A 72089-nucleotide genomic window follows, 5' to 3' on the forward strand; every position below is an offset into this window, starting at 1 on the left:
TTGGGTTTTCAAGTTTAGGTATAGGTTTAGGTTAGGGAGTTAAGATTATGATTAAGTGTAGGTTTAGGTTTAGGGATTTAAGAATACATTTAGGTTTTAGGTTTAGGTTTAGGTTATAGGTTAAGGTTTTAGGTCATAGGTTTTGGTTTAGGTTAAGGGTATGGTCCCTGCAAATACAGATATAAACACGGCCATCTGGCACAAATGGCCAGGCCCTTCCAATGCTGTCCATAAAAAAATGGACAGCTTCATCATGGTCATAATAGTGGTTCCCTCTTTCCAGGGAACCCCGCTCTTCCGAATAGCTCTGACGCACATCTGGGTCTGCTTCATTAATTTCGATCAAATATATAAACACGGCATGTCCAAATGTCCAGGCCCCTCCAATGTTGTCCATAGGAAATGGACAGCTTCATCATGGTCATAACAGTGGTTCCCACCTTCCAGGGACCCCCGCTCAACATCCGGATAGCTTCGACGCACATCCGGGTCTGCTCCATCAATTTCGAGCTAATACATTTAAAAACAACATAATTATATCTAAAAGCATCTGGATACTTGGGGAAGGCCTCCCATATTCGTATTGTTGGTTACTCATCCCTTTGTCTATAAGCCACAATCGACCAACACTTTCTATTGCTACCTGTACTCTGAAACCAACACAAATATAACTGGGAAACAATATAAGGAATAAGAAAAAATGAATTTACCTGTACACATCATTAAATGTTTCCCCATAAGGAGGTGATATTATATCTTTGATAGTCATAACCTATATAACAGAGAAAAATACGACCAATACATTTGGAATATAACTGGGAAACAATATAAGGAATAAGAAAAAATAAATTTACCTGTACACATCATTAAATGTTTCCCTATAAGGAGGGGATATTATATCTTTGATAGCTACAACCTGTATGACAGAGAAAAATGCAACCGATACAGTTTGTTACAATTCAAAGGAGAAAAAAGTTGTAACTGCATGGCTTACATACCATAAGTTTGTTATAACTTTAACTTACAACATAAACACAATACACATCAATGCATACCATAAGTTTGTTACAACTTTAACTTACAACATAAACACAATATACATCAATGCAGAACTGACACATTAATCATGTCTACAAAGTTAGGCAATTTGTGCAATTGCATGGCCTACAAAGCTTGCCAGTAAATCTTGAGACACTCATAAGGAGAATGATTGTCCCATTAAGATTGATCATCCATTTCAATGCATCAACACTTCTAATCTGGTGCATATACCCATGTTGATACATGGAGAGGTGTGCTCACTAAGTGACACTCTTACCTAATGGACCATTCCTGCCTAACAATTCCAAGCCCCTTACTCACTATACGTACTTTCTATTTACTCATTTGTATTAGCCAAGCTACCTATTTCTGTTCAAGTATTGCCCTGTCTTTCTTACCTTGTTTGTGTACTTTGGTGTCTTTTAGTGCCAGTACTGCAAGTAGAAGACTATCTAGTACCTTAGGGATAAACGCATGCATCAATGTGGGGCCCATATGTGTAGTGGATTTCAAAACAACACTTAACGCGCTAAGTGCACCGCCTCCTTTTGCATGGCCATCCATTTTAGTAACAATCACAGCATCAACCGCGACACTTTATTTAAAAGCTTGAGCTTGGTCAAATGCTGCTTGGCCAATACTGCTATCCATAACGAATATAACAAGATCTGGTTTCTACAACATCAAGGAACTTAAATTAGATATAGACAGCATGTTGGCAACCAACATAAATGAATAAGAGTGATAAACCTTTAGGATAAGAAAATGAATACCGTTGCTTTAGACACTTGGTGCATTTCTTCAAACAGATCCGCTTCCTGTTTGTGGTGTCCACTTGTGGCTACAATTATCAGATCATAATTTTCCTTCTTAAACCGTTCTACACCTTCTGCTGCAATTTTTACAGGGTCTAACTCCGTGTAGCTGTAGATACAACACAGATGATTTTTTATGTGAAAATGTTGGGGAAAGCACAGAATGTAACAAGCAGTGTTATGTAGACATAAACATATTTTATCTGACCAAAAGACAAGCAGCACTGGCAGCATTAACAAATTTGGAACTAATGTACAAATTTGGAACTTGTTCAGATATTCCAGGACCTAAATCGGGTTTCACTGTGATGACCCATTCTCCATGGTTGCTTTTGAACTCATACCTATGATTCAAAATTTTTGAGGCATCAGCACCGAAAAAAAAAATCACATTCAATTTTTATAAGGGAGTCATGATAATAAATAATAATACCACACTGCCACTGCTGTGTATATTTCATGAAACAAAATAAATACACCTAGATAGGGGATGGCCCTAACTAACCCCTCAATACAAAGCTATATAATGAAAAAAAATAGACCTCTATGCACAACCGCAACACTTGGATCCCCAAAAAATCAAACATCAAAGGATCAAGAGAATTGCAGCTTTACAAGGCCTACCCTATCAAGCGGAAGTCATGATAATGCACTTGCATACCAATCAAGCAACAACAATTAAAATTTTATGATTACAAATGCTACTCAAGAATCCTCAATAATGCAACTCAATTATTTCAAATACATGCACACACACACACACACACACACACACACACACACAGAGTAAAAGATTAGATCAGTGATATAGGAACATGCATTTGAAGGAGAACTGGGCATTTTGTAGATCTTGGCAAGCATGGACCTACACAAAGTATCAAAGAACATATTACCAAAAGGGTAAAAAAAGAAAAACAATAAGTATAACAACTAAATCGAAACTTGACTAGTGGTATTCTCCATTGTTTTATAGAAGATTTCCCTAAATTAAGTAAGTCATGGTACAAAGCTGCTAAACTGGTCCATGGAATGAAACCAAGGATCCAACCAAAGGGGAACAATATCTAGAGCATCATGTATCTAAAACATGCCAGAGGCGGCAATCAGCAATTTAAAAAAAAAAGGCACCGGCAAAAAGGCCTTGTTAATGTTGGTATCTTCAAAATTTGACTGAAGTTTTTCTCAAGACATGCAGTCAACATCTTTTTTTGATGGATGATTAGAGTCAACAATATTATATTGGCATTTGACCTCACACCTCTCTCAAACTTCTAGGAAACAAAGCAGAATGGAAACTAACACGAATATGGAATGGCTCAGATAAGATCCAGACATTGTACCTTCCATAAAAAGGAATCTTAGCTTTAGTTGCATTCTGCTTCAACTGATCAAAAGCACCAGCTCTAATTTTTAGGATGAAGCCCTAAAATGATTTGTAAAAATGGATGAATGGCATGGATAAAATATATACATCATGGTGAGGCCATAGATCATGGTGGTGCTGCAGACGAAATCGGATTGCATACTGAGTTACTCAGTACGCTCTTATTGTACTGAGTAAACTCAGTAGGGCTCACCTTAATCCCTAAATCCCCATATCCCAAAATCCCAAAATCCCCAATCCTCGAATCCCTAAATCTCCAAATCCCTAAATCCCCAAATTGTTTCAATCGATATTGAGATTGAGAGAGAGAGAGAGAGAGAGAGAGAGAGAGAGAGAGATACCTCATGTGGATGCACGAGAGAGAGAGAGAGCACCGAGAGAGACAGAAACAGAGAAAGGGCGCGGCGGAGAGTGTACCGAGAGAGAGAGAGAGAGAGAGAGAGAGAGAGAGAGAGAGAGAGAGAGAGAGAGAGAGAGGATGCGCGTGAGTGAGAGAGGGCGGCGAGGGAGGGAGGGCGGCGAGGGAGAGAGAGAGAGAGAGAGAGAGAGAGAGAGAGAGAGAGAGAGCCCTCGCCGAGGGAGGGTAGGGGTGAGAGAGAGAGAGAGAGAGAGAGAGAGAGAGAGAGAGAGAAGAGGGAAGGTGCTTGGGCGCGCGCGGCTCTTTTGAGCGCGCGCCCAATTTTGGGCGAGATTGGACGGTGCTCTGTGGGCCCCACCATGATGTATGATTTTCATCCATGCCGTCCATCCATTTTTACAAATCATATTAGGGCTTTACGCCGAAAATTAAAGGGAAATAAATCTCAGGTGGTCCACACCACATGAGAACAATAGTGATTGGATATCCACCATTAAAATCCTCCTAAGGCCCACTGTACTGTTTATTTGACATCAAATCTGTTGATTTGGTCATCCAGGACCAGATGAAGGGAAAAAACAAAAATAAGCTTGATCCAAAACTTTTATGCCTATTGATCATATTTTTAATGGTCGACGCTCATTCAACACGTTTCTTGTAATGTGGTCCACTTGAGATTTGCATATATCTCATTTTTGGTCTCATATTGTAAAATTATCTGTAAAAATATATGGACAGCATGGATGAAACACATACATCGTGGTGGGAGCCATAGAGCACTGAACACTAGTCATTAGTTAGTGTTAGGGGAGTAGTCAATCCGTTCTCAAGCGTACAGAGTAAATCCTATGGGGGCCACCATAATTTATTCATTTTATCCACTCCATCCATCCATTTTAACATATAATTTTATTACATAAGTTCACAAATGAAGCCTATAAAAATCTGAAGTGGACCACATCATAGGAAATAGTATAAACTGAACGTCTACCATTAAAATAATTTGTAAGGCCACCGAAGTTTTAGATCAAGTTGATACTTTAGTTTTCCCTTCATCCATGTATTTGTGATCTATTGAATAGGTTGGATGACAAATAAAAATCATTGTAGGCCATAGGAAGATTTCAACGGTGGAAATCATTATTCCTAATGTGTTCTTATGGTTTGGTCCATTATGTCCACGTCGTCCATCTGAGAGAGAGAGAGAGAGAGAGAGAGAGAGAGAGAGAGAGAGAGGGCACGAGAGTAAGAGTGAGAGAGGACAGAGAGCGAGTCTCTCTTACGAGCAGTCATGGGTCACATGGTCTGTGCTCTGTGGACCCCACCATGATGTATGTGCATGTTTCATCCTTGTCATCCATCTATTTTTCATTTTATTTTATGGTATGAGACAAAAAATGAGGTATATCCCAATCTCAACTGGACCACATTATAAGAAACAGTGTTGAATGAGCGTTGACCATTAAAAACCTTTTGGGGGCCATATAAAGTTATGGATCAATCTGATATTTTTTTTCCCTTCATCTGGGCCTGTATGACCTAATCAACAGATAGGATGTCAAATAAAAGGTACAGTGGGCCTTAGGAGGGTTTTAATGGTGGATATCCAATCACTATTGTTTTCATGTGGTGTGGTCCAGCTGAGATTTATATCCCTCTCATTTTTAGTATTTGGCCCTAATATGATTTGTAAAAATGGATGGACAGCATGGATGAAACACATACATCATGGTGGGACCCATAGAGCACCGACCAACATCCAAAAACGGTTACTCGCCTTGATCATATTTTGTATGAGAAAGATATTGGGCAAACAAGATTGATCAACAATTTGAGTGAATTTTGATTTAAACATCTGAAGTTATTTACTCTTCAATCTGGACTGATTAGATTGTCCAAAAACGGTTAAAGGTTCTTCATAATATCAAAAATATATGAATGAATAGAAAACACAAACATCAGCTTGATCCAAAACTTCTATAGCCGCCAAGAAATTTTAAATGGTAGAGGTTCAATCACACTATTTCCTGTGGTGTGGTCCACTTGAGCTTTGGATATGCTTCCTGTTTGTTCTTTAGACCTCAAATTATTTGTTAACATGGATGAATGGAGTAGATAAAATAAATAAATAACGGTGATCCCCACAGAGTTTACTCTGATAAAGGTAACGAGTAATTCACTTAAATGTAGTGGAGAAAGGTTTCCTTAAAACATTCATAATCATATATTGGGCCTGCCTAAATGTGATTCACATATCCAACCCACTCATTATGTGTGTCCCACTTGGATGAGGGGTCAGACCAAGTTTCAACCGCATCCAAAACTCATGTGGGCCCCACCAAGTGCTTTTATATTTTTCAGGATGTCTTCACATAGTTTTAAATGGTATGGCCCACTCGAGTTTCATTTACCGATGATTTTTGAGATATCTCATAACTATAAATGGGACACATCAAATCCATGATGTTGATGTTCGACACACATCATGATGAGGCCCACAAAACTTACTAACATCAATTCTTAGGTTCTCACAAGGTCAGTTAAAAGTTGGGTCACAATTTTAACCAGAATATTTGGTCCATTTTACATGTCTAGTCCATTCACTCTATTTTACTAATCAATTCTCAATTTGACTAGTTACTCGCCTCAATCAGGCTACATATATATGAGAAACATATTGGGCATACAAGATTGACCAACAATTTCAGTGAAATTTGATTTAAACATCTTAAGTTATTTACTCTTCAATTTGAACTGATTAGATTGTCCAAAAACTATTAAAGGTTCAATTAGTGGATGTGCCTAATAATTTAGTAATTTTCTTTTTCACAAATAAATTTAACATTTTTTTTTTCAAAATGTATATATTTTTTTACTCTTTTAATTAAATATCATTTTTATTATAAATAAATTTAACATTTTTTTTTTATACAAAATTTAGTTTTCTTTTAAAAAAAAATATATATTTTACAATTTGTCAATTTTTTCACAAATTTGTTTAATTTTTTAAAATATCATTTTTTTAAATCTCACGTTTGTTATATAACTTTTAAAATTTTCTTGTCAAAATACAAAATCTGATTGGTGGACTTGGTATGATTGGATAGATGTCGGTTGTCTTTTTTTTTCTTTTTTTTTTTGAGATTCCATTTGGCTTAAACTATATTCCAGTTCCTTTTTAATTAACAAGTAGCTTAAACTATATCTAAGCTGTGCAAGTTTACATCTCATTGCTTTGGAGACGAGTTAATAGCCGAAAAATGATAACATGAGAATGGCCTATACTAATGTATGCATTTGGTACCAATTCTTAATGTTGGCAACACCTGGCATACCTGTACCTCTCCAAAGGTCACACTGATTGGATGATCTTAACTATCTGAAATTGCCGTTGGATTAATTTGGACCATTTTCTTTTTGACTATCCTGAGGAACATTGACTTGTACTATTCTTTTTAAACATCTATATGCTTCAATCTCCTTTGGTCTGCACTTGTGTTGAAGGGCACATCTATTATGTTGGGTAGAACACTTATTTTAATATCACAATGATTGGATAATCTCAACCATCTGATATTACCGTTGAATTTAGACCATTTTCTTTTTTACCAAGGTATTGAGGAACTTTGATTTGCACTCCTCTTTCTTAAACGTGTATATTTTTTTTTTTTACCTCGAGTTAACACTCTTCTTCTTCTTTTTCTTTTTTCTTTTCACGTTTACATGTTTTTAATCCCACCTTGTGTATTGTAGGCCACATCTATTCAATTTGGTATAGATCATTTTTTCTTTTCAATTTTTCTTGTCAAAATACAAAATCTAGTTTTCTTTTTTAAAATATATATTTTTTTACATTTTTTCAATTTTTTCACAATTTTGTTTAATTTCTTATTTTTTTTTCAAAATATCATTTTTTAATCTTACTTTTGTTATATAACTTTTTAATTTTTGTTATCAAAATACAAAATCTAGTTTTCTTTTTTTTTTAAAAAAATATATTTTTTTACAATTTGTCAATTTTTTCACAATTTCGTTTAATTTTTTAAATTTTCTTTTTCAAAATATCATTTTTTTATCGAAATATTGTTATATAACTTTTTAATTTTTCTTTTCAAAATACAAAATCTAGTTTTCTTTTTTAATATATATATATATATATATAAAATTTACAATTTGTCAATTTTTTCACAATTTTGGTTAATTTTTTAAATTTTCTTTTTCAAAATATTATTTTTTCAATATCACTTTTGTTATATAACTTCTTAATTTTTCTTGTCAAAATACAAAATTTAGTTTTCTTTTTTAAAAAATATATTTTTTTACAATTTGTCAATTTTTTCACAGTTTTGTTTAATTTTTTAAAATTTCTTTTTAAAAATATCATTTTTTAAATATCATTTTTGTTATATAACTTTTTAATTTTTCTTTTCAAAATACAAAATCTAGTTTTCTTTTAAAAAATATATATATTTTTTTTACAATTTGTCAATTTGTTCACAATTTTGTTTAATTTTTTAAATTTTCTTTTTCAAAATATCATTTTTTAAATTTCAATTTTGTTATACAACTTTTTAATTTTTCTTTTCAAAATACAAAATCTAGTTTTCTTTTTTAAAAAATATTTTTTTTTACAATTTGACAATTTTTTTACAATTTTGTTTAATTTTTAAATTTTTCTTTTTAAAAATATCATTTTCTTATCGAATTTTTTTTTTTTTCAAAATTATCAACTTTATTAAAAGTTCTTAATTTTTATTTCAAAATCTAAATTTTTTTCTTAAACATTGTTAGTTATTTTTCTAAGCATTTTAACTTTTTTTTTTTTTTTTTTTTTTGAAATTCATAATTTTTTTTTGTTCTTAATGTTTGACTTGAGCATTAGTCTAATGCAGACGGTCTTTGACAGTCTTAAGTAACCACAAAAGACGGCTAAGGACCGTCTCTAATAGAGATGGTCATTGACCGTCTCAAATAGGGACTGCTAAGGACCGTCCCTAATGCAGGCTATTTTTGACTGGGTTACAAAACTAGTAAAAGACGGCCGATGATCGTCTATAATTGAGACGGTCCATGATAGTCTCAGATTACCAACACAAGACGGTCAATGACCGTCTCTAATAGAGACGGTCCTTGACAGTCTCAAACAGAGACAGCTAAGAACCGTCCCTAATACAGACTATTTTTGACAGTCCCAAATTACAGAAAAAGACGGCCAACGACCGTCTCTAATTGAGACGGTCCTTAACAGTCTCAAATTACCAGTAAGAGACGGCCAATGACCGTCTTTAATAGGGACGGTCTTTGACCGTCTCAAATTCCAGCATATAAGACGGTCAGGGACCGTTTCTTATTTAGACGGTCAATGGCCGTCTTTTATCTGCAGTTAACGACGGTTTTTGACCGTCTTAAATGATTTGTGGATGTTCAAATTTTCAAGACAATAATAAGGACGGTCAAGGGCCGTCTAAAAGTTTAGAGATGGTTTACGGCCGTCTCTAAAGCGTCTTTAAACCAAGCAATTTTAGAGACGGTCTAGAACCGTCTTTAAATCCGTCATTTTTTCCCATTTTTCACGTAGTGACAATCTAGTCTTGAAATAGTAATGCAGCTTTGTTGCTGCCGCAGATACTAGGATGTGAGTGGGACATTATCATGGGGCACACTTTGATGTATGTAGTGTAAATTTATGTTATATATTTGTTTTGCTAGTTGAGTCTTCTTCAACAATCCTCAATCTACCTCCATTATAGGTGCCTTCCTCCTATCGTCTGAGGTAGGATCTTTTTGGATAAGGTCGGTTTAGGTGTGCTTAGACCGATGGATTAGTTCCATTGCTTTGTTTGGTTTTACTTTTGGTGCATCGTGTACATTTCTGCTTGCCTTCACTGTTGTGTTCGGGCTTGCGTTTTTTGTTGGGGTCTGCCCTGATGGTGGAGAGCCTTGTATAACCTTTTTCCTCGTGGAATGAAAGTTCAGTTTTTTTATTTTTATTTTTATTTTTTTTTTATTTTTAAAATCAAAATGAAATAGATGCAAATCTCGCCAAATAAACATAGCCATGGACACTAGGAAGTTTTCCATGGTGGTCGTTCGGTAACTAGTGTTAAAATAAAAAATAAAAAAATGGATGGATGGATGGAAGGTGTAGATATATAAAGCATACATTGAGCTGGGTCACGGGATCCTTGGATGGATGGATGGAGGGTGTAGATATATAAAGCATACATTGAGGTGGGTTACGGGATCCTTACTCTTGCTCAAGTGGTAGACTCCCAGGAGTTTCAACACCCAGTCAAGGGTTCGAGTATCCATAGGTGGTGCAATTCCACTAGCGTGAGTGTGTGTGGTGTGTAAAAAAAAAAGGTGGGTCACAGTCAGGTCCCAAGTCCCACCGATGTCACCAAAATCGGATTGCATGCTGAGTTACTCAGTACGACCTTATCTTACTGAGCAAACTCAGTTGGACCCACCTTGAATGTATATGGACTATTCATGCCATCTATCCATTTTTCCATCTAATTTAAGGGGTTGATTGGGTTGATTTCGAAATTGAAGCGCCTATCTGTTTTTCCATCTAATTTAAGGGGTTGATTGGGTTGATTTCGAAATTGAAGCGTCTATCTGTTTTTCCATCTAATTTAAGGGGTTGATTCCTAAATTGAAGCATATCCAACGAGCAAGTGGATCATACCATAGGAAATAGTGGAAATTGAAGCATATCCAACGAAAAAGTGGATCATACCATAGGAAACCGTGGGTATAATGATTTCCACTGTTGAAACCTTACTAAGCCCCACAGTGATGTTTATTTGTCATCCAACCTGTTCATGAGATCATAAAGACATGGATGAACGGTAAACACAAATATAAGCTTGATCCCAAACATTCGTGGCTCATAAGAAATTTTCAACAAGTAGATATACAAATCAATTGTTTCCCGTGGTGTGGTCCATTTGAACATTTTACATAATTTATTTTTGGGCTCAAGCACTAAAATTATCTAGGAAAAATGGATGGACAGAGCGGATAAAATAAATAAATCAAAGTGGACCTCACTGAGTCTACTCATTAAACTCACTATGTAGTCCATTTCCTAGCATCCCCGATCCTTGGTATCGCAGGGACGGACGCAGATTGCGTGCTGCCCCTGCCCGATGGGCAGACCTACCGTGATGTATTTGTACATCCAAACCGTCTATTCCTTTTTTCAGATTATTTTAAGCATCAAAATAAAAAAGAGGCAGATCCAACGATCAAATAGACCACACTACAGATGACTCTTGCATTTAATGCAACTGACATTTAATGCTCTGAGCATTTTAAAGCAACCAAGCTTATTATTTGGTGTGGTCCGCTTGATCGTTGGATCTGGCTCATTTTTATTTTGGAGCCTTAAAATAATCTGATAAAAGAGATAGATGGTTTGGATATAAAGATACATCACGGTGGACTCACTCACAGAACTGCCCGTTCGGAGTTAGGGATGGGCGGGGGTAGTACGCAATCCGGGACGCGGATTTCATGCTTTGCCAAAGCATTTTGCAGGGAAGTTCCTGCGCAAGGATGCTGGGTCCGATCCACGTTATATATGTGAGAAATCTACTCTGTTCATCCGTTGTGTGAGATCATTTCATTACTTGCAATTAAAAATCAGATGATTCAAAATTCAAGTGGGTTGCACCAAGAGGAAATATTGGGGAAAGAAATTCCTACCATTGAAACCTTTATGGGCTCCACCTTGATGTTTATATGTCATCCAAACCGCTTATAAGTTTATTCCCGCTTGGAAGAAGCTAAAAGACAACAAATTTTGGCTGATACAAAACTTTTATGATCAGTAAAATATTTCAACGGTGCTCGCTGAACACCTACTAATTTTTCTCATGCGACCCACTTGAGTTTGGAATCCTACTGGTTATCTATTTCTTGTCATGAAATGAGCTCGCAAAACGGATCAACGGAGTGGATTTCTCAAAATCATAGCAGTGGGTCCCAACCAGCATCCTTGCGCAGGAACTTTCTGCGGAAGGATTTGGCAGGAAATCCGCACTCGTGAGGCAGCTAGGTGTTCGGGAATCAGCTGCGGCAAATGGGACGCGGATTTCCTGCGAAAGCCTTTCGCACGGAGTTCCTGGGCAAGGATGTTGGGTGGGGGCACCACCATAGTTTTTGGGAAATATACTCCGTTCATTTGTTTTGTAAGATAATTTTAGGATAAACTACTAAAAACGAGGTGGATCCAAGACTCAAGTGGGCCACACGAGAGGAAACAATAGGAATTCAGTTAGAACCGTTGAAACATTTTTATGACCATAAAACCTTTGGTTCAGGCTAAATTTTATTTATTTTCATTCATCCCTATGTTAATAACCTTATAAACGGTTTGGATGGCATATAAACATTAAGGCAGAGCCTAGGAAGGTTTCAACGGTAGGTATTTCTTTCCCTAATTTTCCCTCTTGTGTGGTCCACTTTAGCTTTGGATCCACTTCGTTTTCGGTCACTTTTCCTAAAATGAGCTCCCCAAACGGATGAATGGAGTACATTTCTCAAAAACATAGTGGTGGGCCCCACACAGCATCCTTTCACAGGAAATCCGTGTCCCGGCAAATGTAACCTTTATTATTAATGGAGCAGTATTTTGTAAACCATTCATTATTTTATTAAAGTATTGGGCCGATGGAGCGCGGATTGGATAAACTACTGAAGTGACGTCACCAAGCTTTGTGGACCCCACCATGATATATGTGTTGTATTCATACCGTCCAACCATTTGTAAATATCCTCTTATGGCATTACAAAGAGAACGAGATAGATCTAAATTTCAAGTGGACCCACCATGGAAAACTGTGGGAGCAGTCACACTCACTGTTGAAACATTTATAGGGCCCACCATGATGTATTTTTGAGATCCAACCTATTCATAAGTTAACATACAGATATCAACTTGATTGGAAACTACTGTGGCCCCTAAGAAGTTTTGAACGGTGCTGTCACTGTCCCCACTATTTTCTATGGTGGGGTCCGCTTGAACTTTAGATCTATCTCATTCTCTTTGTAATTCCATAAGATGATCTCTGAAAATGGTTGGACGGTACGGATACAACATATGCATCATGGTAGGTTCCATAGAGCTTGATGACATCACTTCAGTAGCGATTTGACTACTGAACTTGTGAGTATCGATTCGGCGCCCGTTTCCAGCTGACCCTGGCTCCCCGTATTCTGGAATTTAATTGGTCCACGTCATTTGTGCTAACATCAGCACGAAAGCGGATTGGATATTGAACGCTTCAGTAGCTAAAAGGCTACTGAAGTGATGTGGCAAAAGGCCATTGGTTGGACACCAATCCCTTGGTATAAATGCTACTCCGTTGGAACCGTTAATGGATCTTTCTCCGTCTCCGCCGTGGACCCACTCGGCCACGAAATCGGATTGTCATACGGAGAAAATTCAGTTGGGCCCACCGTGAATTTATGTGATTTATCCACACCTTCTATTTGATTTTCTATCTAATTTAAGGCGTTGAGCCCAAAATTGAAGGTTATAAAAATCTCAAGTGGACCATACCACAGGAAACAGTGGAAGTAATGATTTCCACCTTTGAAACCTTTCCAGGCCCCACAGTGATGTTTATTTTTCATCCAAACTGTTCAAAGGATCAAAAAACATGGATGAAGGTAAAAAGATATATAAAATCTTGATCTAAAACTTCTGTGGACCCCAAGAATTTTTCATTGGTATAAATTCAATTCACACTGTTTGCTTTGGTGTGGCCGATTTTAGCCATTTATATGCTTAGGGTTTGAGCTAACGCCCTACAAGTATCTTATAAAATGGATGGACAGACTGGATAAAATACATAAATCACACTGACCCCTCCCCCCCCCCCTTGCAATCCGCTTCCCTTGGCCACATACCGGTACACTTCGCATACGTTTTTTCTGAAGGTAGATTTCCTGCCAAAGCCTTTCGTAGAAAGTTCCTGCACTGGGATCCCGGGTGGGGGCTCACTGTGATGTTTGTGAGAAATTCTCCCCTTTCATCCATTTTTTGAGTTCATTTCAGGACATGATGCCAAAAATGAACCATATCCAAAGCTCAAGTAGGTTGTACTAGAGGAAAATGTGGTTAGAGAAGTTCCTACCGTTAAAATCTATCTGGGTTCAACAGTGAAGTTTACAAGCCATCCATACCGTTAATAACTTCATTCCTATTGGGAAGAACTGAAATCACAAATGTTAGCATGACTCAAAACTTCTGTGGCCCACGAATATTTGAACTTGATCTGTGGAAATTCAATTATTACATTTATGGCCCACTTGAGCTTTGAAAGCAGTTCATTTTTGGCTTCATATCTTGAATTGAACTCAAAAAATGGATGTACAGGTAAGATTTCTCACAAACATCACAGTAGGCCCCACCTGGGTTCCTAATGCAGGACTTTGGCTGGAAATCCGCTTCCTTTTTTACTTAAGATAAACAATTACCCGTGCGTGGCCAATTATGTCCACGGCCTAAACGGAAAATCCCGCTAACGGATCTCCGTTGGAAGAGTATTCATGAGAAAGACATTTATTGGAAGGAAACAGCCCATTGGTATCCACATTTATTGGAAGGAAACAGTGGATTGGTATCCACCAATGCTATTTTGCCATTTCACTACAGTAGCTTTCAATCACCTCCCATCATAGAGCCCCATTATATCGACTCAAGACTCGAGGATACCAAGCATGTCCTCGGTCGAAGATTTGTCATTCCCCTTATATAAAGACATGATGAGTAGTGCAATGTGGCTCAGAAAACTGGAGGGACCATAGAAAGATGGCAGGCATTCCAGATGTGAGCCTCAGCGCAGGCTGCCGAACCATGCCCCTCATAGGCATGGGCACGGCGGTTTACCCCTTCGGGTGCGAAACCATGAGATCGGCGATCATCTACGCCATTGAGATTGGCTACAGGCACTTCGACACGGCTGCTATCTACCAGTCGGAGCAGCCGCTCGGCGACGCCATCGCAGAAGCCCTACTGCTTGGGCTCATCAATTCACGAGACGAGCTCTTCATCACCTCTAAGCTGTCGTGCAACGACGGCTACAGTGACCGCGTCCGGCCGGCCCTCGAAAAGACACTCAAGTAACGTGAAAGTAATAGGATCTACTGCCCTTTCCGCCCCACCACAAGGCCATCATGACCCATTCATCTCGAGTGTCGTCTTACCATAGATGGGTCACATGGTAAAAATCTTAGCGGTCAGATATCCTCTCCATCAGTCCATACATTTGATCAAGATATATAATTAGAGGGGTTTTGCAATACAAGCTGTCCATGTTTTGAACACTAGATGAACGGTTTGGATCTTGATATGGTGGAACAGAAGGGCCTTCTCTATTTGAAACACTTGTCTGGTAATACCAACATTATCATGTGGTATCGAGTCGAGTAGTGACTCCCCCAAGTCGTGGTGAATCGGACTGATATGACTGAGGATTCATATATATGACTCGGGGTGTGAAATAGGATCAGGTCCACTGACTCTGACCGAGTCCGAGTTGACTCGGACGAGTCACATCCGACTCATGCAAGTCCATCAATCCATATTACTAACCATTTCATAATTATCGTTTGTGTAGGAATCTGGGATTGGAGTATCTTGATCTCTACCTCATTCATTTTCCGGTGAGCTTAAAGCCAGGGGTGAATGTGATGCAATTGGACAAGGAGGATATTGTCCTCATGGATTTCAAGTCTACATGGGCAGCCATGGAGGAGTGTCAGAGGGTGGGCCTCACAAGGTCCATTGGGGTCAGTAACTTCTCCTGCAAGAAGCTGACCCAATTATTGTCCACAGCAGAGATTCCTCCTGCCGTTAATCAGGTGGGCCAGGTTTTTTTTTTTTTAGTGATAATGTCATGTGTTGCCAACTTGCAGTTGAGCCATTGAGCTTCTCTGAGCACTGACCCCTTGCACAGGTTGATCATAGTTCTTAAAATTCCCTGACTCATCCCTCTATAAATTTTCTTTTTCTTTTGGGGAAAATAGTAGCTCATCGATCAGTTTATTTAATCTCACAAAATAGGCCTTTTTTTTCCCTTTCAAAAACTTATTAATCTCCATTACTTGAGGATAAAAACTTTGGACATTGACATTTGGAGCTGCCACCGGAAAAGAAAAAGGAAATCTGGGGCCACCTATCATATTCATTTTGGGCTGAACATGTAGCTGAAATAGTTGCTTTACCACCAAGAACATTGGATACCCCTGAAACATGGCTGCCATAACCATCATGTGGGCCACCATGTAAATAAAAATATGAAAGCTTTAAATGACTGTCCAAGTTGTCCGAGCTATTCTTTGAAGCATGAGATGGTAATCTTTAAATCGAGTCAAGTATAATGAAACGAGCTATTCTTTGAATTGACCCATCCCAACTCAGTCTGGAGTCAAGTTATGCTTTTTGGTTTTTGAACTATGATGTTGGTGCAGTTAATTTAATTGTGCAAGATTTGGTCTATTTATCTAAATTCCCTCATGGTCATAGTTAAAAGACCACTCGGTGGCTGGGGAGACTAGAAAAAAAATGAAAAAATAGTGATAGTCCCAATCAAAGTGCTCAGGTGGGATCTATCAACATCCCCGGCTCCCCTGAAATGCTAATGCCCCTGGTTAAGTGTCTGTTTGTTTGTACAACCGAAGCTTGAAAGAGAACAGAAACTAACCCCTGCACTTTGGTGGGCCAAACCATTCCATCTCGAGTTGCCCAAATCAGGTGAATTGGCCAAGTTGTCCGAGTCGGGGTTTGAATTGTCTAGATGACTCATGGTGTTGAACGATATTGGTTGCAACCCGAACCTGAGCAGACTCATACAATTCACAAGGAACTCGGAGTCTCAAATCAATGCCCATGGTGAATGTGCCCTAGGCAAAAATATTAGGCTGGTAAGGAAGGTTGCATAAGTCATTGAGTATGGGCCATATATTATCAGCTCCTTTTAACGGTACATTTTTCCATACATTTTGGTCCAGTTGAGAGTGGATCAGCTTGATTTTAGGTCTCACATCTAACATGGGGCACACCTGATGAAGGTAATTACTTCAACACGTGTAAACACTTGCTTGGCATGCTTTCACATGTGTGGCTGCAAGAAGCCTACATCTTTGGAAGCGGATTGGCTGGTGTCACGACAAATATTGCCAGTGTATTGACGTCAACAAGTTATGTGGGTCCCATCATGAGGTATGTGTTATATCAACCGTCCATCCATTTGGTGAGCTTGTCTTAAGGTTTGAACTGAAAAATAAGACAGATCTAAATATCAAGTGGACCACAGTGCAAAAGGCAGCGGGGGATTGAACTTCTACCATTGAAACCCTTCCGGGGGTACACAAAAATTTTGGATATATATATATATATATATATATATATATATATATATATATATATATTGATTGTCCTATTCATCCAGGTCTTTGTGACCTTATGAACATATTGGATGGAAAATAAAAGTTATGGTAGGCCCTGCCTACCAATGTTTTAACAGTGAAAATCATTATCCCTGTGCTATTTGTGGTGCGGTCTATTTGAGATTTGTATATGATTTATTTTTTTGGCTCATACACTAAAATGATCTCGAAAAATGGATGAACGGTGCGGATATGATAAATACTTTATTATGGTGTTCCTGTAAATTTGATCTCCTTTGAACCGTTGGTACAATTTGGAGCTAGAGGAGCGTCAGCGATCATCTTCGCATGACACTTACCTACACAAACCATATCTACCTCTTTTCGTCCACAAATAATGCACATGATGACGATGACAAGTTGTATTTTGCAAGGTGGAGATGCACCCGCTCTGGCAACAAAAGAAGCTGCGGGAGTTTTGTGCCACGAAAGGTATACATGTGAGTGCGTACTCTCCGTTGGGTGGCAAAGGGACCCCGTGGGGCACTGGAGAAGTCATGGACTGTCATATACTGAAAGATATTGCCCAGGCCAGAGGAAAGACTGTTGCTCAGGTGTTCCATCTGATCTCTTATCTCTGCTCTTATACATCTCCATGTATTGAAATAAGATATTCGAGGACTCTAGCCATTAGATTTTAGCTTTTCTTAATGGCACAAACCGTTTATTTGATAGGGCTACCCCTGGATGGATGATTTCCAAAAAAAAAAAAAAAGGAAAAGGAAAAAATAAAAAATAAAATAAAATTGGGTGCATTGGTCATACAAAAGGTTAATTTATGTACTTGTTGGGATTAGATATGCGGAATCATACAAATCTAGATCTATGATAGCAATCCAAGAGTGCCAAGCAAACATAAAAGAACACAGTGATTTAACGTGGAAAACCTTTGCGGGAAAAAACCACGACATAAAGCGACAGAAAATTCCACTATGAAAGCACAAATTATAAAGATAGAGGACTTACCCGGCCTAAGCAATCGTCAAACCTCACATTCTTTCCACCCCTTGAAGCCCTAGAACCTTTTTAGAAATATTTAGAACCCCTTAAAATAGCTCCTAGTTCTGTATACATGCCTATATATAGGTTTAGAAAGAAACCTAAGCAAAATCGGAAACAAAATTCGTAGAATCTACATTTTGGCAAACAAATCTGCGTAAACCTTCGATGTCATCAAAGGTCATTCGATGACATCGAAGAACAACTAAAACTGTCCAGTGACCAGGGGTGAAAATCTCGAAAATACTTGATGTTATCGAACTGGCTTCGATGTTATCGAACCCTCATGTCAGATTAAAGACATTTCTCATAACAACAATCTCCACCATGTCTTCAATCTTTAAATATGTAGCTCCTTGTCATCTCTTCTTATCTCTACATCGCATCATAGCTTCATCGACGCTTCTTGTGCACACTCTGTCCTTCTTTTATACCATCGCCAAACTCAAAGAAGTTGTACAGAACTTGAACTCCTTTGTAAGAACAACCTTGGCGAGCATGTCTCCTGGATCTGAATCCACATGTCCTACCTTTTTTGCTCCTGTCTTCTCAAAAGTAATACCTTCTACCTCAAATGCATCGACGTAACCATCTCACCGCATCCCAATGTTGCTAGCTGGGTATTTGCTCACAACATTGATAGCATGTGAAATAACCGATCTAATATAGACCATGGCATGTACTGTCAACCGCATTCGAATAAGGCCCATGAGACATATCTTACTTTTCCTCATCTGTTTTAGGACATGACCTAAGGAAAACTTGAAGAGAGTCACGTAGGGAACGCTCACCGGCTTTGCCTGATCCATCACATATTTTATCAATACTTACTCAGGGTATTCTACTTGAGATAACCAAAGCCTACTCCTCTTCTAGTCTCTATGAATATCAATGTCGAGAACCATCTTTGCAACCCTCCGATCCTTCATCTTGAATGTCCCACTTAATCGAGTCTTTAGTACGTTGATTTCAGACATGTCATGATTGACGATTTACACATCATCAACATACAATTCTTGACTCACTATGAAGGAATCAAATTTTATACCATTGCATAGGCAACAGGTCGTACAACGACCTCTTGCAAACATTTGTTCTCTGTCCCTTTAACTTCGAACTGATCTGGTTGCTTTATGTAGAACAACACTTCCAATTTTCCATACAAAAGTGCTATCTCCATATCCTTTAGTTCTAGCTCAAGATCACATTGGGCAACTAGTACCGATACAGATCTAATAGACACCTGCTATACCGTTGTTGCGAATATCTCTGAGAAGTCGATTCTTTCTCTCTGAGCATGATCCTTCGCTACCAGCTTTGCTCTGTATCTATGCTGAATCCCCTTGAAGATCCACTTACATCCAATCACTTTTCGGCCCACTGGAAGCTCCACTAGCTCCCATATGTCGATCTGGTACAGCGAGTCCATCACATCTCCTATAGTGATCTTCCACTTCTCAGCACCAGGCGCACCTAGAGCCATTTGAATAGTAGATAGATCTCCCTCGTCTTTAATGAGAGCATATGTGATGTTGGAGTCGTCCATGTACCTCGTCGATATCCTGCGATTATGTTGTGTAATTCTTTTCACAGGTGGATGCTCTACCTGATTTGTATATCTGTCCACACGTCTCAGCCTTCATGCCCTGCCCGCTCATATGACCATGGCCAGCATGCCACACATGCATAGAGGTGGAATCCGCTACAGCCACTACAACTCCACCTTTTAAAGTGCTCCCAATCAACCTGTAAAGATTGCCGAGCCGTTGTGCTTTCATGATAACACGTGCCCCCTTAGATATTTTAAGAGCACCATCAATAGTTAAGGAACATACCCAATATTAGTTAAGGTATGCTCCACCCCATCAAACATCTTGATGTGCACCATTCTAACAGCCGCAACATTATAAGCAATGTCATTGCTCATGAATACCTGTCTACCATTGCACTCGCTGTAACTGGCGAACCAACTCCGATGAGGAGTCATGTGAAAAGATGCCCTTGTGTCTAGAATCTAATTGCCCCTACGATCATTGTATGGGCGTTTGATCGTAGACACGGACAAGACATCACCATTACATCCACTCAATCCATCTAACATGGCCGCATCGGCCTCTCTATACGAAGCCTCAGATTCTTCTCTTAGATTTAAGATTTTTAGAGTAAAGGCATCTGACTTCCAATTCCTGCTCGACAAGGTTCTCAATCGTATCAGTGGGTGGAAGTCTAGGCACCTATCTCAAGGTGGCCGAGCCACCCTCATCAGGCACGTCCCTAGCAACATTCCTATCCACGTGCTAACAGCTACACGGGTCCCTCAAAATCTGATTATGGCTCTTGAAATGAAATTCGCTGGCTTTTTCTGGGGTTGGGCAGAGGGTACTAAAAAGCTCCATTGGCTCAGCTGGAAAAAAATCTCCAAGCCCTTGAATGAAGGTGGGCTAGGAATTCGTTCCCTTAACGAGGTGATGGAGGCATTCAGAATGAAGCTTGCCTGAGTTTTCAAGTATGGGTTCAGCGATTCTCCATGGGTCTCTTTAATGAAGGTGAAATATGGCAGCAACATTGCTTCAGGAACTACAGTTGGTGTGGCAACTGCCCCCTCCCTGCCGTGGAAGAAAATCAAGGCCTCCTTCCATATCTTCGACGAGAAGACCCAAAGGTTAGTGGGCCGCGAGAACATTAATCTATGGGAGTCAAACTGGATTGGCCTAGGGGCTCTATCCAGGCTTGCCATCCAGCCTATTCCGCGCACTATCCTACACTTGCAAGTGAGGGACTTCATTGGTGCCTCCGGCTCACTCCATCCATCCTCTGTTTTTGCATTCCTCCCTCAGGAAGTGGTAAATGCCATTTTCTAGGGTGGTTTTTCTACCTCTGAAGATATGGACAGATGCTTCTGGCCTCTTGACCCATCTGGCAGCTTCACCTTCAAATCGACATGGGCTTTGTGCAGATCGGTCAGGCCTCAATGGTCATGGTTGGGTAGAATTTGGCACAACAAACTGCCTCCAAAAATCTCTGTTTTCATCTGGCGGCTATTTCATGGAGCCATCCCTCTTGATGCGAGAATCCAGGGCAAAGGGATTCCTTTGGCCTCTAAGTGTGTGTGTTGTGAGTTCATCCCTGATCATCGGCAGCAAGTGGAATCGATAGTTCACCTCTTTCTTCATAGCACATTCGTTGATCACATCTGGGCTCACTTTGGGAGTATATTTGGCATCCCTTCTCTTCGAGCTCTTTTAATTGAAGATAAAATGAACCAATGGTGGCTCTCTACTTCTTCAGGTGGGTGCCTTTCTTCCCTTCGCAACCTTGTCCCAAGCTTGGTGATGTGGGAGATCTGGATTGCTAGGAACAATGCTAGATTTGAGGGGAAAGGTATGTCTCCATCAGCAACTATAGCCTGAATATTACGGTGGCTGCAACAGATTGGGAAGATCATGCATATTCCCTCTCCTTCAAATTAGTCGCGCGGTTCTGACTCTGCATGGTCTGAGGATTCCTCACCACGACCACCCTCATTCCTCGGTCTCCCTAGTTAGGTGGGCCCGTCCTCCTCCTAGATGGGTAAAGCTCAATACCGATGGGTCCTCTAGGGGCAATCCAGGCCCTTCAGATGGCGGGGGGATCTACGGATCTGAGAATGGGTCTTTTCTTTTTGCTTATGAAGTGGGGTACGGCGTTGGCTCTAACAATCTAGCTGAATTCAGAGCAGTTTAGGATGGGCTGGTTCACTGTGTTTCACAGGGCCTGTCAAGTATAATTGTAGAGTCTGACTCTAGGTTGGTAGTGTACATTCTCAACCACTCTTCCAACCCATCTTGGATTTGGAGAAACTGGAGCTCGAGGATCACTGGCATGAAGAAGGGGTAGCTGATTTTCCGGCATGTGCTCAGAGAGGGCAACCCTCCAGCAGATGGTTAGCGAATCTTAGGAGTGATTACCAAGGCTCTTCCTACTTATCCCTCGTCGCTACGCTCCCGCCGTCTATCCGTGGTTTGGTCTTCTTAGATAATGTGGGGCTAGGTTCCCTCAAAACCCCCTAGGCTTTCCTCGTCTATTTCGGTTTTTTTGCTAATGTTTTTGGCCTATTTTATATGATAGGTGTGGCCCAGTTCTTTTTTGTCGGGGCCCGCCCGAAAGGATGTATAGCCTAGTTCTGCAATCAATACAATCTGGTGGATCTTTCTACCTTTTATTAAAAAAAAAATATTTAGGATTTATACAATCTTTCTTCATGTGTCCTTCTATCCCACAATTTCAGTATTTTAACTTACATTTACATTTGCCCATGGACTTAGGTCTTGACCTTGAAGATCTTGTACCTTTCTCAGAATTCCTGTTCCTCATAATTAGTGCATCGGAATATGTCCCCATGTCGCCGTTTACCTTTTTTATAGCCTTCCCTTAAAGGGCTCAGATAACAGTGTTTATACTTACGGTTTTGTTTACGGTGTACATTGTGTCTTGGAATGACTCATACGATACAGGAAGAGAATTCAACAATATACATGCTTGTTCCTCATCTTTGACCACTTCCTTCATATCAAGCAATTTACACATCAATTTATTAAAGTTGTTGATGTGGGCTTCTAGATCTCCACCCTTTACCATCGTGAAGGTATAACACTATAGCTTCAAGTGTAGGTGATTTTTAGAGGACTTCTTAGCATAGATGTTCTCTAATTTCGCTCACAAACTAGACATAGTTTTCTCCCTCAAAACATTATAGAGAACCTCATCCATGAGACATAAACGGATAGATGATAAAGCATTACTGTCAATGTTTTTTCATTTTTTATCTTTCATGATAGATTTCTGCACCTCAAGAACCTTAATCTCATCCTACTTGGTTAATAGGCTAATTATTTAAACCTTTCATAACTCAAAATTATTTTTGTCTGAGTACTTCTCAATATCAAACTTGACGTTACCCATTATTGCTATTCCTTCAGATTCAGATCTGTGCCCCAATGATTTCTCTGATACCACTTGTTGGGATTTAATCTACGGAATCACACAAATCTATATTTAGGATAACAATCTAAGAGCACCAAGCAAACACAAAAAAAACATAGTGATTTAACGTGGAAAACCCTTGCAGGAAAAAACTACGGTACAAAGCGACATAAAATTCCATTATGAAAGCATAAATTACAAAGATGAAGGACTTACTCGGCTTGAGCAATCCTCAAACCTCACATTCTTTCCACCCCTTCAAACCCTTTTAGAAATACTTAGAATAGCTCCTAGTCCTGTATACATGCCTATATATAGGTTTAGGAAGAAACCTAAGCAAAATCAGAAATAAAATTCGCAGAATCTGAGTCACAAACGAATCTGCGTAAACCTTCGATGACATCAAAGAACAACCAAAACTATGATGGTATCGACCGGCTTCGATGTCATCGAACCCTCGTGTCAGATTAAAGACATCTCTGACAACAACACATGTGACCGTTTTATGGTCTAAGAAAAAGAGCTAAACAATCTAAGGGTTGTAAGAAGATTCAAAGGCTAGTCCCGACTCAGTGTATTGCAATACATCAGGATGTATTGAAGCAAACCTATAATATAATATATAATGGATTAGCTTTGAACATTTATAAACCTGTAGTTAGTTTTTGAATAAGGTAATGTTTTGTTTATTTAAAGCATATGTAAAGGGGTTTTGCAAAAGAACCAAGATTTGGGGAATTTCCAATTCTTACAACTGCCCAACCACGTTTGACTACATTGTGTGTGTGTGTATATATATATATATATGCCTAATGTAATTCCGACATGATCTTGAATGGTTTGATTGGGCTAATCTATGCCACACAAACAATTCAAAAGTGCCAAGGTACCAAACCACACACCTCTCACACTCCTGGCTCTATCTTACATCTTTCAGACTACTACCTCTCTCCCCGTGGATGTACCCGCCAGTATTTCTTAATGAGCTTCGCTAGGTTACATCCCAACATCATGGTTTTTGGATCAGGGTCTTTTCTAATGACCCATACCTTAGATGGTGTATCCTGAAAATAATTCTCATATAGAAATATTAACCCTTCATTTTTTCTTATTTTAAGACTGTCCATATTCAAGGAAATGGTCAAATGATTAAATAGTTAAGATTGTCTTATCGTTCTATATCCCATACAAGGTGTGGACCATCATATCTCCTTGCCCAAGATCTTCCGGACACTATCCGGGGTCCCTCATGCTGGCCCGGGTAGGTCTAGATTGCATTCGAGAGGGGCTTCACAGCCCGCTTGCTCCCTTCTGATTATTGGAAAGTCCAAACCAAACCAATCCAGATTCATCAACAGATTCATTCTCCCTGGTATTTTCTAGATCCATCCTCCCTGTCATTTTCCAGATTCATCCGGCAGATCCATCCTTCCTGTCATTTTCCAGATTCCTCCAGTAGATCCATGGAGTCTGTTGATTTCTCTAGAAAACTGTTGGGCTGCCCAATGCCATTTATTATTAGGAAAAACTGATAGGGGCAGTAATGTCTTTTGTAAACACCAGCTAATCCTATAAATTGTTGTGTGTAATCCTGTAGCAACAGGATTAGGAAAAAAAACAAAGTGTCGTCTTTACAGCAGTAGCAATCTTCGGTGAAAAACATAATATAGTATATTTTATTTTTACTTTGTACGCCGAGCTGCACTTGTCACCGTTTGGCTTTATAAACCCAACGATTCCCAGCATATTCCCCTTTCCAGGAGTATGTGATAGGCAGGCTTTTGGCTGTTTTTGTCCTTTGTCCTGTCCGAAGTCATTTCCTTCGTGTGTTCTCTGTACAGCCTTTATTTTTCAATATAGAAGTTTCTATTTAAGAAAAAAAAACAAAGGTGTGGAGTCTGGATCATGGAAATGTGAGTCCAGATTTAAAGGCTAAAGGCCGACGTACCTTTTTTTTAAAAAAAAAAAAATTTCCCAAAAGGTGGGCTCATGCCACTGAATTTTCATTAATCCTGTGAGCTTTACAACCTATCAAGCTGGTCCGACAAAAAGGTTCCACCTCTAAAAAGGCTAAAGGTCGACGTACCTTATTGCAATACATTTGGATGTATTCTAGTAGACCTGAACCCCACCTCTAAAATTCACCGTGAAATTTCAACTATTTTATTATTTAGACGTTAAAAAGGTCTATATTCAAAGGAGAAAAAGTCTATATTCAAAGACTGATCGATGGTTGAAATATATATATTCTAGAGATTTTATATTGGGTACTATCCACCATCCAAGATAAATCTCGTGATATAAATGGTATAGATCATTGAAATACGTCCAAGGACCCAAATGCAATTGCAATGCTAAGGCTTCTTGCCTTGGTAGGACTAGAATCCCACTCATCTGCACAATTGTGCGGTAGACATGCCATTCATCAGGTGGGCCCTATTGTTTTCAAACCCTTAATTAAAATGGTTCAAATTGAACTGCACCAGATAAACTAAGGGTCCTAGTTTGTGTATATGATAGGCGGGCCCAGTGTTTTGATGTGGGTCCGCCGGAATATAGAGCGGTTGTACAGTTTCCCTTCTCTCTTATTAATAAAAGAACTCTTCCTACAAAAAAAAAAAAAACTGGACCAGATAGGGACTGAGTTCAGATTTTCAAAACATTGGCTTGTGCATGTGTGTGGCCACCCGATGAATGGTCCCGATCTCTCACAATTATGCTAAGATGGCACTAGGGATCTTAACAAAGCCACCTGTTTGGACGAATGTGTAGGTTTCCTTGAGGTGGGTACACGAGCAAGGTGTGAGCATGCTAGTTAAGAGCTTCAACAAGCAGCGGTTGACAGAGAACCTTCAAATCTTGGATTGGTCACTGAGCAAGGAAGAGCTGCACATGATTGATCAGATTCCACAGCGAAAAGGATTTCCCTGCGTGTTGTTCGTCTCGGATGTTGGTCCATACAAAACACTGGAGGAGCTATGGGACGGTGAGATATGATGAGGAATGCTAATTGCACTCACGTGCAGAAGTGAGGCACACGTGTAATGGTTATCTATACTTGTTTCTTATTTGTTTATAAGTCAGCCTTGGAAACTAAAATGAATTCCTCTGGTTTTTTTTTTTCACAGACTCCACTGCTGCCCGAATATATATATATATATATATATATATATATATATATATATATATATATATATATATATATATATATATATATAAAATGCTGGCAGTCGCACACGTCGCCAAAAGCTATAGTGGGGGTTGCCTAGCAGGGACTATTTGCAGGGGCTATTTGAAGGGGTAGGCTGCAGGGCTGAGTAGTTTGAGGGATGGACTGCTTGGTATATGGTTGTCCTGGAAGTTGATCTTTTGGGTGGCTGGTCTTGTGTCATCAGTGAAAGGACTTTCATGGAGTTGGTTGGGGCCAATTGGTTTGTTTGGCGGGGCTCCGTCTAGCCCCAGTTTTTGTTTAACGACTCCCTCTTCTTTCCCAGTTCTGCAGAGCTAGAAATGGGGCTTGCTGGAGTTGTTATTATTATTATTTTTTAAACATCATCTGTATTCATATATCCAAAAGATCGAGATACATTCGGGCCACCCGTAGGAATAAAAGACCCGCGGGGTGGCCTATCCTGAACCTAGAAAACTGTGCTAAAAACCGAAAAGGGAAGGAAATCAAACGAATGCGCCAAGGGAGGGGCCATTAGATCGTAGCCTCCCTCGCTCTATTCCGAATCGAGCCTAAGCCCACCTTGTCAAGAAACAGGAGACCCGTAACCCGGTCTGGGAGGTCCGCGTGATTGCTTCTCTCCATGGACAGTTGCTCGCTACTGCCAATCCTATCCATCGCGTCCGCCACCTCGTTGCCTTCCCAAAAGATGTGGTGAAAAAGGAACTGCCCCTTGCTCCTAAGAAGGGTGATCCTAGCAAGCCAATACCCCCATTTCCAACCAGAGCTGAGGGACTAGTTAAGGAAGTTAACCACGAGTTGAGAATCTGACTCAACTTCCACCCTGAGTAAGCCATACGCTAGACATTTCTCCATCCCATCATGGACAACCTTTAGCTCCGCACTGACATTCGTACCAATCCCATAGGCCGAAGTGAAAGCAAATAGAAACTTCCCTCTGTCGTCCCTACATATCCCACCTCCACCCGAGTTGCCCGGGTTCCCCAATGCTGACCCGTCCACATTAAGCTTAACCCAACCAGCCAGGGGTTTAACCTATCTAACCACCATAAGGGGATTGGGAGAGGTGAACCAACGCCCGTCAGTCTGATCACCATAAGACCTCCCCCTGCTCCGGATTGGGAAGGCAGACCCATTTCCTGATAGCCGACGACAATCCTCCCCATTTCTATGCGTTATCCCATTTTCCAAAACCGTAAGCCACCAATTGCTCCTAGCAATTACATTCGCTATCGACGCAGCCTTATTGTCAAACAAAGCTGCATTCCTGCACTTCCATATACTCCACATGATGATGCAGGGCGCCACCTTGTGCAAAACTGAGCGAGTTACGCTAGACTCGGCAACCCCCCACCATTGGGCCAACCTAGATTCAACAGACGTCATGTGGAGTACATGTATGCCAAAGAGGTTGCCAAAAAAATTCCAAACCACTACAGCAATCTGACTGTTAAGAAAGAGATGGGAAATCGATTCGGAGGAATGGCCTTAGGCGATATCTCCCTTACAACACACACACTTAGACGCCAGAGATATACCTCAAGCTTGCACAGCTTCATCAATAGCCGTTGCTTTCATTAACACTCTCCAAGCAAACAAGGAGATCCTCGGTGGAAGCTTGCCATGCCAAATAGCTCTCGCCCAGCTTCTTCGCAAAAGGGGCGATTTGCATTTCTCCCAAGCCGTCATGACGGTGAACTCTCCCGAGGCGGAAAACGGCCTGAACAGAGTGTCCGACCCTTGCAATAGATAAAACTCATGATGGAAGACGAGGTCTATCACCCTCTGTGGAAGATAAAGAAAAGTAGTCGAAGGAAGAATGTAACATCTTGGATTTTCACTGTTTTGGATTTCCAAAAATCCTTGAAATTTTTTTATTAATTAACTTATAATATCACTTAATGACCATTAGCACTCAATGTTAGTTTATACAGGGGTGGTACTAGTAAGGAACCGCACAAGTCCGATTAATCAACCGTAGGAAGCCAAAGAATCCGCCCAATCACTTGAACATCAGGTGTAGCCCCATGATTTACTCACATAAGACCCAAATTTAACCGACCCATCGCTAACTAATTAAGACAATCATGACTAAATTGAAGATCTAACCGAAGCCGAGTCAGATAAGGCTCGGATCTTGGGTAATAAACCAAATCAACCCCATTACTCCTTTAACTTAAAACCGATGGTTTAGAATAATCATGACCAAAGCTCCACTTTCACTAATTATAAATAGGCCACACTATGAACATAGTTAATTCAAACCTAAATCATTGCCCACAAGAAATCTCAATATCTAATTCATTGCAGAAATACCCCGATTTTCTGAACAAGCTCTAGACCGCTCATTGGTGGGCCACTAGTTCCAAAACTATAGAAAAATGTCCGTCTTACTGGGCTTGACGTCCATCATGGGAGTCGGACTCATGTACTGTCCAGAACCGCTCAACTTGAGCCAAAAGACAAGTGCATGAGAAGTGCAAATACTCTAAAGGAAGAAGCTGAGACTTAAGTGAATTGGGTCGTCCACTCATATGCAAAGTTGAGGATTTCAGACCGTCGGTTTGCGACCAAACTTCACACGTGGAGTAAGGATATTTCCCTGCTCATATTCGTATAGCCACAGCCCCGATCGACTATCGGTAACTGTTGAATAGACTTCTAATCATATCTGTTGATCGGCGCATTCAAATGGCGGGCCGATTATATCCATACATAGATCATCACTAAGGCCAACAATCCAATGGTGGGTATCGACTCCTACACCCTATAGTGAGCCCTAGAGGCTAGAAAAATTCTCGCATAGGGTTAGTATAGTAAAAACCCAACACTTTGGGCCATTAGCACCAAATTTGGCATTATAAAAGGACCTCATTTGGGGCACCCCTCTTCCCATACGATTTTTCATTTTCGAAGGGGAGAAAGAGAGTAAGAGGGAGAAAGTAAAGAGAGAAGAGAGAGAGCTAGGGAGAGTAAAGAAAGAGAGTGAAGGTGAGAGCAAGGGTGAACTGTAGATCGAGGTGGGCCTAAGGGAACCCAATCTTATAACTCCCTACCTCTCCTACAAGAAGAAACCCTCCACCACGATCGCCTGTTATTTTTGTTGATCGTCTAGGTAAAAGCCCTCATCTATTTTCTTGAAACCCTTGAGTTGAGAAAGGATTTGCATAGGATTCTAACATACAAATGTGTGCTTTAGGGATTCCAGCAGTTCGGCCCTAAAATCCACGCTCCTAGGTCGTTTTCCCATGCCTACAACGATCCGAAGGTGTGGACTATTACCCTTAGGTGGCCTAGCACCAATTTTAGTATGAGCTTAATGATTTTGCTTGCTTGGATGATGCATTTGGAGGATCTAGAGAAAACCTAGGATTTGAATGTTCGTTTGGGGATTGCATAGAATTGAATGTTTTGTTTAGTTCTCATATGATGTTGATCGTGCTTCTTACATGATTAAGTTGGCATGGATGACTACAAGTTTATGTCTTGCTTAATTCCTCATATGAGGTGCCCTATAACATGTATGGTTCATTGCTTCTTGTGAATTTTGGTTCTAAGGGATGTAGGGAGTGCTTAACTTCCTCACCAACCCACACCACACACACACACCTTGTTCGTGATATTGTTAGCTTTGCTTGCTAGAAGAAATTGGAGTTGTATGTTGAGAAAAATGAGAACATGATATTGTTTATGCTAGTTGATATATTGATAGTTGGCATGTTATGGATCACCATCCAAACCTTTGAGTTGGTCAGGAATATGAGGAAGTGAAGGTGGTCCTGCTGGTAGGACTATCCTGAGGTTAAACTCATGGATTTGGGCGAGGACGTGCGGGAGATAGTAGTTAGACTATATGGGTCGCTTGAACCAGATGTCGTCTGTCACGTGCTTGTCTGACTCGTGTGGTCTAACCTATGTACTGACCAACCTTGTTTGTTAACCTTGTTTGCTCATATATGTATGGAACCTGGAACACCTGACAACCATTATAGCCTATCGATAATCAAATTGAAACTGGTCCACCACCTCGTGAGCTAGGCATGGTGGAATGGGATATTGTGTCCGAGCTGTTGGCCTATGATGGGGCGACGCGCCTCCCCATAGTGATCGTGAGCGATCCCTTTCTCTCGACACTCTCCATGTGCTTGAAGTCGAGGATGGGGAACCCGACGGGATCAAGGACTGCGGGGTCTCGGCCTCACACGTTGGGGGGCCTTGGCCTCGCAACCAGCTCAGGGCATTGATACGTGGGGTGTATTAGATTCCCCAATCTACTGGATGAATGGACTTAACTAAGAACTCGGCTAACACGTTCACATTGTATCGCACTAGTTACGGTGGTGACTCGACAGTCGAGGTCGCTCTGAGGGAGTGTTGGTCATACATGATCGTTAGATGGAGTCACTCAAGGGAGCGTTGTGGCGAGGGCATGCATCATATCATCCATCATGCATTCGCATTAATAAGATTATTAGGTGTTTATGATTGACTGCTTTTCATTAAGTTCGTGATATAATTGATGCCTGTTATAACTTAAGACTAATAGCACCCACTGAGTTGATCACTCACTCCCACTCTGGGATGGTGTTTTAAAACACCAATTAGACTCTCCCATAGTTACAGGTGACGAGGAGTATGAGGATCTTGGTGGCATGAGCTATCCTACTTTCAGTTGATGAATGGCTCTCCATCGGCTTGAAAGGCGGGACTTGGATTGCTGAGCAGTGAGCTCAGCTCTATTCTTTTTGGACATATTATTCTTTTTATGATTTTTATTGGGCAATGCCTTATGCAATCCATTTATATTTTTAGACCTGTATATATACTAGATCTCTTTCAATTCAGTAGACTTGTATGGTTGTGCTTCATGTTCCAAGAAATTTCAGGCTGCGCAATTAAACCCAATTAAACGCAAACTAATAAAAATCAGATATAAGTGATGTCCTGGAACTCGGGAGTCGAGCCTATGCACGACCCACAGTTTTCAGGGTGTTACAAGTTGGTATCAGATCATGGTTTGGAATTAATTGGGCCATGGGTCATGAACTCACTACGTGTCCGTTGACTTGAGATGATACGTATTAGAAAATGCAATAGAGATTTAGGACGTTAGGATCCATCCCAGACCCTGAACCGGTAATCTTAGGTGGACGGTAAGACTTCCTATGAATTAGGATTTCCAAGTAAGGGAGAGCATGGATGTTATGAAATAGGTCCGAGAGTCTTACAGGACCTCAACCCATTGGGAAGATCGAGCTGCGGACTGAGAAATTGGACAGGAGAAGCCATTGTCAAAGTCTAACAAGACAACTATCGGGCTGAACGAAATAGTTCCGACCCCTTTCGGGATGATTAAGTGGGGGCAAAGGAAATTTTATGGGAAATAAGAGGGATATAGAAAAAATCAAATTTCGACCTCTAACTAGGAGGAATCTTACCAAACCCCCAAACCCATTGCGTAGATCAGCCTCTTCTACCCCAAAATCATATATAATACCTTCCCGAGAGCCTTACCGGCGCCCAGGAAATCAAAAAACAAGGAGTCCCAAGCAGGACCCCGGTGTGCCCACGCCCACTAGTCCCGCAGCCCCGCGTGCCCACGCCCACCGGGCATCCCCATACCTACCAGTCCAGCAGCCCCGCGTCGCCACACCCACCATACCAGCAGCCCCACGTCGCCACGCCCGAGCGGGCGTCCCCACGCCCACCGTCCTAGTGGCCCGGTGTGCCCATGCCGAGCAGGCGTTCCCCACGCCTGAGCACCCAGTGGGCCGGCGTCGCCACGCCCTGACCCAAAACGAGCCACCTCTCACCTCCTTCAATGCACACACGTGTGGGGCCCCTTCTCTTGCATTTTAAGCACCTAAATCCCTCATTTCTTCCCCTACCCCACACTCCATTGCTTTTAAATTCCCTAGAAAGCCCTCTCCCACTCTAAGTTCTCAAATCCACCTCCAAGAAACCTATTCCTAGGACACATTCTTAAACTTTTCTTCTTCTTCTTCTTCATGTCCAACCCACCATTCTCCAACATCATTCCCTAAACCCATTTCTTCTAACCTATCTCATCCCCATTTCTCAACTTCCATTCTCCAACTCCATTCTCATAAACCCATCTCAAATCTCATATCTTCAACTCATCTTCAACTTCATCTTACTCAACACCACCTTAAACCCATTTCCACATTTCATTTTTCAACCCATCATTTCCAAATATCCACTCCTATACCCATTCTCAAGGCCCATTCACAAAACCTTCCCTTCATTCATCCCACCCCATTACTTTCAAAACTCCCAAAACCCATTTCAAAATATACATTTCCAACATCCATCCCCAAACCCTACTTCTTCAAAACCTCATTCCCAACCTCCATTTCCAATCCCAATCCAAAGACCCATTTCCCTTTTTGAAGAGTAATGGCATTTCTTGCAACCTTGGTCTCCATCTTATCCATCCCGGTGATCCTATCACTCATGGGGAAGAAAAGATCAGCTCCCGCTGAGCCGGGACTAAGCAAGCAAAAGGCCGATCCAAAGGGGAAGAAAATTGCGGAAGTCCGATCTAGGAGCAAAAACAACTCTCAAAGGGCTCTCGCAATTCAGGCGTCCCGACCATCTGTTGAAGATAAGGGAAATTTCCTAGTGCGCCGCGTCGCCTTCGAAGCCTCCGTGGAGGAGCATTTGTTTGATGATATCGCCATACTCGGCTGACTCATGGATAAGGGATGGGGTCCAATATTCTATGAAGACTCCCAGGCAGATGAAGGTCAAGCCAGGGCTTTCTACGTGCAGATTAGAAACTCTCAATTTAAGTCACTGGGCTTTGATCTGGTAGTGGGAGGCAAGAGGTTCCCAATTAGGGTGGAGGTCATTGCCGGCGTTCTAGGAGTGCCATTAAGGGAGGTGCAGATCGACGAGAAGGATTTGGATACGAGTCGAGCCCGTAAGGAGCGGACCCGCTTTTTGTGTGGACACGTTGCCCAGTGGAAGCGGGCGAAGCAAGAGGTCAGTCTGAGCTCGGCCAACCTTAGCCCAGAGTACCGAGTGCTTCACCGCAATTGCACCCATAATGTGTACCCGAGGCTTAGGAATCCCTCCGAGTGCTCCTGCTATATGGTGGAGTTTTTATATCAGATGGGTCAGGGAGTGGATGTGTGCCTCCCTAGTGTAGTACTTCACCAGATTGTGCGGGCCGCTAGAGCGACGAGGAAAAGTGTATGCCTTCCGTTCAGTCGCTTGGCTTATCAGTTGGCTCAACAGTATGGTGTGGGCGGATCAGACGAGAACCTTGTGCCGACACAGCTGTTGGGTGATGAGGTGTTAAACAAGATGAAAATAGGCCCCAAGTAGTGATAGGCCCACATCGATCAATATGGGGATCTTGTCAAAGAAGAAGAGGATAGCGCCGGAAGTGAGGAGGATGAGGATGAAGCTGAAGATACGGAAAGAGCTGACAAGAACGAAGAAGTTGGCAAGGAGCCACTTACCATCCCAGACATACGTGAGTGCTTGGATGCGCTCAAGTCAGATGTAACAGAGATCAAGGAAAACCAAGCAAGAAACCAAGCGAACCAGGAGAAATGGAACAAGAAGATGTACTGGGCCATAAAGGCCTTGATCTGCTGCAGTAAAGGGGAAGAAGTACCCTCATCTTTGCCCGACCCAGAAGAGTAGTAGCATAACCCTTTCGATAATTAGTAGTTTGCTTTAAGTCGATTAGGTTTACCTGCTTGTGTTGAAGGATAGTTAGGACGTTTGCTTGACTAGGTTGTTTTTTTTCCCTTATGTTTGAAATGTCTAGAAAACTATGTAATCCATGTTGTATGATGTACCTGGCCATAGTAATGGCATTCTGAATCCAATATGAATGTATGGATTGCCTTGAAATTTTCTTGTCGCCTTGTGAATGTTTGTATGTATGATTGCCTTACTACGTCCTTATTAATGTTATTAGCACTTCAAACTACCAGAATACCTTAAAGCTTTCGACAATTCCTTCATCCTTGAAATTTATGAAACTGAAGCATAGTTTGCTCATAAGCCACTAGCCCTAAGATTGAAATGGTAATTCATATAAAATTTTATGCATTTAGAAACTTTTTAGGATGATCTTTGACCATAGGTATATCGAGAGATTTATTAACCCCCAATTTGGATATAAAAATTAAAACGAGGACTTTCGTAAACCAAGACCTAAAGGACAACCTTATAAATAGGAGATTTAAACTTTCCAATAATGGCTAAACATTTAGATTGATCGAACTATGGAATTACGGAAGTATACACCAGCGAAGCATTCGCGGCTTGACCCAATTCTCAATCCTGGGTGACTACCAATGGACTCACTACTTTGACCGAGCAGAAGACCAGGATCTACCAGGAATAGAAAGGGATACAATGATCTTTCTACCCTGGTCAGGCAGAGGATTGATGTATAAGATCAAAGCCTACCACAACTGTCTTTCTATATTAGCCCCATCATAAAGAGTAGAATATACCACCCTTATGTATTAGGCCTAAGATGCATGAACCATTTGATGTATTCGAGACCCATGTGTAGGGCCCACATGTCATGTATTTGAGGCCCATGAGTAGGGCCCACCTGTTGTATATTTGTGGCCCTTGAGTAAGGCCCATTGTGTTGTATATTAGGCCTTTGTGTGAGGTCATAGGCCCATTATATGTTTGGCTCTATGTGGGTCATTCCTTGGGGGCAATGTTGGTTAAAGGTCCACATTGACGAAGCCAATTGCTTATGCCAGTTATTGATACTGATTATGAGTATGTGATAGCATAGTATCATGATACATGCCCATACGCATCAATTACATGTTTGTTATGAGATATGATTGACCATTTCATATGCCATAGTGTCGATTGTTTATGGGACTCCCTGATAGGCAGAGTTACCCCACATGAGCGCGCGTTATACGCAGGTTGGATGCGTGACTGGATTGTATGACTGATGCATCTTGTATTGTGATTATTGTACGCCCTAGCGACATCAGGGCCGTAGCCTCCATAGGCATATCGTGGATGGCCAGATGGGACACCAAAAATCTGTTCTAGCATCGGGCTACCATAGATGGCCCTAGGTGAAAATCCCTAAACCCTCTTGGTACCAGAGGATGCCCCAACATCGAGAACGAGTGGATATATATGAGCGCATGAGGGTCGTATACCAGTAGGCCGCGTCTCTCACTGTGTCGTAGTCAGTTGGGAGGGGGTGTGACTTTACCTGCCTGAGTGAAGGAGCAATGTCTAAGTTGAGTTTGACCAGCTTGAGGAATGGGTCTGCTATCGATGAGCCGGGCTCGATATTAGCTGGTGGATAGTGAGGTCTCTTCCACTTACCCACTTGTGCGCTTAGGTAGGGGCGACAAACTGGCGTAGAGTGTAATAGACCCCGGTGATGATCCCAGAGAGGAACCGTACTGATATGTGGATTTATTGAGCAGGAATTGCAAACCCATTCATTCATTCATTCATTCACTATCCACTCGGGCTGGTGGTGTGCAATTATTTGTTACGTGTACCTTCGTATGGCCAGGATTTCGATTGGGCGCGCGACTAACCTAAGATCAGGAGTTTACCACATTGAGTCTGACTATCTAAATTTAGGTATGTGACTAGTTTGGATAGAAATCCCTTATGATAGACCCCATAGTCTGCGATACTATGTACTATCATCCCGACCTCACACTTCTGCTTGGTCATTGTATTCGTATCGCAAATTGCATCCGCAGACATGTCATTTTGGGTAGTTATGTTTTTTATACTTATATGGCCTAGATGGACCTAATAGGATTTACATATTGCATTATACCCTCGAGATCTGATATTTAGCTCTTTATGACTTATTTGCCTAGCTGATCTGTGTTGCGTATTCTGATATTGTATGACCCATGGACTTGTCAGTATTCCTGCTTACTCTGATAACTCATAATCTTGTCAGTATTTCTGCTTACTTCGATATTATATGATTTATAGATTACCAGTATTTTCGGTATTGTATGATTATGGTATTGTATTGAATACTTGGCACTTACCTTATTCACACACTTACACCACCCTCTAAGCTTTCTATAATCTTATACACGATAGATGCGTGCAGGTGATGTTAGGTTGCAGCAGCGTGGAGCTTGGAGCATGTAGTTGACTTCTGGAGGTTTGATTTTGACATATGTATTTCCCTTTCAGCATTGTATTCAAATGTTTATATTAGTGGATATGTGATGATGATCTTGCCTTTGTGATTTGGGTAAACTTGTGGTTATGCTTATTATGAGTTAAACATACATTGAAAAAAATAATCCTCCTTGTAGGATCACAGGATTGAAATTTGGCGTATGGACGCTGGGAGCCGAGAATGGGGTACTATGGAGACTGTCGACACCCGATTCGGCGATCGGGATTCCTGTGAATTCGATTTTCAGGTTTGGGGCGTGACAGAAGTTGGTATTAGAGCATAACTTGGGAATACATGGAGATAACATTTCATGTCTACTAATAACCACCCTTCATTCTATGACTGTTGAGAACTTAGAATGGCTAGATTCCTGAATTCGAATAACTTAGATATTTTCTGATATAACTCCTTACCGTTGAGATTATGAAGCTGCATAATATTTCTGTTTCGATCGTTTATGATCCGAGATTCGAGGATTAGTATATTCACCATTCTATTAAGGAGACGTCTTGGGAGCGCAAGGCTGAGATTAGAGGACGCTATCTCCATTTGTTTATGGATTAATTATGCCTTGTATATGTTTATGTCAATACTTCCTCTTCCCTCGCTTTGTCCTGCGTGATAGTAAATTTCGATGATGAAATTTTTTTATTAGGTGGTGAGAACTATAAGACCCGTATCCTTGCCTGTATCGTTTCATAGGCTTCCGTGGTCCTTCCGATCGAATTCCGGTGACCCACGATCTGTTATCGGTATTTACACGCGATCTTCAGTCGTGTCCAGTATATCTGAGTCGGTTCGACTCGAAACTTGTACCGTCATGACCGCATTGTCGACGCAATTCCAATACCGCGTCTCGTGCGTCAATGTGATGCTTAGATCAGAAGCTGTGGCCTGCGCATTATAATGGCTATAAATTGCACTTTGCGGGACCCACCTATTGTAATGGTACAATTTTCTAAGCCATCATGGGGTCATGTTGTATGTAATCATTTCGTCTCAGTTTTTCAAAAGTCAACACCTCCCCTTACCTAAGCATTTATGATGGCCTTACATCATTATGGCAAACAATAACTTTTTTCTCTCTCTCTCTCTTATCTCTCTCTCCCTCCCTCTTTCTTCTTTATTTTTTTCCTCCATTGTAGCAAGCTTGGGATGTCCGAGCAACCCAAAATCCAGCCATCTCCCACCCATTCTCCCTACTAATCCGCCCCATCAAACCCCATCTCGACCGTTAAATCACCCTCCTTGGAGCTCTAGAACCTATTGGAGGAAGGAGGAGTTCAAGATCTAGAGGTGGGTGCTTCTCTCTCTCTCTTTTTATTTTTGTATTATGTGTGGCCCACTTGGATGGGCCCCACCTTGATGTATGTCTTATCTAAACCGTCCAAGTCATGTGGACCCTACCTTATGGATGATGAGAACACACAAATATCAGACCCATTAGGTGGGCCACGTTCATGTGGGACTCACCTTGATAAAACGTGGGCCACGTACGTATGAGACCCACCATGATGCTGTGTTTATCCATGCCATCCAGTAATCTTGGACACTGGATATGAAGCTGGCTAACATGGAGTGCGTGTACTGACATGGGTGTGTACTAACAAGCTAAACAATATATATATAATGTTAGTTGGTTTTTAGATTTTTGGGTGGGCCACTTATACGGGCCCCACTTTGATGCATTAATTTAATCCAATCCGTCCATTATATTCCCCAGATTATTTTAGGCGTTAAGCCATAAAATGAAGTGAATCCGATTTTCTGGCGGGCCATACCATAGAAAACAGTATTTTCTACCGTTAAAATTTACCCTGATGTTTCTATACACCAAAAATATCCCAAATATTAGGCTCGTTCGGACTGTCTCGAGTCATGGAATGTAATGGATGGAGTGGATTCACCTGATGCGGGTCCCACATGCGAAAAACCCTAAAATACATTTTTTTTCAAAAAAAATAAATAGTAGTAAACCAGAGGATGCAGCACAGCGTCCTGCGACGCTCCTGTGCCTCTGTGGACGGACGGCTAGGGCTGTGGGTCCCACTACAGTCCCCACCATGATATATGTTGAACATCCACGCCGTGTATTAGGTGAGTTCCCTTTGAGAAACTGGACCCTTCAAAAAAATTCAACTGATCACGGAACTCAGGCGGTCCACACCAAAAGGAGCAGGGGGTTGAACATCTACCATTGAAATATTGTGGGTCACAGAAGTTTTGGATCTATATGAAAATTGTTCTTTCCCCTTAATTCAGATATTTGTAACTTTATGATCGGATTGGATGGAGAATAAACGTCATGGTGGGCCTCACATGGGACCCACTTATATGAAGTGGATTGGCTGGTGTAACGTGTACAACAGCTTTATAGCTACTGTATTAACATCAACGAGTTCTGTGGGTCTTTCATGAGGTATGAGTTATGTTGTCCGTCCGTCCGTCCATGCCACACGTGTGGGTGGGACCCACCTGGATGCATTTTACATCCACACCGCTGGGCCCCTTGATGCATGTATTCTATATTTATGCCATCCATCCACCTCAAGACGTAGGGCCCACCTTGCATATATTGTATATCCAGGCCGTCCGCCATCTAGATGGTGTGTCCATCCCAACCGTCCATCCATTAGCTGGGAACAGACATCAGCAAGTTCAGTGACCCAAACCATCCGTCTTTTTCTGGTGGGCCACATGTGTGGACCCCACCATGAGGTATGGGTCATATCCAAACTGTCCATCTGTGCATGTTGGTGGACGGGCAACCTGTTGTATGCCTGGATCTGCACCGTTATGCAGATTGGGACGGTGCTGACCCACATGGTGCATGTGGTTTATTTGCATTGTCCATCCATAAATCTGCAGGGATCTACTGTGCTATGGGTACTGTCCAGCACGTGGACTCACCTGGCATGTGGATCACACCTTATGGACGAGGGTCATCTAGACTGTCCAGATCATGGGACAACTATGATGTAAGTGTTGTATCATCAACGTCTAGAAGACGTGGGACCCACCCTAACATATGGATACCATCCTCACGTCTAGCATCTGGATGTGGACCCACGTGACGCATGTGTCTCATCCTCACCGTCAATCTGGATGGTGGGACCCAACGATGATGCATATATTATATCCTAACCGTCCATTCACCTGGACGTGGACGTGGACCCACTTCAATATATGCATTGTATATTTCATGCCTTCCATCCATGGCATGTGAGTGGGGCCCACCCACACGTACTGTACGTGTGGGTTGAGACCCACATTGCTATATGTATTCTATATCTACATCGTCCATTTGAATGGACGGCCAGTAAGGGCCAACCGTGATGTATTTTATCCTTTGTCCGTCCATTCTTAGATCATGGGATGTGTGGACCCCACTACGATGTATGGGTTTCATCAGGACCGCCCATGTGGGGCCCACCTTTGCTGCATGTATATGATCCACACTGCCCATTAACGGTGGGACCCACCTTTGCTGTGTGTGTTTATACACACTGTTCATCTGGGACCCATGTGCAGCATAGCTGCTTCACCACGTCAGCAAGATCTATGGGTCCCGCAATGATGTATGTGTATTATCTACACCATCCATGCATGGTGGACCATGATGTATGGGTATATCCCCACCGACTATCCAATTTGATGGACGTATGGCCCACCTTCATACATGTATTTTAGCCATGCCGTTTATCTGTTTCATCTGCGCCGTACTCAGCCTCGTGGGACACCACGATATATGTGTTGTGCATCCATGCTGTTCATTTGGTGGGCCCATTTGGAATGTGCAGGCCCACCTATTGGCCGTGTAGGGCCCACCCAATATGATATAATCGGGCCCATGAGATGAGGCCCACTTGATGTAATGAGGGCCCATTGATATATAATTGAGGGCCATGTGCAGGGCCATCTGTTGTGTATGTTAGGTCCATGTGATAAGGCCCATGGTGATATATTTTCAGCCCATATGCAAGGCCCAATGTGATGTGTATAGCCCATGTAATACGGCCCATTTGATATATATGAGGCCCATATGTGCGGCCCAATGTGGTGTATATATGGCCCATGTTCGATGCCCAATATGATGTACACCCACCCTAGGTGTTGGGGCCCATTGGGATGTATCTGAGGCCCGTGTATTGCGGCCCATATGATGTATGTGAGGCCCATGGGTTGCGGCCCATTGCGATGTATATTGAGGCCCATGGTTATGGCCGTTATGATATGTTTGAGGCCCATGGTTGTGGCCTGTTATGATATGTTGGAGGCCCATGGTTGTTGAGGGTCAAATATTGAATATCAGACCCATTTATTGCATGGATTTACAAGCATGACACCGTTTAATAGCCTAATTTAATTGTATTTGTGATGCAGGGCGTCTTCATGAGCTTGGACTGGAAAAGGACACTAAAAAGCATGGATTTACCGATCTGATGACACTAAAGCATGGGACGGACCTCAGGAGACCAAGATTAATAGATTTGCACGCCAGGGATCCAAGAAAATCGAGGAATTAAAGCTCAAGTGGCCTGAAAAGTGTCCATAATGCAAGATCACAAGGGTCCCTCCATTCGATTCGAAACTTCATACGTGGCCGGAGGACTACACATAAAAAATCACCCATTGGATCGCTGTGGAAGTGGCCCAACGGATAGATCAGCTCCTTAAATCCTTAAGTGGGGCCCACCTGATATCTGGATGTTCTCCAGTTTTGGTCTCAACCGTTTAAATGAGCTGACAAAACTAATGGACGGAACGGATTTCTCATTAACATCTCGGTGGGGCCCATTTTACACGGCCCGTGCACACAACAGGTGTACACCTGCTGTGCACTGGACCGAAAGTCGCCCGGTCAGCACGGAGACTCGTCTCCATCTCCTTCTCGAGCACGAACGAGCACGGACGGACAGCGTTCGTCCATTTTTTTAGCAGTGGGGCCCATTCAGCATCCAAAACATTCATCTGAACCGTCCACCAAGTCTAGAGGGAAGGTGTGACCCACACCTAGGTGGAGGAATGTCAAAAGACACCAGAGATATGATTTCAGCCGTTAAAATGGAAGATAGACGGTGCAACGAAACTATCCGTGGGCCACACCTAATTTGATTCGAAACCAGCCATTCCCACCTATTTTTCCGTTGTGCATTCAGTAGACGGAGTGGATTTTTCAACCGACACTTAACAGGGGCCCACTGACTTTCACAGCGCAAGGCATCGCATGCTCTGCTTCGCAAATCGAGCTGCGGTCAATCTAGGTGGGCCACCATCGTTGATCGGATGGTCAATCCAGACCATCTATCTTGTTCACACACAAGAATCGTCCGTAAGGACGCTCTCGTTTTACAAAAAAAAAAGAAGCATCAGTGTGAGAAGGCGGGGCCTGATGCAGCTCGGTTACAACGTTTTTCTGCTGCGGAAGGAGTTTCTGAGGCGACTGTGCGCATGCTCCACCGCCTCTTCACGCTGAGGGACCTCCCATCCACCGCCCTACATGTCTACAAAAAGGAAGGGAGCTTAGAGCCAGAAGAAAGAAAAGGAGAAGACGTGAGGAAAAGAAGGGGAGCTCGGTTTTGAAGGAGGCAGCGTGTGAGAGAGGAGCAGTTTCGGCTGCTGCTGCACGAGGGGGGTCCAAATCTGACGTGAACAGAAGCATCAAACAAGGTGGCTGCACGTGATCTTGCGAGCTGGGCTTAGTTTGGACGATTGCAAGGGAGAGAGAAGAAGGCAATAGAGAGTTCGTTTTCTCTTCTGATATATTTTTTTGTTTTATTTTGTTTTTATTTTTAAGAGCGCTAGCCATCCATGTCTAGCTAAACCTCTTAGCTAGGGCTAAGAGGTGAAGCTTGTAGTGAGATGGGAGACTCTAATTGCTGGGTTAACTATTTAATCGTGAATTGAACTTGATTATGGTTTAATTATTAAGGGAATGTTTGTAGTTTTTAATGGTCTATTGTGACTGAAATTACAATGGGTCTGTGATAGCTTTGAGCATGTTCCTTTTTTCCTTTTCATGTTTATGAAGTCAGGAAGCCCTATTGTTCATCATTGTCCCATGGGCATGGTCGGATGGCGGAATCCTTCCTGATCTTCATACATTGTTGATTGGTTGGTAATTAGTTTAATTCTATTGTTTACTTTGTCTCCTGGGCATGGTTTGGTGATGGAATCCATTCTAATTCATATACCTTTCATCTCTTGAAAACCAGATCAAGTAAGTTCAGTTTGATTTCCATGATTCCTGATGCAGGAAAAAGATCTCCCTGATCTCTACGAGTGGATCCTCTGAATCCCTAGTTTTCCTTCCTTTGAATTACTTAAAGTCTTAGATAATTCTTCCACAATTATTCTATTTGGTTTAGATCACATCTTAGTCTAGTTCTAGTTTTACTTGGTTTCAGATAACGTACAAGTATCAGTCCCTGTGGATTCGACCTCGGTCTCACCGAGTTTATTACTACATCACAACCCTATACTTGGGGAGTGAATAAGTTTTTGGCGCCGTTGCCAGGGATTGACGGTTACGTTTTTTGAAATTAATTAGTTTTAGAATTTGGTTAAGATTAAGATTTTACTAACTTTAGGTTAAAGGTTTTTATTTTATTCTATTTTTAGAACTTAACCTGTTTTCCTGTTTTGTAGGATCCTGACATAAGTTCTAAATTGGTAATTCCTTCCTAATCTCTCTCTCTTTCTACCTTTTAGAATTAGGGTTTAAATTTTGAAATTTTAATTCTAGTCTTCTTTTTTCTATTTTTAGGAAGCAGTTTATTTTAGAAACTAGGGTAGTTATTTCCCTTTCTAGAAAAATCCTCTAATTTTCGAAACTTTTCTCTTTTGTTTTTCACTTTCTATTTTTAACTCTTTTAAAATCTAATTTGTTTCCTCATTTATTTTTAGAATTTTTATTTAAAAACTAACCTTCCTATTTTGTAGGCCTTTAAGTTAGAAATCTCTAATTTGGTAAGCTCTTTCCCTACTTTCTATTTTTCAACTCTCTTTTAGTAATTTACTTTCTAGTATAAGACTTTCCTAGTTTATTTTAGAAGTTTCCACTTTCTTTTAGAATCTAACTTATTTTATTTTTATTTTGCAGGCCCTTAACTTAGGACTCCAATTTGGTAATTTCTTTCCAACTCTCTTTTTCTTTTTAGATTTTCTTTTCCTTTCTTAGGATTAGACTTTGAATTTGATTGAGGGCTGCGAGTGTTTCATGCCCAAGTGGGCCCGTGACAACACTCGACGTCTCTTGACTGAAGGAGGATTAGTTGAGGGGTTGACTATCCATCGCAGGATTAGACACCGCTCGAAATCCCCTGAGTTAACTGAGGTTATGGCTGAAGACCAACCTCCTCTACTTCCACCCAGGGTGGAGGATACCCAGGATGAAAATGAGGTGCAACAGGCACCCACGCCTCGTACTTGACGAGATTTTTTACAACCGGCGGGAGTGAGTACGCCCTCATGCATGATTTTTCCTGAAAATACAGGACAAATGGACATCAAGCCAGGAGTTATCCAACTCCTTCCCAAATTCCATGGACTTGAATCAGAGAGTCCATATTTACATTTGAAAGAGTTCGATGAGATTATAGCTACATTATGTTTTCCTAATGTATCTGAGGATACAATTAGGCTGAAACTCTTTCCTTTTTCCTTAAAAGAGAAAGCTAAGACGTGGTTACATTCACTGCGTCCTAGATCCATTGGCACATGGAACGACATGCAGAGGGAATTCATAAAAAAATTCTTCCCACATCATAAAACGATTACCCTCAGAAAAGCGATCATGAACTTTGCCCAAAAGGAAGATGAAACATTCTTTCAATGTTGGGAAAGGTTCAAAGATTTGGTCAGTTCATGCCCACAACACGGATTTGAAACGTGGCGCATTACAAATTTTTTCTATGATGGACTGACATCTTCCATGCGCCAAATGGTCGAGACAATGTGTAATGGAGAGTTCATTAATAAAGATATCGACGAGGTATGGGACTACCTCGATAGTTTTGAAAAACACAATCTTGGGACTATTACCCAAAGTCGAACACCACGTCTAGGCCAACTCAATTAAAGGAAAAAGGTGGATTATATCTCTTGAAAGAAGAGGATGATCTCAAGTGTAAAGTGACTACGCTCATAAGGAAAGTTGAGGCCATGGAAGGAAAGAAGGATAAGGTCAATGAAATTGTTTGCGGCATCTGTGATTGCAACATTCACACAACTGAAAACTGTCCTACAATACCTGCCTTTCGAGGAGTGTTGAATGAACAAGCCAATGCCGTAAATAATTATCAAAGACCTTTTACTGGACCTAACTCTAACACATACAATCCTGGCTGGAAAAATCATCCAAACTTCAGTTGGAGAAATGGACAAACGGCGACTCCTCCAGGTTTCTTCAATCAAAATCCAAATCAAGTGAAACCTCAAGAGGAACCGGTTCAAAATCCCATACAAGAGCTGGCTCAGGCAATGCGGGGAATCACAGATTTTATGCAAAAAATAGATTCTCGTATGACGGTTATAGAAAAGGGGATGCTCCCTGCACAACCTATCCCCAATCCTAAACCGCAGTACGAGAATAATGATCCCAGCTCTTCAAATCAGATGGGGCATGCTAAATCCATCACCACTCTTAGGAGTGGGAAGATCATTGATAAAACTCTTCCGGTTAGGCCCAAAAAGCCTCAAGAACCAGAAGAGGACAACAATGATGGATCCAGTGATGCCCCACAAAAAGTAGAACCGGAACTTCTAGAGAAGCCATTGCTCCATTTTCCCAACAGTTGATTGCACCAAAACCTCTCTCTAACTCTCGGGATATCCTAGAGGTGTTGAAACAAGTGAAAGTCAACATTCCTCTACTTGATGTCGTTAAACAGATACCTTCATATGCCAAATTCCTAAAAGACTTACGCACGACCAAACGACGGAAAATTATTCAAAAGAAAATCTTCTTGACTGAGAAAGTGAGTGCCATCCTGAAGCAAGACGTGCTGCAGAAATTCAAGGATCTCGGTAGCCCAACCATATCATGTGTAATCGAGAACCATCGAATTGATCACGCACTTCTTGACTTAGGAGCGAGTATCAATCTGATTCCCTACTCGGTATACAAACAGTTAGGTTTTGGTGAATTAAAACCCACCCTAACCACACTACAACTTGCTGATCGCTCTGTTCGTGTACCAAGAGGGATAATTGAAGATGTGTTAGTCCAGGTCGATAGATTTTACTACCCTGTAGACTTTATCATCCTGGACACCAAACCCATCAATAACATGAGCACTCAGATTCCCATCATTCTTGGTCGCCCATTCCTTGCCACATCAAATACAATTATCAATTGCAGGAATGGTATCATGACTGTCTTTTAGAAATTTGACATTGGAGTCAAACATTTTTTTCAATAACGGCAGCAACTCAGAGGATGATGACGATTTCCACGACATTAATATGATTGACTCTTTCGTGGAAGATACGACACCTCTAACCTTATCCTCCGACTATCTAAAGACATGCCTGGCCCACTCCCATGATTTTGATGATGACATAATTAGGGAGACGTGCGCCTTGCTTGATACTGCACCGGTACTTGAAGTTAACCGGTGGAGGCCTCAATTTGAAGAATTACCACAAACCGATGTAGTGCCTCTACCGTCTAACCTCAAGCCGCCGAAGCTTGACCTAAAACCTTTGCCCTCTGATTTAAAATATGCCTATTTAGGTCAAGATGAGACATACCCGGTGGTGATCTCTGCCCACCTGGAGAAAGAACAGGAGAGTATGCTTATATCTACTCTCATTGAGCATAAAGGAGCCCTGGGATGGATGATAGCGGACCTCAAGGGAATCGATCCCTCGATTTGTACTCACCGCATATATCTTGAGGATAATGCAAAAACCGCCCGGCAACCACAACGTAGACTAAATCCAAACATGAAGGAAGTGGTTAAGGCCGAAGTTCTTAAACTATTGGATGTGGGTATTATATACCCTATATCTGATAGTCAATGGGTGAGTCTAACTCAAGTGGTTCCTAAGAAGTCCGGAATCACCATCGTAGCCAATGCTAATAATGAACTCGTGCCAACTAGAGTCACCACTGGTTGGAGAATGTGCATTGACTACGGAAAGTTGATACCCTCACGAGGAAAGACCACTTTCCTTTACCATTCATTGATCGGATCCTGGAAAGGTTAGTGGTCATTCCTATTACGTTTCCTTGACGGGTATTCGGGTTACAACCAGATAGAGATAGCCCTCGAAGACCAGGAAAAGACCACATTTACATGTCCCTACGACACCTTTGCCTTATCGAAGGATGCCCTTCGGACTATGTAATGCCCCCATCATCGATGTATGCTTAGTATCTTTTCGATATGGTAGGGCAATATCTAGAGGTCTTCATGGGCGACTTTCTCTGTTTATGGTCCATCTTTCGAAGTGCTTGGAAAGTCTTAAATGTGTGCTGTTGAAAAGATGTGAAGAGAAGAACTTGGTACTCAATTGGGAGAAGTGTCATTTCATGGTTCAGAAGGGAATTGTACTTGGATATATCATCTCATCCAAGAGAATTGAGGTAGATAAGGCTAAAATTGATCTTATCTCTAACCTACCTCCACCCAAGAATATATGAGACATGCGATCCTTCTTAGGACACATCGGGTTTTACAGGAGATTCATAAAGGACTTTAGTCAACTCTCTCGTCCTCTATGTAATCTACTTCAAAAGGATGCATCATACGAGTGGACTGAGCAATTCCAGGAAGCTTTTACTAAGATTAAGGGCATGTTAACCACTACACCTATCATGTAGCCACCCGACTAGAGCCTTCCTTTTGATTTTATGTACGACGCGTCTAAATATGTTCTTGGGGCGATTTTAGGCCAAAGAAAAGACAAGAAGCCCTATGTTATTCAGTACACAAGTAGAACTCTAAATCCTTCCCAAGTGAACTACTCTACTACGGAAAATGAACTCTTAGCCGTAATGTTCGCTTTGGACAAATTTAGGTCCTACTTGATTGGATCCAAGATTGTTATTTACACAGATCATATGACGCTCAAGTATCTTCTTTCTAAGAATGATGCTAAGACCCACCTGATAAGATGGATCCTCCTACTTTAAGAATTTAATTTGGAATTAAAAGATAAAAAGGGAGTAGAGAACGTAGTGGCTGATCACCTTTCTCGCCTTAATACCTCGATTCCCTTGAGACAACCCATATCAATGACATGTTCCCTGAGGAACAATTGTTTAGAGTCTCCCATTCACCTTGGTTCGCTAATATTGCTAATTTTCTTATCACAGGTTCTATACTAACACATTGGACTGCGCAAGATAAGAAGAAATTCTTTACCAAGGTGTGCAACTTTTTTTGGGACGATCCATATTTATTTAAATATTGCCCAGACTAAATTCTAAGGAGATGTGTACCAGACGATAAGCATCAGAGTGTCATCTCCTTCTGTCACTCAGAGGCCTGTGGTGGTCACTTTTCTGCTAAAAAGACCACGGCCAAGATTCTGCAGTGTGGCTTTTACTGGCCCACTATGTTCAGGGACACTCATGAGTTTTGCAAAGCTTGTGAGCGTTGTCAGAAATTGGGAGCATTGTCCCATCGAAATATGATGCCTTTGAATCCCATCCTTATCATTGAAGCATTTGATTGCTGGGGCATCGATTTCATGGGACCATTCCCCCAATCGTTTGGAAATCTGTATATTTTGCTCGCCGTGGATTATGTCACTAAATGGGTTGAAGCGATTCCGTGTCGAAAGAATGACCATCGCACGGTCATTAAATTCCTGAAAGAGAACATCCTTTCTCGATTCAGAACGCCTCGAGCCATCATTAGTGATGGGGGCTCACACTTTTGTAATAGACCATTCGAGAGCTTAATGAAGAAATACGGTATCTCTCATAAGGTAAGCACCCCATACCATCCGCAGACAAGTGGACAAGCTGAGATTTCCAATAGGGAGATTAAACACATTTTGGAGAAAACGGTTAACCCTGATCGTAAGGATTGGTCAATCCGACTGACCGATGCCTTATGGGCATACCGTACTGCATTTAAAACTCCTATTGGAATGTCTCCCTTTAGACTTGTCTATGGGAAAGCTTGTCACTTGCCTGTGGAGTTGGAACATAAAGCGTACTGGGCGATCAAAAATCTTAATTTCAATCTGGACAACGCTGGCTCGCTACGCAAACTTCAATTGAATGAACTTGAAGAAATCCGGAATGATGCATACGATAATTCGAGAATTTACAAGGACAAGATGAAAGCATTTCATGACCAAAATATTTTGTGAAAATCATTCACGCCCGGTCAGAAGGTCCTTTTGTACAATTCTCGATTACATCTCTTCCCGGGTAAGCTTCGATCTCGTTGGACCGGCCCTTACATTGTTGTTACTGTTTTTCCTCATGGGGCCGTTGAGATAAGAGATCCCGACAATGGCAAGGAATTTAAAGTCAATGGCCATCGATTGAAACCATTTGTCGAGAAATTTGATTCAGAGGACATGTCCATGCCTTTGACTGATCCTGTTTACCAGGGATTGATCTATTTGGCGGACCCAGGTTATCAAGATTGATTAATTCATGGTCCATTCTTGTCTAGTTGAAGACGTTAAACTTAGCGCTCCTAGGACGCAACCCAAATTTTCATTCCATTTCACTTTTCTCATTCATTAGTTCAATGTTTGTGGGTAACATTACTGCAAACCCTCACGAGACTACAACTCGTCCACTAGGGGTAACCTAGGGGTTTAAAGGCTTGTTGCATACGCTAAATGCAATCGAGAGCACCTGCGAAAGTGGTATAGGTAGGATTTTATTTTTGTTAGTTTTGTGTTATTTTCTCTCTCGTGCTGACTGGATTCCATGCTGCGATATCTTTGAAAGTCTCTCATGATTCATCATCCAGGTACTATCTTCCCTTCACTTTTTCTTTACTTTTGTTGTTCTATGCGCATTCCATACTCATATCTTTTACATTGAGGACAATGTAGCTTTTAGGTTGGGGGTGGGAGATTAGTTTACCTAATCAGTATTTTCTTGAGCAAAAAAAAAAAATTGTGAAAATTTTTAAAATTTTTCTGGACTTTCTGGTGAATTCAAAGTGATTTGACAACCATCTTTGATTTAGAATCACAGGATATGGAATGTTGGTGATTTACTGCTCTGGGATTCAGTTGCTCGTTAGATTTCACAGTTAAGTTTAATTATTAATCCATGATTAGAAGTTGTAAACATTGATTGAGTCATGATTTCACATGTCACATCTCGCTTACACATCAAGATTTCAGTTTGAAACTGAAGGGTTAATTTGAGGATCAGTAAGCATAGAAGGAACCAACTTGAACAATTGCCCGTCAAGATCAATTAAAAGGAAGAAGGTTAAGCAAAGAATCTTCACTATAGGTTTGCTCCCTATAAGTGTGGACTTCATTCCCCTTCTTGATTTTCTCAGTAAAAAATAAAATAAAAATTTAAAAAAAAAAAAAAAAAAAAAAACTGAAGGAATGAAAAGATGATCTTTGAGGCAAGCTTTGGTTATTATGAATTCTCTTGTTAATTACCAACGATATCCTGAAATAAAGAATTGAATATTAATGTTGAAAGTTGGGATTACACTTTACATCTGTGGAACTCAATGTTTAGGATTATTTCTAATTAAGGGACTAATACTTTGAATGAAGTTTGCCGTGTGTTTGAGTCTAGGAGAGAGTAAAGCCCAACATTCATGAATTGTTGAATTCTGAATATCTAGATTGTTTTCCAAAATCACTCGAGTTCATAGAAATTCTCCTGTAATTCTCAACTTATTTTTCGCATACTTTGCTCGGGACTAGCAAAATGCTGGTTGGGGGTTGTGTTGAGGGTCAAATATTGCATATCAGACCCATTTATTGCATGGATTTACAAGCATGACACCGTTTAATAGCCTAATTTAATTGTATTTGTGATGCAGGGCGTCTTCATGAGCTTGGACTGGAAAAGGACACTAAAAAGCATAGATTTACCGATCTGATGACACTAAAGCATGGGACGGACCTCAGGAGACTAAGATTAATAGATTTGCACGCCAGGGATCCAAGAAAATCGAGGAATTAAAGCTCAAGTGGCCTGAAAAGTGTCCATAATGCAAGATCATAGGGTTCCCACCATCTGATCAGTTCGAAACTTCATACGTGGCCTGAGGACCATAAATAAACCGTACACATCAAAAATCAGCCATTGGATCGCTGTGGAAGTGGCCCAACGGATAGATCAGCTCCTTAAATCCTTAAGTGGGGCCCACCTGATATCTGGATGTTCTCCAGTTTTGGTCTCAACCGTTTAAATGAGCTGACAAAACTGATGGACGGAACGGATTTCTCATTAACATCTCGGTGGGGCCCATTTTACACGGCCCGTGCACACAACAGGTGTACACCTGCTGTGCACTGGACCGAAAGTCGCCCGGTCAGCACGGAGACTCGTCTCCGTCTCCTTCTCGAGCACGAACGAGCACGGACGGACAGCGTTCATCCGTTTTTTAGCTGTGGGGCCCATTCAGCATCCAAAACATTCATCTGAACCGTCCACCAAGTCCAGAGGGAAGGTGTGACCCACACCTAGGTGGAGGAATGTCAAAAGACACCAGAGATATGATTTCAGCCGTTAAAATGGAAGATAGACGGTGCAACAAAACTATCCGTGGGCCACACCTAATTTGATTCGAAACCAGCCATTCCCACCTATTTTTCCGTTGTGCATTCAGTAGACGGAGTGGATTTTTCAACCGACACTTAACAGGGGCCCACTGACTTTCACAGCGCGAGGCATCGCATGCTCTGCTTCGCAAATCGAGCTGCGGTCAATCCAGGTGGGCCACCATCGTTGATCGGATGGTCAATCCAGACCATCTATCTTGTTCACACGCAAGAATCGTCCGTAAGGACGCTCTCGTTTTATAAAAAAAGAAGCATCAGTGTGAGAAGGCGGGGCCTGATGCAGCTCGTTTACAATGTTTTTCTGCTGCGAAAGGAGTTTCTAAGGCGACTGTGCGCATGCTCCACCGCCTCTTCACGCTGAGGGACCTCCCATCCACCGCCCTACATGTCTACAAAAAGGAAGGGAGCTTAGCTAACCGCGGGGAGGAGGAAGGAAAAAAAGGAGAAGACGTGAGGAAAAGAAGGGGAGCTTGGTTTTGAAGGAGGCAGCGTGTGAGAGAGGAGCAGTTTCGGCTGCTGGTGCACGAGGGGGGTCCAAATCTGACGTGAACAGAAGCATCAAACAAGGTGGCTGCACGTGATCTTGCGATCTGGGCTTAGTTTGGACGATTGCAAGGGAGAGAGAAGAAGGCAATAGAGAGTTCGTTTTCTCTTCTGATATATTTTTTTGTTTTATTTTGTTTTTATTTTTAAGAGCGCTAGCCATCCATGTCTAGCTAAACCTCTTAGCTAGGGCTAGGAGGTGAAGCTTGTAGTGAGATGGGAGACTCTAATTGCTGGATTAACTATTTAATCGTGAATTGAACTTGATTATGGTTTAATTATTAAGGGAATGTTTGTAGTTTTTAATGGTCTATTGTGACTGAAATTACAATGGGTCTGTGATAGCTTTGAGCATGTTCCTTTTCTCCTTTTCATGTTTATGAAGTCAGGAAGCCCTATTGTTCATCATTGTCCCATGGGCATGGTAGGATGACAGTACCTTCCTGATCTTCATACGTTGTTGATTGGTTGGAAATTAGTTTAATTCTATTGTTTACTTTGTCTCCTGGGCATGGTTTGGTGATGGAATCCATTCTAATTCATATACCTTTCACCTCTTGAAAACCAGATCAAGTAAGTTCAGTTTGATTTCCATGATTCCTGATGCAGGAAAAAGATCTCCCTGATCTCTACGAGTGGATCCTCTGAATCCCTAGTTTTCCTTCCTTTGAATTACTTAAAGTCTTAGATAATTCTTCCACAATTATTCTATTTGGTTTAGATCACATCTTAGTCTAGTTCTAGTTCTACTTGGTTTCAGATAACGTACAAGTATCAGTCCCTGTGGATTCGACCTCGGTCTTACCGAGTTTATTACTACATCACAACCCTATACTTGGGGAGTGAACAATGGTTGTGGCCCATTATGATGTGTTTGTGGCCCATTTGTAAGGCCCACTGGGATGTATTTTAGGCCCATGGGTCGAGGCCCATTGTGACGTATTTTCGGCTCGTATGTCATGGCCCATTGTGATATGTTTCCAGCCCATTTATTAAGGCCCGACTTGATGTGTATAAGGCCCATTAATGCGGCCCATTGATGCGGCCTACTTATTGTATATGAGCCCCATTGGTGCGGCCCAATGATGCGACCCACCGTGATGTGTAGATTAGGCCCATTGGTGCGGCCCAATGATGCGGCCCACTATGATGTGTAGATTAGGCCCAATGGTGCGGCCCAATGTATCGACCCACCGTGATGTGTAAGGCCCACCTATGATGACTATTTGAGGCCCACTTGTTGGATATTTGGGCCCACCTTATGTTTGACTCTATGTGGACCACTGCTTGGGAGCAATGTTGGTTGAATGTCCACATTGATGGGTAATGATGGTTAAACGACCACATTGTGACCTTCCCTTAGGCCTAGTTAGGCCAATTCTCATCGATACCGATTGTATAGGCCGAATCCGATTATCGAGGCTGATTCCAATTTGTTGAGGCCGATTGTATAGGCTAATTCTGAGTGTCGATTTCGATTTCGAGACCTATATGATGTATATGCAACCCGTAGTTGAGGCCTACTGTAATGTATTCATGGTCCATGGGTAAGGCCCATTGTGATGTATTCATGGCCTATGGGTAAGGCCCATTGTGATATGTATTAGGCCCAAGATGCATGACATATTTGATGTATTCGAGACCCACGTGTAGGGCTCACATGTCATGTATTTGAGGCCCATGAGTAGGGCCCACCTGTTGTATATATGTGGCCCTTGAGTAAGGCCCATTGTGTTGTATATTAGGCCTTTGTGTGAGGCCATGAACCCATTATATGTTTGGCTCTATGTGAGCCATTCCTTGGGGCCAATGTTGGTTAAAGGTCCACATTGTCGAAGTCAATTGTTGATGCCGGTTATTGATACCGATTATGAGTATGTGACAGCATAGTATCATGATACATGCCCATACACATCATCTGTATGTTTGTTATGAGATATGATTGACCATTGCATATGCCATAGTGCCGGTTGTTTATGAGACTCCCTGATAGGTGGAGTTACCCCACATGAGCGTGCGGTATGCGTAGGTTGGATGAGTGACTGGATTGAATGACTCATGCATCTTACATTGTGATTACTGTACGCCCTAGCGACATCAGGGCCGTAGCCTCCACAGGTATATCGTGGATGACCAGATGGGATACTGAAAATCTGTTCTAGCATCAGGCTGCCATAGATGGCCCTGGGTGAAAATGCTTAAACCCTCTTGGTACGAGAGGATGCCCCAACGTCGAGACCAAGTGGATATATATGAGCGCATAAGGGCCGTATACCAGTAGGCCGGGTCTCCCACTGTGTTGTTATTAGTTGGGAGGGGGTGTGACCTTACCCGCATAAGTGAGGGGGCAATGTCTAGGTTGAGTTTGACCAGCTTGAGGAATGGGTTTGCTATCGATGAACCGGGTCCGATATTGGCAGGCGGATAGTGAGGTCTCTTCCACTTACCCAGTTGTGCGCTTGAATAGGGGCAGCGAGCTGGCATAGAGTGTAATAGACCCCGGTGATGATCCTAGAGAGGAACCGTACTGATATGTGGATTTATCGAGCAGAAATTGCATACCCATTCATTCATTCATTCACTATCCACTTGGGTTGGTGGTGCGCAACTGTTTGTTACGTGTACCTTCGCACGACCAGGATTTCGGTTGGGCGCGTGACTAACCTGAGATCAGGAGTTTACTACATTAAGTCTGACTATCCACATTTAGGAATGGGACTAGTTTGGATAAAAGTCCCTTGTGATTCACCCTGCAGTCTACGATATTACGTACCATCATCCCGACCTCACACTTCTGCTTGGTCATTGCATTCGCATCGCATATTGCATCCTCAGACATATGTCATTTTGAGTTGTTATGTTTTTTATGCTTATATGGCCTAGACGGACCTAACAGGATTTACATATTGCATTATACCCTCGACATCTGATATTTGGCTCTTTATGACTTATTTGCATAGTTGATCTGTGTTGCGTATTCTAATATTGTATGACTCATGGACTTGTCAGTATTCCTACTTACTCTCTTGACAGTATTTCTGCTTACTCCGATATTGTATGATTTATGGATTACCAGTATTTTCGATATTATATGATTATGGCATTGTATTAAATACTTGACACTTACCTTGTGCACACACTTACACCACCCTTTAAGCTTTCTATAAGCTTATGCACGATAGATGCGTGCAGGTGATGTTAGGTTGTAGCAGCGTGGAGCTTGGAGCATGTAGCTGACTTCTGGAGTTTTGATTTTGACATATGTATTTCCCTTTTAGCATTGTATTTAAATGTTTATATTAGTGGATATGTGATGATGATATTGCCTTTGTGATTTGGGTAAACTTGTGGTTATGTTTATTATGAGTTAAACGTACATTGAAAAAAAATTCTCCTTGTAGGATCCCAGGATTGGAATCTGGCGTATGGACGCTGAGAGCTGAGAATGGGGTACTACGGAAGCTGTCGGCATTGGATTCGGCGATCGAGATTCTTGTGAATCCAATTTTCGAGTTTAGGGCATGGCAATGACTACCCATTCTTTTCGTTTATCATCTAGGTAAAAGCCCTCATCCCTTTTCTTGAAACCCTTAATTTGAGAAAGGATTTGCATGGGATTCTAACATACAAATGTGTACTTTAGGAATTCCGGCCGTTCGGCCCCAAAATCCGTGCTCTTAGGTCATTTTCCCAAGCCTACAACGATCCGAAGGTTTGGATTATTACCCTTAGGTGGCTTAGCACCAATTTTAGTATGAGCATAATGATTTTGTTTACTTGGATGATGCATTTGGAGGATCTAGAGAAAACTTAGGATTTGAATGTTCGTTTAGGGATTACATGGAATTGTATGTTTTGTTTAGTTCTCATATGATGTTGATCGTGCTTCTTACATGATTAGGTTGCCATGGATGACTACAAGTTTATGTCTTGCTTGATTCCTCATATGAGGTGCCCTATAACATGTATGATTTATTACTTCTTGTGCATTTTGGTTCTAAGGGATGTAGGGAGTGCTTAACTTCCTCACCAACCCACACCGCACACATACACCTTGTTCGTAATATTGTTAGCTTTGCTTGCTAGGAGAAATCGGAGTTGTATGTTGAGAAAAATGAGAACATGATGTTGTTTATGCTAGTTGATACATTGATAGTTAGCATGTTATGGATCACCATCTATACCTCTGGGTTGGTCAGGAATATGAGGAAGTGAAGGTAGTCCTGCTGGTAGGACTATCTTGAGGTTAAACCCATGGATTTGGACGAGGGCATGCGGGCGACAGTAGTTAGACTACATGGGTCACTTAAACCCGATGTCGTCTGTCACATGCTTGCCTGACTCGTGTGGTCTAGCTTATGTACTGACCAACCTTGTTTGTTAACCCTGGCGGCACGAGCTTGGATGAGGAGAACGAGCTATTTTACATTCAATTGATGGACGGCTCTCCATCGGCTTGAAAGGCAGGACTTGGATCGCTGAGTAGTGGGCTCAACTCTAATCTTTTTGGACATATCATTCTTTTCGTGATTTTTGTTGAGTAACACCTTGTGCGACCTATATATTTTTAGACTTGTATATATACTAAATCTCTTTCATTTCAGTATGTATACTTGTGTGGTTGTGCTTCATGTTTCAGAAAATTTCAGACTGCGCAATTAAACCCGATTAAACGCAAACTAATAAAAATCGGATATAAGTAATGTCCTGGAACTCGGGAATCAAGCCTATGCACGACCCCCAATTTCCAAGGCGTTACAAGGAAGCGGACCCGCGATTCCAAAACATCCACAACTTTCGGCTGAAGCACAACCGTAATGGGAGGGACAGTTGCCAGGCTGCGTAATTGGCCAAGACCTGACCAGTTGTCAAACCAAAATCTGCATTCACCATCACCCAAGTTCCATTGAACCCAGTTATCTACCACGGGCAGCAGCTTGTGCACCCTCTTCCACAGCGGGGAGGGAAACGAAGCAGGGATAGAATCAGCAGACACAGATAACTCGTTAGCGTATTTTGCAGACATGAAAGAACACCAAAGATTTTTTATCGGCGCATATCTGATAGCTGACACAGATAAATCGCTGGAGTTGTTATTCAGAATGCTTCAGGATGGTTTAGGTGCCGTTGGTTGTGTGGCAAGCTAGCCCATTTGTCCCTCCTCCGTTCGGCATTTTGTGTGGCTGGATTGCTGGCTGTTCAAAATCCCAAGGCAGTTGGAGTTTGTTGCTTTGTTTAATTGCTAAGGCTGCTGACTAGGTCAGGTTCTGCTAGTACTCTACTTCCTGCTTGGGCTGATTTAGCTCATGATATGCCATGGCATGTTGAGATTGCCAAAAAAAGGACTTGGGGGATAGGGGCTCTTCTGGGTGCAGCTTGTCTGATCAGTCTGGACCTCTTCTTTTTTCTTTTATATATATAACAGAAATGATGAAGCCAATATAAAGCTCAAATGGGCCAATGTAAGATGAAACAATGGGGATTGAACGGCTGCTGTTGAAACATTTGTGAGGCCATGGAATGTTTATGACAAATCTAGTCTGCCCATATGTTTTTTCAGCTCATTTTATGCCATGGGCCCAAAAAGGAAGCCCATATCAATATCCTATGAGCCACACAATATAGAAACAGTGGGATTGAACTCCTACCCTTGAAACAGATTCGGTTCATCCTAGGGCTTACATTGAGCTTCGGATCTGTCTCACTTTTGGGCCCATGTTATAAAATGAGCTCGAGAAACAGATGAACAGGGTGAATTTGTCACAAACATTAAGATGTGCTCTACTTGTGGTCAAGTTTAAGTTGGCACATGATCATGTACTGAGGGGAGATTGCTAGGTGGGGCAATGGGAGGGCATTCAGTTCCCTTAATATGAAAATACAAAATTCTATTCATATAGGTAGTTGACAGCGAGCTGTACAATGTTTAATCGTGAAAATTATGGGCAGGTTTTAAGAAATAGTTTAAAAGCTGGAGGTTTTAGGTCCACAGCCCGAAACGTAGGTGTACCTTTAAAAACATTGTAGGTAGATCGCTTGTCTTTTACAAATAGGTAAAAATAATAATAATAATAATAAATTAAAAAATAAAAATTAATGCTACTGATTTATTCCAAATGACTTCCTGTTTTCAAAGCTATATATACCCTATTTCAACTAGGTAAAGTGCCGTTAGGTGTTTTAGACCATGAACTCAAAATTGAAGTAGATTTGGAGCACAGTTGAACCACACCACACACCATGGGAAACAATGATCATTGAACATCTACATGATTTATTTATTTATTTTTTAAAGCCGAACATCTGTAGTTGAAAACTACCCGGGGCCACAAAAGTTTTGAATCGAGCTGATATTTGTATTTTCCCTTTCATCTAGGTCAGCATGACTCATCAACATGTTGGATGTCATGTAAACATTAAGGCCGTTGAAATTTTTTAATGGTAAGCATTCAATGAACACTGTTTCCTGCAGTACTGTGGTCCACTTGCACGTCAGTTCTGCTTAATTTTTGGGCTCATGGCCTAAAATGAGCTGGAAAAATTGATGGACGGCATAGATTAAACACACATATCACGATAGGCCCCACAGAAAATTCGCACTACACTATTGCACGTGGTGAGCTCCCTGCCATGCAATTGGCATCCCTCTGTATCCTCTCCGTCTCTATCCGAAATCATGCCTTTTAAAGGCATACCAAGATGGAGTATCGCCTGGTGGTGTTTGAGAAAATTCAGTCCGTCTACATATGATTTTCCTGTGTGGGCCCAAATATGATGTAATCCAGAATTCAGGTTGGCCATACGGCTGAAAACAGTGAGTCTTAACTGCTCAACGTTGAGATATTAAAAGGGGGGTCATATAAGTTATGGATTAGATGGGTAAAATTAAAAGTGAATGGCTCTGCAAGAGGAAACTATGAAAATTCAGGTGGTGGCTGCATTTACCAAAAGGATGATGGAGCTTTCATGTTCGCATTTGCCACTGGATATGGAGTGGGTTCTGTTGATGCAAAAAACTAGTGAACCTTCCTTCTGATCTACCACCTACACAAGGATGAAATAAAGGAGACACTGGCTAGAGCCGGGGACCCTCCGATGCTAAAGTCAATGACTGGATAGTATAGGAAGGGTTTTTCGAAGGATTTTTTGCGTACCTTTGATCTTGGAAACGTCTTCCTTTTATAGGAGTGAGAGGTTCTGCCATGCAAGGATTCTTTCCCCAATCTTAAGAGATTCAATTTGATTGTAATCTGCTTACAGATACTTCCTGATCCTGAGATTTTCGAGGTCGGAAATCATTTCATAAGATTTTCGTGATGGTATCCATGCTTACACCGTCTCTTCCTTACTCGGCTCAACCTTGACCGACTCTAGTAAGGACAAGGCTTTTCATCTTCTATTGGATGAAACAGAGTTTGCTCATAACCGATACTCTTTATTCCAATAACCGATACTACACTTGACTCAATATGAGTCAGTTTTATGATCGATCAGACGATTTCTAGCCTTGGGACCTTAGTTGACCCCCTTTAAACATTTGCTGGATCGTTAGCCGAGTCAACTTAATGCGTCTTATATATTTTGCCTATGGCTCTTGACTCTTTGAGTGTAGGTCGGGATTCATTTCCTGCAATCCGAGCTAAGTCACTCCTTCAGGCTTTACTGTCTTGCCTTGGTCGGACCCATTACTTTGGATCCTCGGGCTGTGTCGGTAACATTGGTCCATTCCATAATCGGGCCACTGGACTCGTCGCATTTTTTTCCCAACAGTAAGCCCCCTACTCCTTGTGTTAGCTATGTCGACATTAAGGAGTAATGAGTTTTTAAGTCGGTGTGCCCGGAAGACCGATGTTATGATGGAGCATTTAATACTTCTTGTGTCGTTCTTAACGTACGTCTGTTTGTTGCTCGAGGTCGCATGAGCGGACAGCCGTCAGAGTGTTTCGTCCGCTTATGAGCGTTGGACACGTGGCGAAAGCGTTATTTGTGTCAGACAGCGTGCTCCATGTGTCGGGCGGGGGAGTCAAAACATGCATCGATTCGACTCCTCCTTAAATGCCTCTGCCATGTGGCAGGGTTATAAAAGGAGGAGAGGGACGCCTTTTCCCCATTTTTGCACCTGCTCTTTCTTCTCCTGTTTTCTCTTCTTCGCCGTTGCCATTTTCTCTGCCATTTTTATTCTTCCTTCCTTTTTAGCTTCTCTGTCTGTGTGTTTTTTGCCTCTCCGGTGAGTTTTTCTCCCTCCATTTCCTTTTCTTTCTCAATGGCAATGCACCCTTCAAGCCCCCCAGAGGGGATTTCCAGTGATGAGGATGAAGTGAGACATTTCTGGAATGTCTTGGAATCGCCCTCATTGCTGACGGAGATGACAATTGGTGCCCATGAAGATTTCCAATTTTCTAAGAGAGTCTTTGGAACTTCAGCAAAGTGTCTTGCTTCGGCAAGCCCTTCTGGCGGCATGTCACTGTTGACTGCCCCTAAGAGACCTCCTGGGGATGACTTAGAGGAAGAGGATGAGGAATTTGAGGAAACCATTAAGTCGGTTCCTCTTAGGAGACTGGCTCGGGTCGCTCAGTCGGCAGACGAGGAAGGGGAGGTTGCCGAGGGAGGAGAGGTTGGAGATGAACAGAGGGTTCCACTCCCTTCAGTCTTAACTGAGGCGGACTAAAATAGAATTCGTGTCGGGTACCACGTCTCCGACTCAATTATTCTTCGCCTTCCTCTCCCGAGAGAATTACCCGACCATCATCCTCTTGGGATGGTCGCGATTTTCCAAGTTGCCATGTAATATGGCTTGCATCTACCCCTTCAACCCATTGCTTAGGATTTTCTTTCTCGACTCCAAATTGCTCCTGGAAAAATAGTTTCGAATGGGTGGAGGAACTTGTTTGCATGTTCAGTGTTGTGGGCTGAGGTGACCATTGATGAGTTCCTCTATCTGTACCAAGTATGACCAAACCCTCAACAGCCCGGCTGGACTTCCTGTGCGCATGGCAGAACAAGGGTGGTCCTTTGATAACTGACCCTCCTACCTCTAACAAGCGTTGGAGAGAGAGGTGGTTCTGGGCATGTGATCGCTGAGAGACTGTCGAGTCTGGGCTCTTTGAACCTAACGTTCCTCAGCCATTCTTTGAAGCAGGTGACTCGGCATGTCCCTTATGTGTCTTTTCTTGCTATGATTATTTTGAGTCTGACTGAACGCGTTTTGCAGACGTCCTCAAGAAGAGGCTGAAGTTAGGGGCCAACGTTTTAGCTCAGATCAACGAACTGAGGGCGCTAAGTCCAAAAGATTGGTCTTAAAAGAATCTTCTTCAGTCAGAGCGTCTTCTTCTCACGGGTCTAGATTCTGTCGTGACAGGTATTCTCTATTTGTTCTGATGCGTTTCTCTTGGATTTTTCCTAATTCTTTCCCTTGTCTGATAAAGATATGGCTGAAGCTCGGCCCCTTCTGAAACCAGCGTCGAGGATGAAGGCACCTTCGAGGACAGTACTTCTGTCAGAACCTCGGTCTTCGAAGAAGGCGAAGACGGCTCCAAAGGCTAAGGAGCCATTTGCCCCAGCCGCCCCTGCTCCGGTCATCCCGACTGTCGTTGTACTCTCTGACCCCGAAGAAAGGGCCGAAGATGTAAACGCTCTTCCTACCGAGTCCCAATGGCCTCTGAGCTAGGACCCGTTGCAAAGCGGGTCTCAGAACTGAGAGAGGAGCATGGAGGGGAGGCTTCAGGAGGGGGATGACTCAATAGGAGCCTTCGCCTTTCCAGTAGGTTGTGTCGGGGATGATCCCTTGGGCCATTGCTCATGGGATCGAGAGAGACTTTGCTAGTCTCTACAATGCCCCTTCGCTACAAACTCTTGGTCATGTGGCGAAGATGCTCCTTGAGGTAATGTTTGTGATTTCTCTTTTTAGTTTGTGATTTCTTGTATTGGTGACTTAGTCCGGCTTCACATTTTCCTTTTGCAGTTGGCCTCTTGTTTGGTTAAGGCCTGCTCGGATTTGACTACAGCTCAAAAGCAGGCAGCTGAGGTGGGAGCAAAAGTCGAGGCTGCCTTGACTCAGGCTGAAGTTCTGTCGGGCGAATTAGGACTCACTAGGAAGGCCACCGCTGATGCCAAAGACGAATATACTCTAATGGCTTCGCTACTGACAGAGGCTCAAGAAGAGAGTCGGCGAATCCGTTAGGCTCATGCCTCTTGTACGAAGAAGCTCGCTCGGACTAAGGCTGAGGCTGAGGCAGCTATTTAGAGGGCCATCAACGAGGCCAAGGAGACCAAGGATCGGGCCGTACAGGCCTTTCTTGGATCCCAAGAGTTTGAGGAAGAGAGGGATCGCTTATATCAGAGTGGATATACAACTTGTATCTAGGTGATGAAGCAATCTTTTCCTAATCATGATCTGTCGGGATTCGATGATGATACCTCTAGTCCTAAAGGCCCGGAGGCCGAGTTTGCTGATGTCGCGGTTGGTATCGAGGTCGAGTCCGAGGCAGCCCCTGAGGTTGCTGAGGTTGCTGCAAGTGGTGGTAGCTGAGTCTGAACCACTTCTTGAGTTGGCTCATGGTGAACCTTGGAGCTGGATTTTTGGCACCATCATCAACTTCATTTTTTCCACTCATACCAGCTTTCCAAACTGACCGAGGTCCAAGGTAGGCCCGAGAGTATCCACAGCTAAGGAAGAAGCTTGCGTGTCACGGTCAACTTTTCCTTTTGCTTTTAAGCCTTTTACTTTGTCAATGTAATGCCGAAGTAAGATATAACTCAATGTAATAAAAATACTGATGAATAAATATGCTTCTCCTTTTCATTTTAATTCAGTTTACATGCTTGTCAATTTTATGTCTTTCTGAACGCTTCGCTAGGCTGACTTAGGGGTAGTAGATTTTTAAATACTCGGCATTCCATGGATAAGGTAGTAATTGTCCAGTTAGGTCTTCCAATCGATATGTTCTCAGTCGGATGGTGTTTGAGACGACATAGGGTCCTTCCTAGTTGGGTCCCAGTGTGCCCACGCCAACTTCCTTAGTGTTGAGGAATGTTTTTCAGAGAACCATGTCCCCAACTCGAAACCGCCTGATCTTGACTCGAGCATTATAGAACCGAGCTACTTGTTGCTGCCGAGCCATCATTCATAGCTGAGCTCTTTCCCTTTGCTCGTCCACAAGATCAAGTCCGAGGGCCAAAAGTTCTTCATTATTCTCTTCATTAAAAGAGCTGACTCGGGCTGACGGCAACCCGATCTCGACTGGGGTAACGGCTTCCGAGCCATAAGCAAGGGAGAAAGGAGTTTCTCCTATAGCGGTTCGAACCGTGTTCGGTATGCCCACTGTATCTTCGGGAGCTCTTTAGCCCATGCTCCTTTGGCTCGGTTAAGCTTGGTTTGGAGATGCTGTTTGATGATTTTATTGACCACCTCAACCTATCCATTCGTCTGAGGATGATGAGGCGATGTGTATACGTTTCTGATTCCGAGATTATCACACATCTCTCGAAAACTCCTGTTATTTAACTGCTTTTCGTTGTCGGTAATAATAATCCGGGGTATCCCGAACCGACAGATAATGTTTTTTCATACAAAGTCCGTGATCTTCTGTTTGGTTATCTTCGTTAAAGTCTCTGCCTCGGTCCACTTTGTGAAGTAGTTTATTGCTACGACAGCGAACTTGGTCTGACCTTTTTCCATGGGGAGCGGTCCGATAATATCGATTCCCCACTGTGCGAAGGGCCAAGGACCGATCATTGGAGTCAGCTCCTCCGAGGGTTGCCTCGGTGTGGCTGCAAATCATTGACATTTGTCACATCTTTGGACGAGCTTACGAACATCGTGCTGGATGGTTGGCCAGTAGTATCCTTGACGTAAAACCTTGTGTGCGAGTGCTCGCTATCCCAAGTGATTTCCACAAATCCCTTTGTAGATTTTCCATAGTACGTAGTTGGCTTCATCGGGATTTAGGCATCGTAATAAGGGAGCTAGAAACCCTTTTTATACAGTATCCTGTTAAGAATGGTGTAGCGGGAAGCTCGAATCTTTAATCGTCGAGCCTCGGTGCGATCTTCGGGCAACTCTCCATTATCGAGATATCGGATGACCGGCTCGAGCCAAGTAGGTTTCGAATCAATTGTATGTATGGTCGAGATAACTGGTTCATTGATACTCAGCTTAGTGACGTACTTGATTGGAATGAACCTGGGTATGTCGTCTTCGTCGGTTGAGGTAAGTTTTATTAGTAGATCGGCTTTGGCATTTTCTGTCTGAGGGATCCAAGTAATGACGCAAAGCTGAAAGCTGCCAATAAATTCTTTGGCTTTCTCCATGTATGCTTTTTCGTTGCTCTTTATGTGTCTGATATACACCGGTTACTTGAATGACTATCAATTGTGAATTGTTGAAAACGTTAAGATGAGTAACACCCAAACTGGCTACGAGTCGAAGGTCGAGCAATAAATCTTTATATTCTACTGTATTGTTCAAGGTTTGAAATTCAAGTCTTAAGGCATACTGCATGTAGGTTTGATCGGGAGTTTTCAGGACTACTCTTGCCTTGCTTGCCTCAGAGTTGGAGGAACCATCGACATACAGCTTCCAGGGAATTCGGTCAGGTGAGGACTCGGGAGAAGCGGTCTTCGATTCTTCAGTAGGCTCGGTATTTCGAGGCATTGAATCTGCTTATGGTGTTACCTCAGCAATGAAGTCGGCCATGGCTTGTCCCTTAATTGCTACTCTTGGTTTGAATTGTATGTCGAATTCACTGAGTTCGATCGCCCACTTCGTAAGTCGTCTAGAAGCTTCTGGCTTTTATAGAATCTGACGCAGTAGAAGGTTGGTCATAACGACAATGATATGAGCCTGGAAGTATGGCCGCAATTGCCGTGAGGAAACTACTAGGACTAAGGCCACTTTTTTCAGACGTGGGTATCTCGAGTCTGCTAGTAATAATGCTTTGCTAATGTAATAAACCGGCAGCTGCTTTTCTTCGTGCTCTCGAATATAACCGAGCTAACTGCTGCCTCGGACCTCACGAGATACAACAGTAAAGCTTCCCCCGATTCTGGTTTCGATAAGAGAGGCGGAGATCCGAGATAAGACTTCAATTGTTAGAACATTGCTTCACACTCTTCCGTCCAATCCACCATTTATCATCCCTTCAATTGTTTAAAGAATGGGAGACATTTATTGGTAGCTCGGGAGAGGAAGCAATTAAGTGCGGCTACTCGTCTGGTTAGCCTTTGTATGTCTTTGATCGTCCTCGGAGACTTCATGTCAAGCAATGATCTTTTTCAGATTTGCCTCGATCCCTCGCTCGCTAAATAGGAATCTAAGGAACTTTTCCGAGCTCACGCCGAAAGTACACTTACTCGGATTCAACTTCATTCGGAACTTGCGCAATATAAGGAACATTTCTTCTAAGTCGGCTATATGATCGACCGCATGTATACTTTTGACGAGCATGTCGTCAATGTAAACTTCCATGGTTCGGCCGATTTGTCGATCGAATATTTTGTTCACTAATCTTTGATAAGTCGCTCTAGTGTTTTTTAAACCAAATGGCATCATTCGGTAACAATAAAGACCTTTGTCAGTGACAAAGGTGGTTTTAGATTTATCAGATTGATACATTACAATTTGATTATACCCTAAATAGGCATCCATAAAACTAAGAAGTTCGTGCCCCACAGTGCTGTCAACTAACTGATCAATCCTTAGAAGAGGAAAGCTGTCCTTTGAACAAGCTTCATTTAGGTTAATATAGTTAATATAGACTCGCCACTTCCTATTGGCTTTCTTCACAAGCACGACATTAGCTATCCATTCTGAGTAGTATATCTCTTCTATGAATTTGGCCTTGAGGAGGTTGCTGACCTCTTCTTCAATTATAGCATACCTTTCAGGGCCAAGCGGGCGTCGCTTCTGTCGGATCGGCCGATGGGTCGGATCGATGTTGAGTCGGTGAGTTATCACAGAAGAATCGATCTCTGGCATGCCCTCATGACTCCATGCAAATATATCAGCGTAGGGTCTGAGCAGCGTTATCAGATTGTCTTTTAAAGGTGATTGCAGAGATGAGCCGATTTGCATCGTTTTGGACTCATCTGTCTCGACCAAAGGTACCGAGATAAGGTCTTTCACTGGTTGTCCTCGTTCTTGAATCTCAACCTGAGGATCCAGTGACTCGATCACCGATACCTCGAGTGGAGCTTTTACGGCTATCGCATAACAGCGTCGTGCATCTTGCTGATTTCCTTTGACGACTCCCACTCCCAACTCAGTTGAAAATTTCATGGAGAGATGATATGTAGACACCATGGCTTGAAGGAGACTCAGAGAGGTCGGCTGAGTATAGCGTTGTAGACAAACGACTGATCGACTCTCAAAAAGTCGACCAGTACTGTCGTTTGATGCGGAGGATTCCTGGCAGTAAATGACAGTGAGATGATTCCTTCAAGGAGTATTGTCCCCCTAAGAATCCGACCAATGAGGTACGAACCGGCCGCAATGCCAATCGTTCAGCACCCATTTTGTTGAACGCCTGAGTAAACAGTACTTCAGCAGACGATCCTATGTCAACGAGTATGCGAAACACCATTTGGTTCACGATGGTGAGAGTGATGACTAAGGCATCATCATGGGGATGATGAATGTCTCGGGCATCTTCATGGGTGAACGAGATACAGTATTTTTCTCTCTTCTTTTCTTTCGAAGGTCGGGCTATGATAAGGATCTCAGACTTGGGTCGACTGATGCTCCTGGCGTGATTTTTCCGAGCATTGTTTGAGTCTCCTCTGCCTCGGGGACCATCAACAATAGTCCGAATTTCCTCCATGGGTCAGTTGTCACTCGGGCGTTCTTCCGCTGTCCCGGTTCTTTGGACGTGTTCTCTGAGTCGGCCTTCTTAGATAAGCCTTTCAATCTCTTCCTTCAAATGATAATAATCACTCGTACTGTGGCCATGATTGCGATGGTAGTGGTAATATTTATCTTTATTTCGCTGGTTCGGATTACTTCGAAGCTTATTCAGCCAACTAACAAATCCTTCACCCTTAAACTCCATCAACACCTGCTCTTGTGATTTATTGAGTGGAGTGTATGCCGAGAATTTCCAGTCGGGTCATTTTCTCGGCTTACGTTCATCACACGTTTGGTCGTCCCTGCACTTCTTCCCTCCAACCGAGTCAACTTCCTTCTTGGTTGACTCTTTGGCCGGGGTTTTCGCATTCTGGGTGGCCTCACACAAGTTCCTTGTTTCCTTAGCGTCTGTGTACTTATCTAACCGAGTCATGAACTCAGCCAGAGTCATAGGCGGATTCTTGTCCAGTGATGCCAGAAATGACTTATCCCTGATACCTTGCATAATTGAACTGAGTGCTATCTCCTCTGAATGTTTCCGAACATAGAGTGACTTTAAATTGAAATGCTTGATGTAGTCTTTCAATAGCTCTCTCTCCTTCTGAACTATATTGTTCAGATGTGCAAGGGGCTTTAACTGCTTCTTCCCTCCAATGAAATTGGTGAGAAACGCATCACTGAGCTCTGTAAACAAGCTAATAGACTTTGATTTCAGCTGTTTGAACCAAAGTCGAGCTACGTCGGCTAAGGTGAGTGAAAAAGCTCAGCACATCACGACATCCGTGGCATCATGCAATTTCATATACGTTCGAAAGCATTCGATGTGCTCAGTTGGGTCGGTTTTACTGGTGAAAGGTGTAATCTGTGGAAGACAAAACCGTTCCGGTAACCGAGCCTGCATTACTTCCTCCACAAATGGGGATGCCTTTGTCCCGAGCCGATTTTGACGTGCATCTCGATTCTGCTTCATGTTCGCAATCTCTTCCCGTACTTCTTTCCTGAAGTCCTAGAGGTCGACTTTCCAGGGTTCGTCGCTTTCTATCATTACTTTAACTGGAGGCCGACTGCACCTCCGCTGATCGATCTCGTGTCAGAGATCAGTGGGGGGCAGCTTGGCAGTGGCGGAATGAGCGGGTGGTGGCTCGGACGGACTGTGGGGTTGACTTCGCTGAGGGAGCACTAATCGCGGAGTGATAGACTCAGGGTTAGCAACTTGTTGTGGGACATCGGTTGTCTGAACTTGTTACTGATATATCTGTTCCAACATTTGTTTCATGACATTTATGTCAGATCTGAGTTCCTGGAGCTCTTTATCCAATCGCCCATTGCCTCGGTTCCGCTAGGTATTTCTCATCGCAGCAGAGGCTGCCGGACGACCAACAAAATCTTAATGGTTGTCAGGCTGATCTGTGTCCCTCGGGTTGTGCTCACACCCGGTCGTTCGGTGACAGCAGCCTCATCTAGCTCTTCTTGGACCGTTCTCCCAGTTATCACCATTACAGCGCATTTATAGCTTCTGGATAGAGCGTGAAAAATGACTTTTCATATTGTTTCCCATAGATGGCGCCAAACTGTTGATGTAAAAAATTGGTGAACCTTCCGTCTGATCTACCACCTGCACAAGGATGAAACAAAGGAGACCCTGGCTAGAGCCGGAGACCCTCCGATGCTAAAGTCAATGACTGGACAGTATAGGAAGGGTTTTTCAAAGGGTTTTCTACGTACCTTTGATCTTAGAAACGTCGTCCTTTTATAGGAGTGAGAGGTTCCACCGTGCGGGGATTCTTTTCCCAATCTTAGGAGATTCAATTTGATTGCAATCTGCTTATGGATACTTTCCGATCCTGAGATTTTTGGGGTCAAAAATCCTTTTACAAGATTTTCGGGATGGTATCTATGCTTACACCGCCTCTTCCTAGCTCAGCTCGACCTTGACCAACTCTAGTAATAGATGAGTCTCGGCTGGGTGCAAGGACAGGGCTTTTCATCTTCTATCAGATGAAACAGAGTTGGCTCATAACCGATACTCCTTCTTATTCTGATAACCGATACTACACTCGACTCAATATGAGTCGGTTTTATGATCGATCAGGCTATTTCTAGCCTTGGGACCTTAGCTGACCCCCTTTAAACATTTGCTAACTCGTTAGCCGAGTCAACTTAATGCGTCTTATATATTTTGCCTATGGCTCTTGACTCTTTGGGTCTCGGTCGGGATTCATTTCCTGCAATCAGAGCTAAGTCTTTCCTTCAGTCTTTACTGTCTTGCCTCGGTCGGACCCATTACTTTGGATCATTGGGTTGTGTCGATAGTGTTGGTCCATTCTATAACCGAGACTCCGGACTTGTCGTATTTTTTCCCTAACAGGTTCCAATAACCTCGCGGAACTGCGAGCAATTCATGACGGGATGGTGACATGCCTAAAAAGAGGATTGACCAAAGTGATAATTGAATCAGACTCCAAAGTGGTGATTAACCTTCTCATGGAAAAGTCTGGCACCCTGTGGAGATGGAAACCTTGGGCTGCTAGGATAAACGCCTTGAAATAGTTAGGCGGCTTCACATTCAATCACATTCTTCAAGAAGGAAACGGCCCGACCGACAACATGGCTCAAGCAGGGAGCAAGAATCAGGAGACAGCTTTGTACCTTTATATGGCTTCTCTACCGGACCAGGTTTGAGGTCAAATTTTCCTAGATAAAGTCGGTCTAGGGACGGTCAGGTCTGAACCGTATATCTCTTAGGAAGCTCTTTTTTTTTTTTAAGTTTTTTCTAGGTTTTTTGTATATAGGTGGTCGAATTGTGACCCCTTACGATAGGCCCCCCACGACTTTTTTGCAGTTGGGGCTGCTCGAATGGTCTTCTTGCCTTGTACGTTGTACATCCATTTTGGTTGGTATCAATATATCTTTCTTTCAAAGAAAAAGTCTTTTCTCTTTGTAATTTATGCTTTCATAGTGGATTTCTGTCGCTTTGTGCTATAAATTAAAAAAAAAGTTATGGATTAGGCCATTATTTTCACGTTTTAAAGTTCATACCATTGGTAACATCAATGTCACGAATGGCATATCAACGTGGCATATAAACATCATGTTGGAGTCCAAAAGATTTTATGTAGAGTTGCAGACACTTTTATGTTCAGGATGGATCAAAGAAGCCTCGATCGGAGGTAGAAGTCATCAAGACCCTAAAAACCTTAAAACATATATATCTCGCAAACCAAAATGAGTTACTCAATGTACCATATATGATTTTGGGGTAAGACAAGCTACTTTATCCCCACACTGAATTTGTGAGATTCCATCATATTGATGGTCGAATTCCCTATTTATTTCCATTTTTATTATTTTTAGTAAGTTTTGGTTTTATTGTAACTTTTCATCCCTTGGGCTTTAGGAGTTGTGTGCAATATGAAAAGTGTTTACAAAAATTAAGAGAATAACATGATTAAGCCACATAGGACACTTACCATAAATAGTAAATTTAATATTTATAGTAACTTTTGAATTTTAGAGAGTTTTAGAAGACGGTGATCGAACTCATCACATTCATCCCTACATCATATTTCAACATTTGGTATTTGCAATTCCACTTCTTCCTGTCATAGGACCTACAGAGCTTTGGACCTGTGACACAGGGGAGGACATGAGGTCGAGCACCACCTTCCTCAAGAGGATAACTATTCTGGATCCACAGAACTTCTCTGGACTCCTCATAGAGACTTCTCGAATCCACGAGAAAAGAAAGCAAGAAAATAGAAATAAATTCTAATAAATTCAAAATTGATTGATGAATGAAAAAAATGAGTTCACAACCCTTTAAATAGGGATACTAAGTAACGAGAGAGAAATCAGAATCAAACTACGACTAAAACTCCTAGAATTTGAGACTTACTATTTCTATACAGTTGTGATGTCTATTAGAGCGCAAGGTTTTTGGCTAAAAATAGTAAGTGTCCTATTTGGCTTCACCAACCTGTTCTCCTAATTTTTCTCAGATCTTTTCGCATTGGGCGCGACTCCTAAAGCCCAACGGATGAAGAGTTAAAATCAAACTAAAACTTACTATTTATAGTAAAAACAGAATTAAAATGGGGAAATGACTATCAATCTAGTAGTATTTCACAAATTCGGCTTGCGCTACCTGGCATAGCAGGGTTGGGTGGCTAAAGTAGCTCGTTCTACCCTAAAATCATATATTTTACGTCTGATAACTCATTCCGGATTGCGAGATACACCTGATTTAAGGTCCAACGGTCCGGATCACTTCTGTCATCAACCAAGCCTTTGTTGATCCATTTTGGCCATATAACTATTTGCCACACTCTTTGGATCAGCCTCCATCACTTCAAAAGAACTTGTCCTCGAGTTCTCGTCTTAATCTAGTTCATGATACTCGGTCAGGTCCACGACATTGATAGTCCGTGAGATCGCCATATCATCTGGAAGATCACATTGATCTTTCAGATGATTGGTACCGGTCTAATCTTCTTATTCTTCAACTTGTTGTACGTTCCGCTCGAAAATCTTTCTATGTACAGATGGACCATTACTTGGTCACCCACCTTGAATACTTTTTTTCGCTGATGCTTGTCTATTTGCTCCTTGTACTTTTTGTTCAAGACATGTAGCTTGGTTTGTACCTCCGCATGAATGCCCATGATCCTGTCTGTCATATGTTCTGTTGTAATGCTCATGCTTGGGAGCTTAGGCAAAGTGACCAAGTCAAGTGTGTGGCGAGGTACTAGTCCATAAATGACCTAGAATGGAAATTTTCTTGTCCAGCGGTTCACCATGTTGTTGAATACAAACTCCGCTTGAGACAAGACTAAATCCTACTACTTCAGTTTTTCTCCTAAAATACATCGAAGGAGGTTTCTTAATGTGCAATTCACAACATCGGTCTGCCCATCAGTCTGGTGGTAAGTGTTACTGAACTAAAGTTGTGTATCGAATTGAGTCCACAAAGTTCGCCAAAATTGGCTAATGAACTTCGTGTCACGGTTAGAAGTAATAGTTATAGGAATCCCGTGTAGTCGCAGAACTTCTCTTAAGAATAGATTCGCCACGTGTGTTGCATCAAGAGTCTTCTTGTATGGAATAAAGTGTACCATCTTGAAAAAAATAATCTACTACCATGAACACCGAATCCATGTCATGTTGTATTCGTGGGAAACCAAGCATAAAGTCTATAGGTAAATCCTCCCAAGGGCCATCAGGCATGAGAAACGGGGTGTAGAGGCCTATATTCTGAGATTATCCCTTGGAGGTCTGACAAATATAATAATGTTGGACTGTCTTTCCCACATCACATACCAATTGCGGCCAGTAATACCGCGCTTCCACAAGAGCTCTCGTCTTGTCTCGCCCAAGGTATCCATTAAGGCCACCTTCATGTAGCTCTTAGATTATCTGTTCCCTTAACGAACTTTGGGGATACATGGTCGATTCTCCTTGAAAAGGAACCCGTCTTACGTATGTAAGTTATCGGGGTGACCTTCTTTGCATCTCACCAATGTGTCCTTGAAGTTGTTGTCGTCGGCATATATATCCTTGAGGTGCTTGA

General features: G+C 42.1%; 1 protein-coding gene, 1 long non-coding RNA gene and 1 other non-coding gene across 4 annotated transcripts; 2 read left to right on the top strand and 1 right to left on the bottom strand.

Moving 5' to 3' along the window:
* Positions 1-14368: 14368 nt before the first annotated feature.
* LOC131227696 (non-functional NADPH-dependent codeinone reductase 2-like) lies at positions 14369-26060 on the top strand. 2 transcript variants are annotated; one of them, XM_058223492.1, is made up of 4 exons: positions 14376-14734; positions 15232-15475; positions 17437-17616; positions 25796-26060. In XM_058223492.1, the coding sequence occupies exons 1-4, from the start codon at positions 14424-14426 to the stop codon at positions 26018-26020; spliced, it is 960 nt and encodes a 319-aa protein (XP_058079475.1). In that variant the 5' UTR covers positions 14376-14423; the 3' UTR covers positions 26021-26060. The 2 variants fall into 2 exon arrangements, with proteins under 2 accessions (XP_058079476.1, XP_058079475.1); XM_058223493.1 differs by lacking the exon at positions 17437-17616 and having other exon boundaries at positions 14369-14734.
* An 11529-nt stretch (positions 26061-37589) lies between these two features.
* Positions 37590-55015, top strand: LOC131228004 (uncharacterized). The gene is made up of 2 exons (XR_009162682.1): positions 37590-37698; positions 54877-55015. It is a non-coding gene; the product is annotated as an uncharacterized LOC131228004 (long non-coding RNA).
* Positions 44180-44286, bottom strand: LOC131228295 (small nucleolar RNA R71). The gene has a single exon (XR_009162805.1). It is a non-coding gene; the product is annotated as a small nucleolar RNA R71 (small nucleolar RNA).
* Positions 55016-72089: the final 17074 nt, after the last annotated feature.

This window comes from Magnolia sinica, chromosome 15 (assembly GCF_029962835.1).
Source record: "Magnolia sinica isolate HGM2019 chromosome 15, MsV1, whole genome shotgun sequence".
NCBI classification, from domain to species: domain Eukaryota; kingdom Viridiplantae; phylum Streptophyta; class Magnoliopsida; order Magnoliales; family Magnoliaceae; genus Magnolia; species Magnolia sinica.

Bases quoted from the DNA above. Each gene is read 5' to 3' on its own strand.
- LOC131227696 (XM_058223492.1), top strand. From the start codon at position 14,424: ATGGCAGGCATTCCAGATGTGAGCCTCAGCGCAGGCTGCCGAACCATG. The intron at 15,476-17,436 runs GTGGGCCAGGTT...GTATTTTGCAAG, and splicing joins TTCCTCCTGCCGTTAATCAG to GTGGAGATGCACCCGCTCTG. The intron at 17,617-25,795 runs GTGTTCCATCTG...ACGAATGTGTAG, and splicing joins GAGGAAAGACTGTTGCTCAG to GTTTCCTTGAGGTGGGTACA.